Source organism: Mobula birostris, chromosome 30 (assembly GCF_030028105.1).
Source record: "Mobula birostris isolate sMobBir1 chromosome 30, sMobBir1.hap1, whole genome shotgun sequence".
Classification (NCBI taxonomy): Eukaryota; Metazoa; Chordata; class Chondrichthyes; order Myliobatiformes; family Myliobatidae; genus Mobula; species Mobula birostris.
This window is the reverse complement of record NC_092399.1, coordinates 33,137,820-33,209,908: the sequence shown is the minus strand read 5'-3', so window position 1 is coordinate 33,209,908 and position 72,089 is coordinate 33,137,820. Positions and strand designations below refer to the sequence as shown.

The following is a 72,089-nucleotide window of genomic DNA, read 5'->3' as shown; positions in this document are numbered from 1 at the left end:
GTTCCTTTGGAGATGATAATGTCTTCTTGCATCTCACAATAGAATTCAGCTCAATTTCCCTCTCTATTCTTTCAGTCCAAATGAAGGGCCTCGATCCAAAGTGCCCACTGTCCATTTCCCTCTGTGGATGCTGCCTGACCTGTGTTCCCCCAGCTTTCAATATGTTGCTCCAGATTGCAGTGCCTGCTGGTTCCATCCAGCTCGATCCAAGTTTGGTTTTGATTGGGTCTGGAACTGGTGAAGCCCAATCTGATGAGCAGATAATCAGACAGGAAATGCCAAGTGATTGCACTTGTCTCTCAAAGACATCTTCCAACATATGCCCCTGGTTCATTGCGGGCAGCATGGATGGTAACTAGCCGGACTTGATTTGTCATTCTTTTATGAACTGTACACATCTGGAAACTTTCCACAAGCTTGGCAGGGTGCCAGTATCATAACTTGACAGGACCAGCTTGCCTGAACGTCCAGCTACTTCTGGACTGCAGATCCTCAGCATTACGGACAGCTGTTGTTTGGATGCCACCCCACCACCACAACCTTTGCAGTGTATAGAACACTACAGCAGACATCCCACCTCTCCCGGAAGTTTCGGGGGTCTCCCGCATATTGATAGCGGCTCCCTGATGCCTGGAAATTATATACAATATCCCTCAAATCGTTTTTTTTAGAGGGGGAGGGAGCATCCTGATTGGTCTCTCTTCGTGCTAAGTAGACCTATCAGTTTTCTCTGTGGGCGGGCTTTACAGTCGACCTCAAAAATAATGACAGTGTTGCTCGCCGCACTGTTTGCAACAGTGACTTTTCTATTGCCCATGGTGGGTTAAAATGTAAAAGACATGTTGAGATGAGTTTAACAGGTGTCATTTGTTTATTAGCATAGCTAACATTATTTAAACTATCTGGCTGGCTGCTAAGGAGCTACTCTATTGATGTCCTACGTGATGAGGCCAAACTCCCTGTAGACTTGCTAAAAAGTTGTAATAGAATAAACACGATAATATAATATAAGTACATATTTTAATGTCACATTTTCTGCATATACCCAACTTGGTTTACAGATTAGACAAAATCACTAAATGAAGTATTACATACACCCTTGGAGGTCGATGGGGGGGGGGATATGGGGTTGCGGGGGGGGGCGGGGGTGCTACCTCCCTGTAGTGAGTTTTTGCAGGGTGGGATGTCTGCTACAGCACACGAACAGGCCCTTCGGCCCTCACTGTCTGTGCTACAGATAATGTCAAATTAAACAAGACCTTTTCTGTCTGCATGTGCCCCATAGCCTTCCACATTCATGTGTCTATCTCAGCAGGTCAGGCAGCAGGTCAGGAGGGTCCCGGCCCAAGACAAGGACCTTTTATTTCCCCCATGGATGCTGCCTGACCTGCTGAGGTCCTCCATCATTTTGTGTTTGTTGCTCTTGGTTTCCAGAATCTCTTGTGTTCATGTGTCTATCCGAAAGCCTGTTAAAAACACCGCCATCATATCGGCTTCCACCAGCAGCCCTAGCAGCCCGTTTCACGCCCTCACCACTCTCTGTGTAAAAACTACCTGTCACGCACATCTTTTACACTTATACCCTCTCACCTTAAATGTGCCTCCTCTAGTGTTTGACATTTCTGCCCTGGGAAAAAAATGCTCTCAGCCATTTCATACTGTCGTGCAGGGGATGAAATTGAGTTATTTTGAAGGCTGGCATCTGTGACAGTGGGATCTCAGGATCTTTCACCCAGTACTTCTGACTGAACAGGTCTTTAACACTCTAAAGCAAATGGAGTAATGGAAGAACTCAACGGGTCAAATGCGCCTCGCTTTGCCCGCCTCTGTTGCAGAAGCACAGAGCTTTAATCAGATCCAGTGGCCAGGGGCTGCTTATCTCTCTCTCACATGCGACTGCTGTTGTTGTGTAAGGTGTTGGCAATCTCACACAGGGCACAAATCCAAGTGCAAGCAAGGGGCCAGTGTTCTGACAAAGCAAAGTCTTCACCAACAGTTTTGAGCCCCATATCTAAGAAAGGATGTGCTAGCATTGGAGAGGTTCCAGAGGGGGTTTCTGAGAATGATCCTTGTGACGGGGTCCTGAATTACCCCTATGAACTGTGCTTTTGAAAAGAGAGAGAGACAAAGAATAACTTTTGGATTTCTGCTGAGTTCAGAGAGAGAGAGAGCACTGAGCAGCTCGTAAGTCACAATGGTGACTGAGGGCAGTGTTATTTGATGGACAATCGATGTTATGATTTTTCAGCAGGGTATTTATACTTCCCAAGGACGTGGCTTGCTAGTGCATTTTTACACAGACAGAGATGGGAGGAGCTATTTGAATGACAGTTGGTACTCAGTACGGTGAGATAAGTAGGAGGTCAGATGATAGCCCTCAGGCACATGTTTTTGGACACTGAATGAATTTTGTTGAGCCCACAGAAAAAGTGGGTTTTTGGAGGATTGATCAGGTGGATCAATCAGTGGCTCTTGCAGTGAGAAAAGAGAGTGACCGGTGGGGAGTTGTCCATGTGTCCACCCTTGCCTGGGTTGATGATTCCACCACAGAAAAACAGTCCCCTTTGTTGAAGTCACAGTCGGTGACTTTTAAAGGATTTCAGAGGACAACGAGAAGATCGACGGCGTCAGCTCATTTGAAGACTCAAATCTCTCCATCACTACTCAACTCAATACCACGAACTGAACTGAACTTTACTCATTATCGTAAGACTGTATCTATTTACCTCTAGACTTGAGGAAGCTTGGTTTTCATACATATTCCACACTTACTTATATATAATCATTGCTAACCTGTTTGATTTATTTGCATTTAAATTACTGTATTGCATAGTTACTAATAAATATTATTAGTTAATAGCAAAACCAGACTCCAAAGTGTTTTCCATTTCTGCTGGTTCTTTAACCGGTCACGGGGTACATGACATCCTGGTAATGAGATGATTAACACACATAAAGCATTTGATAAAATGAAACACAATAAGTTGTTCAAAATATTACAGGAAACTCTAGATCTAGATTTGAAAGACCTCCGCCTAATCAGAAATCTGTACTGGGAACAAACTGCCGCTGTAAGACTAGATGGAGAAGTGAGTCAGTTCACGAAAATCAAGAGAGGTGTTAGACAAGGGTATGTTTACTCCCCTGACTTGGTTAATGTCTACAGTGAAACAATATTGCAAAAACTAAGAGACATCTTGGGAATCAAAGCTGGTGGTGAAAGCATCAATAATTACAGATATGCAGATGACACTGTTAATTGCAAATATGAGAGAAGAACTACAAAACTTAATTGATATAGTTGTTGAAGAAAGTGCAAAAATGGGTTTATGTGTCAATTGCAAAAAAGACAGAATGTATGGTGATATCCAAAAAGAAGGAGAATCCTATCTGCAGGCTGAGAATAAACGGGGAAGACATAAAATAAGTACAGAACTTTTGCTACTTAGGAAGCTGGGTGACATCAGATGGTAGATGCGACATGGACATCAAAAGAAGAATAGGGATGGCAAAAGACACCTTTACGAGAATGAAGAGTATACTGACCAACACTAAACTAGGCATGACAACCCACCTCAGAGTACTGAAATGTTATGTTTATCCATTTATGTTATATGGCTCAGAATGTTGGACAATATCTAGTAACATGAGGAAACAAACTGAAGCAGCAGAGATGTGGTTTTTGAGGAGGATGCAAAGAATATCATGGACGAAACGAATTTCTAATGAGGATGTCACGAACAGAGCAAACACAAAAAGAGAAATAATGTATGAGATCATGAAAAGGCAACGTAACTTCATTGGACATGTGATTAGGAAAGAGGAGTTAGAATGCATGGTAATTATAGGAAAGACAAATGATGATGGAGACAGCGGCCAGAGAACTGGAAATGAATACTAATGAATTGATCCACTTGACCTGAAACAGGAGTGTGTGGGCCATGGCAGTCAAAGCTCAAACTGGGCACGGCACCTGATGATGATGACGATGAACGTATGAGGAGTATTTGGTGACTCAGGCTCTGTACTTACTGGTGTTTAGAAGCATGGGGAAGTGTCCCATGGAAAGGTACCAAATACTGAAAGGCCCAGATAAAGTTTCCAGTAACGGGAGAGTCTAGGACCAGAGGGCACAGCCTCAGAATAGAAAGACGTCCCCTTAGGACAGAGATGAGGAGGAATTTCGTTAGCTAGACCGTGGTGAGTCTGTGGAGTTCACTGCCATAGACAGCTGTGGAGGCCAAGTCACCAGGTGGAGTTAAAGCTGAGGTTGAGAGGTTCTTGGCTAGTCAGGGTGTCCAATGTTATGGGGAGAAGGCGGGAGAACGGGGTTGAGAGGGATAATAAATCCATCATGTTGGAATTGCTGAACAGACTGGATGGGCTGAATGGCCTAGTTCTGCTCCTATATCTTATGGTCAAACATGAAAACCCGAAGAACTACAGACACTGGAAGCAGGAAATGGTGAAAAACCTCAGGAAGCATCTGTGGAAGGAGAAGTGGTCAGTACTTCAGGCCCATGGCCTTCGACCATATGGGTACGGTCACAAAATAAGTTATTTATCAGCAGGAGAGAACAGGGGTAATCTGTCTAGCAAAGAGAATGTGAATTGATTTATTATTGTTACATGTACTGAGGTACAGTGAAAATCTTTGCTTTGCATGCTATGCACACAGGTCATTTCATTGCAACAGTGCAGCGAGGTAGTACATGGGAAAACAGTAACAGAATGCAGAATGGAGTGCGACAGTTACAGAGAAAGTGCAGTGCAGGCAGACAATAAGGTGCAAGGCAATGATGAGGCAACTCCGCCATGGACGGTCCGAGCCCGGCTGTGAAAGGAGGAGGCTGGGTGAGGGGCGAGCAACTCCATCCCGTAAAAACCCAGAGCAACAGAAACACCAACTGAAGCTCCAAAGACCTCATCTCTGGGAGAGGGTGGATACATCCAGAGACAACGTGAAAGACTGGCCCAGGACAGGGGACGCTTGTGAGTTATTGTCAGTGGCCTATGCCCCAGTAGGGGTGATGGGGGTGCATTGTGGTAAAACTGTAAGGTCAAGATCCATTCTTATGGCACTGGGGGACTGTTCAGTTGTCATATGACAGCGAGATAGATGCTACTCTTGAATTTGGAGGTACATGCTTTATATCTTCTGCCCGATGGCGGAGGGGTAAAGGGATGAAGTCTGGTGTGGTGGGATCTTTCATTAGGCTCGCTGCTTCATGAGGCAGCGAGAAGTGTTGACAGAGTCTGTGGAGGGGAGGCTGGTTTCCGTACCGACCACCCTCTGCAGTTCCTTGCGGTCACGGCCAGAGTTTATATATTTAGTTAGAGGTTCACCACAGCAACAGGCCCTTGCAACCCAACGAGCTCACCCCTCCCAGTTAAACCCATGTGACCAATTAATCTACTAACCCGTACGCCTTTGGAATGTGGGAGGAAACCTCACGGAGAGAGCATGCAAACTCCTTACAGACAGCAGTGGGAATTGAAGCCAGGTCCCTGACACTGTAAACCATTGCACTAACCACTATGCTGCTCTGCTGCCCAAAATTCTGTTTCCAAGTTCAAACTGTTGCCGTACCAAGCCATGATGCATATGGACCCATGGCCCGTGTATAAAAGCTGGTGACAGTCAAAGGGTCATGCCAAACCTCACTGGACTTTTGAAGAAGTAGAGGCACTGGTGAAACTCTCTTGGCTAAGATGTTACATGGCTGGAGCAGAACGGGCCATTGGTGATATTCTCTCCCAGGACCCTGAAACTCTCAAACCTCTCCACTTCAGCATCATTGACGTAGACAGTGGTGTGTGCACCACCTCCCTCCCGAAGTCAATGACCAGCTCCTTTGTTGTAACTACATTGAGGGAAAGGTTAAAAGTCAGCATTAAGGCATTAAAATGGCTCAATAGGAACAAGTTATCCGCACATTAAGCCTGACGAAGGGTCTCGGCCCGAAACGTCGACTGTACCTCTTCCTAGAGATGCTGCCTGGCCTGCTGCGTTCACCAGCAACTTTGATGTGTGGTGCACATTAAGCATCTGGGCCAGTGTGATGAACGGTTAATGATAAGCTAGGGGAACTCAGCACGCCATGCAGCATCAGCAGAAAGAAATTGTCAAGATGGCAAGAATTGCCTGGTAGTCTAGACTTCACATGATTAAAAATGAAACATAGAAAGTGGAAAATGCTGTGTCACGTGACCGGCAACGATGAATTATCAATGGAGTCAGGTTTTATAAAACACAAACAAACACTTATTAAACTCTGCTCAACAATAGCGAAAAGTATTCAGACAACTAACTTAACCGGAAGTTAACTGCTATACGTCAACTCTAGAACAGTTCTTAAAAGGGTAAATTCGAAAACAGTTCTTAAACTGGTAAATTCGAACACAGTCTTAAAATGGTAAATTCGAAAGTCCAAGTGATTTCAGTGAACTTATCTCCACCAACCTGCTTTTTGCCCATAACCTCTAATTCCAAAATGTCAAATGCCTATAGCAATTTAATCAATTCGATTGGTTAAATGACAGAATGTCAATATCTTCAAATAAAGCTTTGATCTTTGGCCTTTAATTTAAAGTCTTGGTTTATAAACTTAATGGAATTAACTCACCTACAGATATAAAAAGTTAGCGATTTTCAAACCTGTGTAAGTAACTGACAGTGAAATCAAATGGCAGATACTTTCTAAAAGACACACTGTCTTGCAAAGAATTGGCAGGCAAACAATCGAATATATTTTTGCAAACAGAAAGTTACCATCCATCAAAGGCACTGTGAAACACATCAGTTACTCAAACACCCCAGATTAGCATTGGACATTGGATTCAAATTCCCTCTCATTGTCCCACTTTCTTTCTGGCATACTGACAAGCTTCTGGGATCTAATGCCATAAAACTGATTTGGTTGCTTTCAGCATTTTGGAGAGGGAGGGAGAGCAGCCAGATCTCTTAGTACATATTCCTACCAATGAGATAGGCATCCGTTAGTCTTGCGAGACCATAGATCTGCGCCTGGAAAGTCTTCACTCTCCAGGGTGCAGGCCTGAGCAAGGTTGTATGGAAGACCAGCAGTTGCCCATGCTGCAAGTCTCCCCTCTCCATGACACCAGTGTTGTCCAAGGGAAGGGCATTAGGATCCATACAGCTTGGCACCAGTGATTTCGCAGAGCATTGTGTGATTAAGTGCCTTGCTCAAGGACACAACACGCTGCCTCGGCTGGGGCTCGAACTCACGACCTTCAGATCGCTAGTCGAACGCCTTAACCACTTGGCAACATGCCCAATGAGATAGGAAAGAAAAGTAAAGAGGTCCTGAAAAGAGAATTTTTGAGAACTAGGTAGAAAGCTGAGAAGCAGGACCTCCAGGATGGTAATTTCTGGATTGCTGCCTGTGCCACGTGCCAGTGAGGTAGAAACAGGATGGCTTGGCAGATTAATATATTAGATTAGATTATTAGATTATGAGGACACACAGTCCTCTTTTATTGTCATTTAGTAATGCATGCATTAAGAAATGATACAATATTCCTCCAGTGTGATATCACAAAACACAGGACAGACCAAGACTGAAAAAACTAACAAAACCACATAATTATGACATATAGTTACAACAGTGCAATAATACCATAACTTGATGAAGAACAGGCCATGGCACAGTAAAAAAGTTCAAAGTCTCTCGAATGTCCCACATCTCACACAGACGGGAGAAGGAAGAAAACTCTCCCTGCCATGCCCGACCACATATATGGCTGAGATGCTGGTGCAGGGGGCAGAGCTTCAGGTTTTTGGATCATTGGGATCTCTTCTGGGGGAGTTATGACCTGTTCGAAAGTGACAGGTTGCACCTGAACCCTAGGGGGACCAATATTCTCACGGGCAGGTTTGTTAGAGCTGTTGGGGAGGGTTTAAACTAATTTCGCAGAGGGGTGGGAACTGGAGTGAAGGGACTCTGGATAGGACGGATGGTAAAAAAGTAAAGATAGCATGCAGTCAGACTGTCAGGAAGGGCAGACAGGTGATAGGACATAGTTGCAGCCAACAGAGCGAGTATCAGTATATTAAGGATGCAGAATCAAAAAAGGGGAGCAAATGTGGTACTCAAAGTCTTATATCTCAATGCACAGAGTATAAGATCTTATTGCACTATTACAGATTGTGGCCACCACTGATTTGTGAAGAATGGCTGTAGTTGGGAGCTGAATGTCCAAGGTTTCCATCCAGGGGGTCAGTGTGGACATGGTGGAGGATTACAAATACCTGGGGATATGAATTGACAATAAACTGGACTGGTCAAAGAACACTGAGGCAGTCTACAAGAAGGGCCAGAGTCGTCTCTATTTCCTGAGGAGACTGAGGTCCTTTAACATCTGCCGGACGATGCTGAGGATGTTCTACGAGTCTGTGGTGGCCAGTGCGATCATGTTTGCTGTTGTGTGCTGGGACAGCAGGTTGAGGGTGGCAGACACCAACAGAATCAACAAACTCATTCGTAAGGCCAGTGATGTTGTGGGGATGGAACTGGACTCTCTGACGGTGGAGTCTGAAAAGAGGATGCTGTCCAAGTTGCATGCCATCTTGGTCAATGTCTCCCATCCACTACATAATGGACTGGGTGGGCACAGGAGTACATTCAGCCAGAGACTCATCCCACCGAGATGCAGCACTGAGCGTCATAGGAAGTCATTCCTGCCTGTGGCCATCAAACTTTACAACTCCTCCCTTGAAAGGTCAGACACCCTGAGCCAATAGGCTGGTCCTGGACTTATTTCATAATTTACTGGCATAATTTACATATTACTATTTAACTATTTATGGTTCTATTACTAGTTATTATTTATGGAGCAACTGTAACGAAAACCAATTTCCCCCGGGATTAATAAAGTATGACTATGACTATGACTATATTGTATCGAGGGATAGGAAGGTAGGCAGAGGGGGTGCTGGTAAAAAATGGCATCACATCGCTTGTGGGTTGAGTTAAGAAACTGCAAGGGTAAAAAGACCCCGATGGCAGTTATATTCAGGCCTCCCAACATTGGACCACAGATTACAACGGGAAGTAGAAAAGTCATGTCAAAAGGGCAATGTTATGATAGTCATGGGAGATTGCAACATTGAGGTCAATTGGGAAAATCAGGTTCATGTTGGTAATGGATCTCAAGAGAGTGAGTTTGTTGAATGCCTATAAGATGGATTTTTAGAGCAGTTTGTCATTGAGCCTACTAGGGGATCAGCTATATTGGATTGGATGCAAGGTAATGAACTGGAGGCGATTAGGGAGCTTAATGTAAAAGAACCCTTCGGAACCAGTGATCACAATATGATTGAGTTCAACTTGAAATTTGATAGGGAGAAAGTGAAGTCTGATGTAGCGGTATTTCAGAGGAGTAAAGCAAAGTACTGTACAGTGGTATGAGAAAGGAGTTGGCCAAAGTAAATTGGAAGGAGTTCCTGGCAGGGATGACAGCAGAGCAGCAATGGCGTGAGTTTCTGAAAAGAATGAGGAAGGTGCAGGATAGATGTATTCCAAAAGCAAAGAAACACTCACCTGGCAAAATAGTACAACTGTGGCTGACGAGGGAAGTCAAAGCTAATGCCGGGAAGACAGAGGATTGGGAAGCTTTTAAAAATCTATAGAGAGCAACTACAAGAATCATTAGGAGAGAAAAGTTGAAATATGAAAGCAAACTGGCAAACAATATGAAAGTGGCTAGGAAAGTCTTTTTCAAGTATGTAAAAAAATAAAAAAGATGAGAGTGGATTTAGGATCACTGGAAAATGAGGCTGGAGAAATAATAACAGGGGACAAAGAGAGAAAAAAATAATGATCAGCCATGAATTAATGACAGAGCAGACTTGATGGGCCAAATGGCCTATTTCTGCTCTTTTGTCTTATGGTCTTATGTACGTCTCTCCTGGGTCACTTAATCAGCAGGCACGTCCCAGCAGATCTCTCTTTATGCTTCACAAGCGCTTTAATGTGGCTGTGCTCAACATTTACAGCTGATTCTCAAATTGACTCACCTGTCTTCTCTGCACTTATTGAATCGACTCCTTTACTGAATTTTTAATGTGCACCCGAATGTTTCAACACTTCTTGTTTCTTGTTAGAGTCATAGAGCACAGAAACAGGTCATGTTGACCAAGGTGCCCACCTAAGCTAGTCCCATTCACCTACATTTGACCCATATCCCTCTAAACCTTTACTATCCACGTCCATAGATCCCTCAAGCTGATAGAGTGGTTGAGAAGGCAGATGGACTTCATTCGTGGAGGTATTGAGTTTAAAAGCTGCAGATAATGATTCAGCTCTATAAAACTCTGGTGAGATGACATTCGGAGTATTGAGTTCAGTTCCAGTCACCTCATTGAAGGAAGGATGTGGAAGCCTTAGAGAGGGTGCAGAGGAGATTTACCAGGATGCTGCATGACTAGAGAGCATGCCTTGTGAAGAAAGATTGAGCAGGGCAGTTCTCTTGGTAGCGGAGTAGGATGAGAGGTGACTCCATAGGTCTGTATAAGGTTTTAAGAAACATTGATTGAGTGGATAGCCAGAGACTTTTCCCAGGGTGGAAATGGCTAATACAAGGAAGCATATTTTTAGAGTGACTGGAGGTAAGTTATTTTGCACAAAGAGTGATTGGTGCGTGGAGCACACGGCCAGTAGTAGTGGTACAGGCAGATACATTAGGGACGTTTAATAAACTCTTAGATAGGCACATGGATGATAGAAAAACATAGAGCTTTGTAGGAAGGAAGGGTTAGGTTAAAAGGTTGGCATAACGTCACTGTTCTATATTCAATCCATACTTATCCAGTTTTAAACACTGTTACTGAACATTACCCAACTTCTCTGGTGACTTGCTCCATACAGTTCTTTAACACATGATTCCTAAACTATCGGACAGAACTCTACTGGTCTGTGTACTCCTTAATCACAATCACCTCCACCTTCCCCCCGCCACCCCACACCTGCCATTTCTTCTGCACACTTCTGCGGGGTGGGGGGGGAGAGGAGAAGGCACAAGGGGGTGAACAGCTTCACTCATTGTCCCCTTGCAGTGCCTGCAGACTGCTGATTATACACTGTGTCCTAGGAGCACTCCCAGGGAAATCCACAGACTGCTTCCACGGAGTGCTGTTGCATTTGTTTCCATAGTAAAAACTCTGATGGAAAATCATATCTGCAAGGACGTTTGATTTTTGATTCATTAGTTGCTCCAGGGGAAGCCTGCGAATGGTCTTTCCACTAGCCCAACCGTAAATGCAACAGAGTGGGTTCAGCACCCTGCATAAGCTGTGAACTGGTGGGTGTAAGACTTCAGCTGTGAGGTGGGCCTGTTGCTGGAGCGTACCCAGTGAGCCAGGGACAGGGAGGTGCTGAAATGTCTTACTTCCCAGGACTTTGACTAGAAACATTTAAAGTAGGTGGATCTCTTTATGGTCAATGTAGGAGGTTGGTTAAGGTCAGTCAGTGGCTGATGGGGCCAGTAGGCAGGACTAATGTTGGTAGTGGGTGTGTCATGGTCTGGTCTGTGAAGTCTGCATTCCAGTACACAGTTTGGTCCATCGTTCCTTATTCCAGGTTTTCTGGTTTTCCCTGGTTCTGTTGGGTGCTCTAACTGAGGCACCTGACTCACATTTTGGGCTGGATACATAAATAGCTCCTTGGTTCAGCTTCAGTTGCTGGACTGTTTCCTTCACCTTCATCCTGAAGCCCTGCCTGCAACCTCACCTGTATCTCTGTCAAGTTCTACCGTTGGAGAGAGACCGGAGCCTTGCTGTGTCTAGATAAGGAACTGTCTTTCATTGTTTGGAACGGTCTCTGTGTCCATGCCTTTGCTAGGTAGGTCTGGCTGTTTGCCGCTACCTTGTGTTGGGAACTGTCTCTCTGTGTTCTGTGTATGAGGGGTCCTGGCTCTGTGTTCTGCGTTCCTGTCTCCCAAGACCAAGGCTCTGTGTTCTGCATACCTGTCTCCCAAGACCAAGGCTCTGTGTTCTGCGTAGCTCTCTCCCAAGACCAAGGCTCTGTGTTCTGCATTCCTGTCTCCCAAGACCAAGGCTCTGTGTTCTGCATTCCTGTCTCCCAAGACCAAGTCAAGGCTTCGGGGTCTCGTCCTGTCCTTGTACCTCGCCCAGCCCAGAAGAACCTCGTCTAGTCCAAGCCACGTCCAAGAACCTCATCTAGTCCAAGCCACGTCCAAGAACCTCGTCTCGTCCAAGCCACATCCAAGAACCTCGTCTACTCCAAGCCACGGTTTTGCGTTCTCATCCTGTGCAGGAGTTCCACATCCAGTCCTGTAGCCTAACCACGTCCAGTCCTGTAGCCCTGTCTTGTCCTCGCCATGAAGAACCCAAGCCATGTTCAGTCCTGTAGCCAAGACATGTTCTTGCCTAGTTCCGGGGTCTGAGCCCCTGTCAAGGCCCAGGTTCTGGGTCCTTGTCCAGTCTCTAGCTCGGAGTCCAAGCCCAGGCTCCTAGTTCCCAGTTCCTAGTCCTGGTCCCGCCTGCCTAGCCAATGTCCTAGCCCAAGTCTGTGTCCTTGTCCCAGCTCTCTAGTCAAGACTTGTTCCTAGTACTTCAGTGTCCGTGTCTTACATTTGGGTCTGCCATCAACACCCACCTTGTGACAGGGTGGTGGGTCAGAAGCTTTACCTCGTTTTATTAAAGTTTCATTAAATTTATTAAATGCTTAATTTTGGTCATGCTTTCTGGATAAAAGCACATAGCATTAAAGAGTCCCTTGGGCCGGTAATACAAATAAGCTCGAGCAGGCTACCAAATGCAAAACGTCAAGGAAGCAATCGCTGCAGTTTAATTAAGGAAACCAACCATTGCTTCTTGTTTGGTGGAAATAAGAATTGAAACCAGAGGTGAATACATTCCAACATTTGTGCCTTCATGTAAAAGTAAAATTTGTTCTGTGTAAGTGGGCCTCTAAATTGGCTTGCAGTGTCACTCAGAACCTCTCTGTTTGCCAGTGCTAGTCAACCACAACAGGACTCCCTATTGCACTCTGTTAACTTTGGCTGGCAGTAGACCCTACATTCTGAATGCTACAGGATTGTCTAATGAACCCTAATCCCATAAGACCATAAGACAAAGGACCAGAAGTCGGCCATTCGGCCCATCGAGTCTGCTCTGCCATTTTATCATGAGCTGATCCATTCTCCCATTTAGCCCCACTCCCCCACCTTCTCACTATAACCTTTGATGCCCTGGCTACTCAGATACCTATCAATCTCTGCCTTAAATACACCCAAAGACCTGGCCTCCACTGCCACCCGTGGCAACAAATTCCATAGATTCACCACCTTCTGGCTAAAAAAATTTCTTCACATTTCTGTTCTGAATGGGCGCCCTTCAACCCTTAAGTCATGCCCTCTCGTACTAGACTCCCCCATCATGGGAAACAACTTTGCCACATCAACTCTGTCCATGCCTTTCAACATTCGAAATGTTTCTATGAGGTCTCCCCTCATTCTTCTAGACTCCAAGGGATACAGTCCAAGAGCGGACAAATGTTCCTTATATGTTAACCCTCTCATTCCCAGAATCATTCTAGTAAATCTTCTCTGTACCCTCTCCAACGTCAGCACATCCTTTCTTAAATAAGGAGACCAAAACTGCCCACAGTCCTCCAAGTGAGGTCTCACCAGCACCTTATAGAGCCTCAACATCACATCCCTGCTCCTATACTCTATTCCTCTAGAAATGAATGCCAACATTGCATTCGCCTTCTTCACCACCGACTCAACCTGGAGGTTAACCTTAAGGGTATCCTGTACGAGGACTCCCAAGTCCCATTGCATCTCAGAACTTTGAATTCTCTCCCCATTTAAATAATAGTCTGCCCATTTACTTCTTCTGCCAAAGTGCATAACCATACACTTTCTAACATTGTATTTCATTTGTCACTTCTTTGCCCATTCTTCCAATCTGTCCAAGTCTCTCTGCAGACTCTGTTTCCTCAGCACTACCTATCTTCGTATCATCAGCAAACTTAGCCACAAAGCCATCTATTCCATAATCCAAATCGTTGATGTACAATGTAAAAAGAAGCAGCCCCAACACAGACCCCTGTGGAACACCGCCAGTAGCCGGCAGCCAACCAGAATAGGATCCCTTTATTCCCACTCTCTGTTTCCTGCCAGTGCTACCTGCTTCCTAAACAGGTGTCTCCTCTCAAGGTTCAACCTGAGAAGTTGATTCAACTTATCTGCTGCCTGCAGTCTAGCAGCATCTGGCGAGGATTGGATCATTGGCTTCAACATCACCTCCCAATCCCATCACAGACCTGACATGAGGATAAGAGCAGAATTTGCCATTGCATACACTCTAGTTATGTTACAAACCTGACACTATTAAAGCAGAGTTCCCAACATAGTGATCAGAGCTGGACTCCCTTCCACACACTCGTTTACAGCATCTTTCCTGCTCTAGCCTTGAACAGACTGATTCTGTATTATACCCTGGTATAATTACACTGGGGTATACACAAGTTACTACGGGGTTAATACAGATATCACATCTGTCCAATGTGCTTTATCCAGTGCCCTAAATAACTGCTTTCTAGCCTTCTGTTTGCCAGCTCTCCTTTCGCTGGCTGATGCTTTTTAAAATGAAAGCTGATACAGGAAAGGCTAACTGAAGCCAGCGCCAGTGCGTGACCCCACTTCCTCACTTCCACTCTCATTGAAAGGCACTGATCAGAGAAAAGTTGATCTGGAGGATTATTTTGGATCTGAGGCGTGTGACTGGGACAGTGAGTTTCACAGTCTAGAATGATGAGAACAAGACACGAGGGGGAAGAGGCGAATTGAGCCTGACAGGGCAAAAGATCACAATGCTCTTTCAGCTGTGAATACAGTGATGAAAGGTGCTTCAAAATAAATGATAGAACAGTGTGATAAAGTTGCTACACTTAAGATATCATAGATTTGTACCTTCACATCACTCTCTCTCCTGCCATTTACTGTATTTTTGCTGTCCCTGTTACACCTTCCCTCCACCCTGGCTACCAAATACTTCAGAGCCACGATCATACCAGGATAGACCATCAATCATCAATTTACACTAGTTCCACATAATCCCATTCTTTGTTAATTCTCCATATATTCCCTTCAACGTCCACCTTTACAATGACCAAATAGATTAAATGAGCTTTATATATCACATCTACATCAAAACATTGAAGCATATGTATTGGTTGCGTCAACTAACCTACCAATCTGAATACCTTTGAGGTGTGTGAGAAAACTGAAGCCCCTGGAAGAAACTGGAGCACTCAGAGGAAACCCATACAGGTAAGAGAGAACGTGCAGACTCTACATCCCCTCGGCCTTCTCCGCATGAAATCCCGTTTATCGTTTTTCAGTCTAACCACTTACATTGTCCTGCAGTACAGTGCTTTCCTCATCCCTCACCAACCACACAGCATTCTGTACCCATAATCACTTTGGTGGCAGTCTCAGAATTCGCTCAGCCTTGGTGGCCAGTGGTGATATTCACTTCTTGTTTGATACTCTACTGGAAGCCCTATATTGCTGTCCCAATCATAAACATGTATAATTAGGAGTAAAGGCCCAAGTATTTAACCCTTTGGACCCCCATTCGTAACAGCCTAGTCATAAATACACCGGTCAACAACTATCCTATGCAAACACGAGGAATTCTGCAGATGCTGGAAATTCAAGCGACACACATCAAAGTTGCTGGTGAACGCAGCAGGCCAGGCAGCATCTCTAGGAAGAGGTACAGTCGACGTTTCGGGCCGAGACCCTTCGTCAGGACTGCAGCAGGCCAGGAAGCATTTCTAGGAAGAGGTACAGTCGACGTTTCGGGCCGAGACCCTTCGCCAGGACTGCAGCAGGCCAGGCAGCATTTCTAGGAAGAGGTACAGTCGACGTTTCGGGCCGAGACCCTTCGCCAGGACTGCAGCAGGCCAGGCAGCATTTCTAGGAAGAGGTACAGTCGACGTTTCGGGCCGAGACCCTTCGCCAGGACTGCAGCAGGCCAGGCAGCATTTCTAGGAAGAGGTACAGTCGACGTTTCGGGCCGAAACGTCGACTGTACCTCTTCCTAGAGATGCCGCCTGGCCTGCTGTGTTCACCAGCAACTTTGACGTGTGTAACTATCCTATGCAGTTGCAGTCTAATTTATCAGTTTTACTTGGATCCTATGCCACTATACTTTCTAACCAGCCTACCCTGTGGGACCTTTCCTAAAGCTTTGCTAATGTCCAACTGCATGACATCAAATACACCAGTCTTCCTGCTTTGGGCCATCAACAGTCAAAGTGGTCGTCCCTTCCAATGCCACCTGCTTCCTGAACAGGTGTCTCCTCTCAAGGTCCAACCTGAGACGTCGATACAACTTATCTGCTGCCTGCAGTCTAGCAGCATCTGGCGGGGGTTGGATCATCGGCTTCAACATCACCTCCCAGACAGACAGAACCAGGAGCCATCTCCACCGCACACCCAGCAGCTGTGAGCCGGCCGCACAGCAGTAGGGACGTGTGATTGAAAACAGAAGCCTGGAATCATGTGTGATACGTTTGGAGAGCTCTGCAGGTTTGGATGGGCCCCTCCTGCAGCATGCGTGAAGGATTGCACTGGTGCGAGCTTCCTGCCCACAGGTTTGGGCACTGGCTTCCGCTGAACTGACAGACACACAGCTCTGCCTTCACCTGGAGGGCTGTGAGATTGGACACAGAGACAAAGCTGTAGCTGGAGTCGAACAGACAAGAAATGTACTGTAGTGCGTCTGCTATTGGTTGTGATCCTTCACTGTTAGATTCACATTCAGCTGGACACAGCAGCACATCAGTACAGAAGGCAGGAGGTCTCAGAGAATCAGTTCAAAGCCATCACAGGAAGGACACTCTGCATTGGGGCAGTTCCTGGTAAGACAATCGGTATTAAAGTGCAGACACTAGATTTTGCAGGAGCTGGAAATCTGCTGCAACACACAAAAGAGATGGAGGAACTCAGGGGGTCAGGCAGAGTGAAAAGTTGCTGACCCAACACCAACCTCTGTGGAACAACACTGGTCACCAGCTGGCAACCAGAAAATGCCCCTTTATTCCCACTCTTTGCCTTCAGATAGTCAGCCAATCTTCTAACCATTCTAATATCTTTCCTACAATGTCATGGGCGTTTATCTTGTTTAGCAGCCTCATGTGCAGTACTTCGTCAAAGGCCTTCTGAAAATCCAAGTAAATAACATCCACTGATTCGCCTTTGTCTGTCCTGCCTGTTATTCCCTCAAAGAATTCCAACAGATTTTTCAAGGAAGATTTTCCTAAAGAAACCATGGGGGCTTTGGCCTATTTTATCATGTGCCTCCATGTACCCCAAACCCTCACCCTTAATAATAGACTCCAACAGCTTGCCAATCACTGAAGTTGAGCTAACTAGCCTGTAATCCACTCTCTTTTGCCTTCCTCCCTTCTTAAAGAGTGACATTTGCAACATTCTAGTCCTCTAGAACCATTCCAGAATCCAGTGACTCATGAAAGATCATTACTCACCTCTTCAGCTACCTCTTTCTGAATCCTGGGGTGTCGTCCAACTGCTTTTGGCACTGTACGTTAAACAAAACATTGAAAATGATAGGGAAACACCAGACAGGATTGTGTGAGGAATGTCAGGAAGGGGAGTCAGTAGAACATGTAGTTCTGAGTTGCAGGAAGTATGGGATACAGAGAGAGATGATGAGAATGAATCTAGGGGAATTGGGGGTGCAGGAATTCACATTAAAAGGGTTGCTGGACATGGGTGAGAGACCACAGGTCGGGGTATTTTTAGCTTTCTTAAGGGGTACAGGGGTTTTTTATAGGATATGATGAATAAGCAGGAATAGGGCACTAGGATGGCCAAAGATGGGAGGATAAAGTGTAGGTTAGGGTATGTGTGTGTGTATGATTGGGTGAAGGAATTTGGAATGTAAGTCTGTTGCACACTCCGGAGCAGAAGGTGGCGGTAATGCACCACTAAGCTGGGCGCCAACCGCCGTAAAACAAGAAGAAGAAGAAGAGGAAGAAGAGGAGGACATATCTTTTTTCAGACCTTTCAGTTTCCCAAGCACCTTCTCTTCAGTAATAATGACTTCACTGACTTCTGCCCACTGACACTCTTGAATTTCTGGCATATTGCTGGTGTCTTCCTCAGTGAAGTCTGATACAAAATACTTACTCAGTTCAGCATCATTTCTTTGTCCCCCATTACTTCCTCTCCAATGTAATTTTCTGACTGCCCAACATCCACTCCTGCCTCTCTTACTATTTATATACAGCATCTGGAAAAAAATACTTTTGGTATCATTTTTTATATCATTGGCTAGCTTACCTTCATATTTAATCTTTTCTCTCATTACTGCTTTTTAGTTGCCTTCTGGTGGGTTTTTAAAGTGTCCCAATCCTCTAGCTTCACGCTAATTTATGTCCTTTCTTTCATTTTTATCTTTTTTTTAACTCTCTTTGTTAGATGCGGTTGTGTCATCCTCCTTTTGGAATGCTGCTTCTTCTTTGGAATGAACCAATTCTGCATCTTCTGAATTACTCCTAGAAACTCCATCCATTGCGGCTCCACCATCATCCCTTGCAATCTCATGCTCTGTATTTCCCTTTACTCCACGGTAATACTGATACATCTGATTTCAGCTTCTCCCTCTCAAACTGCAGGGTGAATTCTATCCTACTATGATCACTGCTTCTTAAAAGTTCCTTTACCTTAAGCTCCCTAATCAAATCTGGTTCTTTATGCAACACCCAATCACAGAATTGCCATTCCCCTGGTCTAAAAAGCCATCTCATAGGCCTTCTAAAAATTACTTTTCTTGGGATTCAGCACCAAATTGATTTTCTCAATCTACCTGCATATTGAAATCCCCATGACTATGGTAACATTCCCTTATTTACATGCCTTTTCTATCTCACATTGTACTTTGCTACCCACATTCTGACTACTGCTCAATGGACTGTAAACATCTCATGTCTTTATACCCTTACAGTTTTAAACTCTACCCACAAGGTTTCTATGGCACTTCTTTCTTTCTTTCCTTCTTTTTACCTATACTTTTTTTTAACCTGCTTTACCTATACAATTCGCTAAAGTTGCTAATTTAAATTTATATCCTGTGATTAAGCATTGTTTACAAACTTGGCTCCAGTTCCGTAATTTTTTTAATCTTAAAAAATTTAAACTTTGTGGTTTAATTTATCAAAATTACTTTTTTAAGCCTTCTTTGAGAGATCAATTTTTTTACTTTGAAAAAATAAAGGTATTAATTCTTTTTTGGATTTATTTAAAGAAGATAGAGTGGTGTCTTTTGAACAATTAGTTGATAAATGTTCTCTTTCATACTCACACTTTTTACAATACCTTCAAGTTAGACATTTCTTACAAAAATATTTAAGTAATTTTCCTTACATATTGGATGCCGACCTGTTAGATACTATTATGAGTATGAACCCTTTGATGAAGGGTTCCATTGGAAGAATTTATAATTTCCTCTTACAATATGATAAGCATCCTTTAATTAAGATGAAACAAGATTGGGAAAAGGAACTTAATTTGACTTTTATGATGGAGGACTGGACACAGATTCTGAAGTTGGTTAACTCTTCTTCGATCTGTGCTAGTCATTCACTGGTTCAATTTAAAATTGTACATCTTTACTACTTGACGAAGGAGAGATTGTCTAAAATGTTTCCTAATGTTGATAGTTATTGCGATAGATGTAAAACTGAGACAGCTACACTGACACACTTGTTTTGGTCCTGTTCTATACTGGAACATTGCTGGAAGTCAGTTTTTTCTACAATTTCTAAAGCACTTAAAATTAATTTGCAACCTAACAAATTAACTGTGCTTTTTGGAATAATTCCTCAAAATATCCACGGTATCTCTTTGTCTGACCAACATGTTATTGCATTTGTTACATTGATAGCGAGGAGGGCCATTTTGTTGATGTGGAAGGATACATCGGCTCCCATTTTGACACAGTGGTTCTCTCAAGTGATGCTATGCCTTAGTTTGGAGAAAATTAGAAGTTGAACTTTTAAACCAATGTTCAGTTTTGAGAAAAGATGGCGTTTGCTCATTACTATCATTTAAGTTGATTGATAGATTTCCTCCACGATCTAATTGTAAATTTTTGGTACTTTTTTTTCTTGCTGGCAGTTTGATGTTTATCTTTAGAAGCTTTTTGTATGACGCATGGCTCCGGGGTTGAACACCTAATGGTTTTTCTTTTCCTCAATTTTTCCTGCTTAGTAGGGTTTTTTTTCTGTTTTTTGGTCACCAAAAATTTTTTCAATCTTTAAAACAATGTTTTCTTTTCTTGAGACATTATAAGTGTTGCCTACTTCAATGTACTCATTAATTTTGGATGATAATAATAATAATAAAAAGATTTACAAAGAAAAAAAAGAAAGAATGTCACTTCTTTCTGTCAGGCTTGTACATGCAGGCACCTCTCAGTCTCCACCCAGCTAATAGGAGTCACCTGCCATTCATTTCCAACTCATCACCGGCAGCCTATTTAAACCCCGCTCTCATCCACAATCTTTGTTGTGGTCAGAGATGGGAGGATAAAGTGTAGGTTAGGGTATGTGCGTGTGTGTGTGATTGGGTGAAGGGACTTAGAATGCAAGTCTATTGCACACTCTGGAGCAGAAAGTGGCGGTAATGCACCACTAAGCTGGGTGCCAACTGCCGTAAAACAAGACGGAGAGAGAGCGAGACAAACCTTGTTGACTCAATCAAACATCTGGCCTCAATCAGTCGCTACTAGCCTCCAGTTACTTTGCCTGCTGTGTTTAGTATCTGTTCTCTCTTGCTTTGTGGCTCCTTGTGGCTTGTTATTTTACAGTCTATTATTATTAAAGTTATTGTTCACCATTGAATCGAATCCCTTGCTCAGCTTTTGAGTCAAGCCTTCTCTATATTTCCTGACATCTACAGAAGACCGGAGTGGGTCGTCAAAACTACCCAGAACATCACCAGCATGACCTTACCTGCCATCAAGGACCTGTTACAGAAAGATGCTTGTAAAAGGCCAGCTGTATCATGAAGGAACCAACCCACCCTGCTCATGCACTGTTTGTCCCACTCCCATCAGGAAGGAGGCTACATAGAATCCACACCAAGACCACGAGACTCAAAAACAGTTACCTTCCCCAAGCAATAAGGCTGATCAACACCTCCACCAAATAATCCACCCCATCATTACTACTTTATCATTCCCTGTCAGAGTCAACTTAGGTACAGGCACTCCTGTAACTAGCATCACCTTATGTGCAAATACCCAATCTATGTACAGAATATAACCTATTTTATTGTGTTTTTGTTATTGTCCTATTTATCTCAGTGAGTTTTTATGTACTCCACCAGAGTCGGAGTATTCTCCTCTACACTTGGTGAACTGGAAATGACACTAAACAATCTTCAACCTTGAACCCTAGGATTTTAGTGGAGGTGGCTGCAGAGATTCTGGATGCATTGGTTGTCAACTTCCCAAATTCTCTGAATTCTGAGCAAATTCTAGTGGATTGGGAATGAAGGACATTGAAGTTAGGACTCGTTTAACTTCTCTGCTGCTTTTAATTCAAGTCTTCTATTGACAATAGATAAAACAAGTAGACTTCCAATTCCTTTCAGCTTTCCATCCTTACTGACTCAATATGCACTGCAATGTTGCCTGACTACTCATTTATAGATGCATGCATGTTTGTAACTCACTCGTTCAATCATAGCTACAACATTCACCCTCTGTATGTTACAGCCTGGGTTGATTACTGGTTAAATACCCACTCTTTCTGTCTCCCAACTACCGTGTAGCAGCTTTACATCTGTTCCCTCATGTTCACAGAGTCTGAATTTCTGATTGGCCCAAAGTGTTCAACTGCCCATTCATACCCTGGTGTTGACTATCTCACAGCTCTATGTGTAACTGAGAGTTACTGTGCTCTTACTATGATCTTTCCTGTGGCTCGTTCTCTCCTTCCAAATGCTACAGCTTGTCTGGTGTTTGCATATTTCAACAATGTTCCAGGGAATTACTGCACCCCAAGGTCCTTCTGCCTCTGGACATCGAGGGGTAAATCTGGGGTAAAAATCTCTCGAACATTGGAAGTTTGTGTTGCCCCAAGAGACCACATGAGTGGCAATGGTGTGCTGAAAACAGAATGTGTAACACTATCAATGTATGTCGCCATGTTGGACACTGAGTGACACTACGAATGTACACAGAGCCGTACATTCTGTTTTATTCTAATGAATAAAGTTTATTTTTGAAAGAACAAGAATCAACGGCATTCCATGGAGTAACATGGGAAGATCATCTGGTATCCGTAATCAATGCTTCACAAAGCACTTCAAAATTTCTTCTCGCCTGCCCATCATCTCCCCCGGCGACCGTCATTCTTCCTTTTCTCCCGTGAAGAACATTTCCTCCTCCCCTTCTTTTTTAATTCCCCATTCTCCCCCACTTTACCACTTCTCTTCTCCTCTCCTGCCTATCAAGTTGCCCAATGCCCCTCATTGCCCCTTCCTCTCATGGTCCACCCTCCTCTCCTCTCAGATTCCTCTTTCTCCAGTCCTTTTCATTTTCCATCTATCACCTCCTAGCTTCTTACTTTAACCCTCCCTCACCTACGTGGCTTCACCTATCACCTTCTGGCTTGTATTCCTTCCCCTTCACACCTTCTTATTCTGGTTTCTTTCCAGTCCTGATGAAGGGTCTCGGTCCGAAACATCGACTGCTTATGCATTTCCATGGACGCTGCCTGGCCTGCTGAGTTCCTCCAGCATTTTGTGTGTGAGTTACTCTGGATTCCCAGCATCCGCAGAACCTCTTGTGTCAGAAGGTTAAGGTAATTTTCTGTGAGGTTGAATCCAACTTCTACCCAAAACAAAGAATTGAACTTATTCAAGAGAGAAGGGAAGATGAAATGCATCTACAGTCAATTAATGTAACATCCATTCTAATGAAAGGTTTCTGATCTGAAATGATGCTCACTCTTTTCCTCCACGTCACAGTGTCACCTGTTTAATTCCAGCATTCTTTATCAGTTATTGGGAAAGTGTTGCAAGATACCAGACACAGAACAGCATTATACAATTAGGCAGAGTCATTGTGATTTTATGAAAGAAACATTGTGCTTTGGGGGATGTATGTAGCCAGAGATTTAAGGGTGTTGCAATGGACATTGATATCTAAAAGGCATTCATCAAATAGATTAAAAGATACAGGCTCGCGGGGTTTAGAGAAGATACTGGAGGCGGAATAAGAATGGTAAATGCTGGAAACTTCCAGCATGATCAGCTGTGTCTCTCCAGCAGGTCCTGTTCTTATTTATTTCAGATGTTTGATTGTAATTTTGAAAAGAGGATTGGCTAAGATAAAGCAGAGAGCTTTCAAGGTGACAAGCAGTGATCAGTCGGAAACCTTGAATCAAAGTCAGGGCCTCAGCTATGTCCAGTCTACAGTAATGGCTTAGAATATGGAATCTAGTTCTGCCAAAGACACAAAAGCAATTAGGAAGATGGAAAAAACATCATGAGTTTCTGCAAAGAGAAATGGACAACTTAATTAAATAAGCAAAAAGGATGACTAATGGAGAATCACGAAGGGGAATGTGAAGTTATGCACTTCAGTAAGAAAATTCAAAGGCAGAGTATTGGAAAGTGGTGCAGGGTTGTTAAATGTTAGTGTTCAGAGATCCTAGTGTCCTCTGAAGAAACAGAAAGTTGACATCAATATAATTAAGCAGGCAAAAGGAGGATTGGTTTTTCTCTACTAGGGAGGTGGAACGCAACAGTGACAGACTTTGCTACAACTGTACTAGGCAAAAATGATTAAACAATATGAACACTGCACTCAGTTTCCATCTCCTTATTTGAGGAATGAAGATACATGCCATGTAGGCAGCACATCAAAGGGTCACCAGATTGATTGTCAAGATGAAGGATTTGTCTGTGAAGAAATATCGTCCAGAATAAGCCGGAGGCAAACTCATCAAAACAAATAAGAAACCAAGGGGTCTGATAGGGCAGGTGCTGAGAGGGTGTTTCCCTGACGGGGGAACAGAGTGGCATAGTTTCAGGACAAAGAGTCAAACACTTAGGACTGAGGTGAGAAGTTTCTTCTCACAGAGTTGCAAGTGTTTGGTATACTTTACCCTAGAGAGTTACGGATACCAAGTTATTCAAAGATGATGCAGACAGATAAGTGAAGCAAGATATTACCATCATATCTATCATGTGAGAGAAAAGAAAGGAGTGACTTTACTTCTTCGATTCAATATTAAGTTGAAAGTCTTCAGAGCATTTATTTCAGCTTACCCTTCCATAGACAATAGAGAATAGGTGGAGGAGTAGGCCATTCGGCCCTTCGAGCCAGCACTGCCATTCACTGTGATCATGGCTGATCATCCACAATCAGTATCCAGTTCCTGCCTTATCCCCATAACCTTTGATTCCACTATTTTAAGAGCTCTATCCATCTCTTTCTTGAAAGCATCCAGAGACTTGGCCTCCACAGCCTTCTGGGGCAGAGTATTCCATACATCCACCACTCTCTGGGTGAAAAAGTTTTTCCTCAACTCCGTTCTAAATGGCCTACCCCTTATTCTTAAACTGTGGCCTCTGGTTCTGGACTCACCCATCAGCGGGAACATGCTTCTTGCCTCCAGCGTGTCCAATCCCTTAATAATCTTATATGTTTCAATAAGATCCCCTCTCAGTCTTCTAAATTCCAGAGTATACAAGCCTAGGAAGGACATGAAGGCTTAGGAGAGGGTGGGTAGAGGTTTACCAGGATGTTACCTGGATCAGAGACATGTGCTATTAGTAAAGGTTAGACAGACTTGGGTTGGTTTCTTAGGAACACCAGAGGCTTAGTGGGAGACCTGATAGAAATTTATAAGATGATGGGAAGTATAGATAGAAAGAAGAGCTGGTACATTCCCCCCAGGACTGAAGGGCATGCATTTAAGGTGAGAGAGGGTAAGTTCAAAGCAGATTTGGGGAGCAGGTTTTTTACATTGACAGTAGTGAGTATCTGGAATGGACTGCTGGGGGTCGTAGTGGAGCAAATATGGTAGAGGTGATTAAGAGGCTCTTAGGAAGGCATGTGAACGTGCAGAGAATGAAGCAATGTGGCCATTGTGTAGGCAGAAGGGATCCTAATCACCCAGGCCATGCTCTTTTCTTGCTGCTGCCATCAGGCAGAAGATACAAGAGCCTCAGGATTCGCACCACCAGGTTCAAGAACAGTTACTACCCCTCAATCATCAGGCTCTTGAAGAAAAGAGGGTAACTACACTCATCTATTGAGGTGTTCCCACAACCAATGATCTCACTTGAATGACTCATTATCTTGTTATTTCATGTTCTGGATATTTATTGCTATTTATTTATAGTTGCATTTCAACAGTTTGTTGTCTTCAATGTTCTTGCTCTTTCATCGATCCTGCTTACAGTTACTACTCTATAGATTTGCTGAGTATACCCACAGGAAGCGGAATCTCAGGGTTGTATGTACTCCGATAATAAATTTTATTTGAACTTTAGTTTAGTTAGTGATTGTATAGGTAAGTGTATGGGTGAGATGTGTGGGTCTGAAAAATGGATACGGCAAGGAAATGGTTTACAGTTAGGAATTTGTGGGTCTGTCTTGTTTTGAAGGTCTACCTGCATGTTGAGCAAATTGACCCTTGCTACTAGATAAGGGGAGAACAATGTGACTCTGGTCTACCTGATAACATGGCCTGAAAGCAAACTAGAAGTGCTGGTTTGTGTAGAAGTAATTAATCACCTTGTCTCTAAAGAATGTTTTTTTTTTACATTGTTTGGTTGTAAGATTAACAGAATGCATTGTCCCTGAGGAGGCAGAGGCCGATTGTTGAAGGTCATCCGACCAAAAGGTTAGGGTTGTGCAAACGTCGGATTGGATGCCTCGCCTCTACCAGCTGGACTGGGAGGTGGCGATAGTGCTATAAAGGTGGGCAAGTTCTTTCTTGAGCAGACTACTTGCCTGGGTCCCACCTTCAGGCTGAGCAGCACTGCCAAGGACCTCCACCCTAGCCAGTCCACGGTTAGTCACCTGCCTCAGGGACCACACAGACGTTGCTAAGTATACTCTGCGTTGTAGACTACGAGGGGTTGCTTCAGTTAGCCTTACCTATTAGTGGTGTAGGTAGTGTACAATATAAGGCATTTCTCGCAACTCTCCATTTCTTCTCTGTATTAACAATAAAGTGGGTTTTGAAGGAACTACCAAGTCTGGGTCCATTTGTTCAAGCGAAACCAAATAGTTGCAGCATCCACTTGTTACGATTATACTTATTTGGGTATCAGTTTTTGTGGAACAGTGGTATAGTTATAGTTTCAGCACACCGAGTGGACCTGCCCCTGTGCTGTGTGGTTCAATGTTCTACGTTTTACGTTCTACGTCGGTCAGGGAATGAGATGTTGATCCATGAGCCTATGATGGACATCATTGGAGGAGTAGATAGAACGTAAGGGAAGTTTATGACAAGGTGCTGGAAGCTCAGGGTCGACCCAGCAGATTGAATTGAGGGATTTAGCAAAGCAATAACCAACTAGTGTAGAGGAGTCTGCAAGAGTATTGGATACAAAGGAGTAAATTATAAAAATTATTCCATGTGAAATCCTGATTCTCTAGGAGGTCAGTTTGGCTGTCTGAATGAAAGATGAGGATACAGGGACCTATCAGGAAGAGGCTGCATGGAAACTATCCGGGTGCAGTAACAGTCCCAGGCCAGTGGCACTGCGACTGGCTCTGGGGCTCTACCAGGAAGGGCAAAGTCAGGCAGAGGAATAGTGACGCAAGTCCCGCTGGTCAGGTGGGTGGACTGCGGCCGTGAAAGAGAAGCCAGTATGGTGTGTGCCTCCCAGGTGCTGGGGTCCAGGATTTCTCAGAGCGACTGCAGAATATTCTCGAGGGGGAGGGGGAGCAGCTGGAGGTTGTGGTGTGTATTGGCACCTACGACAGAGGCAGAGAAAGAGAAGAGATCCTGAGGAGTGAGAATACAGAGTTCGGAAAGAGACCTGCAAGATAGTCTTCTCTCGTGCCATGTGCTACTCAGGGCAGGAATAGGATGACAAGTACAGATGAATGAATGGTTGACAGGGGCTGAGTTTCAGGTTCTTGGATCATTGGAACCTCTCCTGGGGTGGAGCAGACCTGTACAAGAGGGACGGGTTGCACCTAAACTGGAGGGAAACCAACATCCTGGCTGGGTGGTTCACTGGTGCTACTTGGGAAGGTTTAAACTAGTTTGACCAGGGGGATGGGAACCAGGGCACCGGGTGAGGAAGTGGAGGGTTAGAGAGGAAGCTAGATGTCAGGGCCAGTATAAACAGTGTGGAGCAAAGTAATAGATACAATGAGATGGATAGATTGAAGTGTGTGTATTTTAATGCTCGGACTGTTATGGGTAAAGGTGATGAACTCCGAGCACAGAATACGATGTGGCTACTACAGAGACTTGATTGAAAGAGGGACAGGAACGGGTGCATAAAATCATGAATGGCATAGATACAGTGAATGCACTCATTCTATTTCACCAGAGTTACGGTATCAAGAACTAGAGGGCATTGGTTTAAGGTGAGAAGGAAAAGATTCAAAACAAATTTGAGGGGCAGAATCAGGTTTAATATCACTGGTGTATGTCATGAAACTTGTTAACTTAGCAGCAGCAGTACAACGCGATACATAATAAATATAGAAAATAAATAAATAAGTCAATTACAGTATATATGAAATAGACATATTAAATATATGTATGTTAAATAGTTAAATTAAAAATACTGCAAAAGAAAAGTCAGGTACTGTTCATGGGTTCAATGTCCATTTAAGAATCTGATGGCAGAGGAGAGGCTGTTCCTGAACACTGAGTGTGCGCCTTCAGGCCCCCGTATGTCCTTCATGACGGTAATAATGAGACGAGGGCATGTCCTGGGTCCCTAATAATGGTTGCTGCCTTTCTGAAACACCGCTCCTTGAAGATGTCTTTTATACCATGGAGGATGGTACCCAAGATGGAGCAGACTAATTTTGGAAATTTCTGCAGCTTCTTTCGATCTTGTGCAGTAGCAATCCCACCCCCCCCCCACACACCAGACAGTGATGCAGCCTGTCAGAATGCTCTCCACAGTACATCTGTAGAAATTTTCAAGTGTTTTAGATGACAAACCGAACAGCCTCAATCTACTAATGAAATATAGCTGCTGTCTTGCCTTCTTTATAGCTGCATTGATATATTGGGACCAGCTTAGATCCTCAGAGATTTTGACACCCAGGAACTTGAAACTGCTCACCCTCCCCACTCCTGATCCCTCTACGAGGATTGGTTCATGTTCTCTCATCTTACCCTTCTTGAAGCCAACAATCTCACTGAAAGAGTGCAAGGTTGTTGCTGTGACACCCTCAACTAGCTGGTATATCTCGCTCGTCTACGCCCTCTGGTCACCATCTGAGATTCTACCAACAATGGTTGCATCATCACAAATTTCTCCCTTGGAGGGTCAGACACCCTGAGCCAATAGGCTGGTCCTGGACTTACTTCGTAATTTACTGGGATAATTTACATATTACTATGTAACTATTTATGGTTCTATTACTATTTATTATTTATGGTGCAACTGTAACGAAAACCAATTTCCCTCGGGATCAATAAAGTATGACTATGACTACGACTCAATTTATAGATGGTATTTGAGCTATGCCTAGCCACACAGTCATGGGTATAGAGAGAGTAGAGCAGTGGGCTAAGCGCACACCCCTGAGGTGCACCAGTGTTGATCGTCAGTGAGGAGGAAATATTATTACCAATCCACGCAGATTGCGGCCTTCCAGTTAGGAAGTTAAGGATCCAATTGCGGAGGAAAGTACAGAGGCCCAGGATTGTGGGAATGATGGTATTATACACTGAGCTATGGTCAATGAACAGTATCCTGCCATAGGTGTTTGTATTGTCCAGGTGATATAAGGGCATGTGAAAAGCCATTGAGAATGCGTCTGCCATAGACCTATTGTGGCAATAGGCAAATTGAGTGGGTCCAGGTCCTTGCTGAGGCTGGAGTTGACTCTGATCATGAGCAACCTCTCAAAGCATTAATCACCGTAGATGTGAGTGCTTATAGTCACTAAGGCAGCTCACACAACTCTCCTTCGGCACTGATATAATTGTTGCCTTTTTGAAGCATGTGGGAACTTCTGATCATAGTAGTGGGAGGTTGAACATGTCCTTGAATACACCTGCCAGTTGGTTGGCACAAGTTTTTCGAGCCTTACCAGATACTCCATCGGGGCCTGTCATCATGCAAGGGTTCTGCCTCCTGAAAGACAGCCTGGCATAGGCCTCCGAGACGGAGATCACAGGGTCACCGGGTGCAGCAGGGATCTTCACAGCTGTGGTTATATTCTCCCTTTCAAGGCGGGCATAGAAGGCATTGAGCTCATCTGGTAGTGAAGTATCATTGCTATTCATACTATTGGATTTCGCTCTGTATGAAGTAATGTCCTGCAAACCCTGTCAGAGTTGTCGCGCATCCAATATCGCTCCAACCTCGTTCGGAATTGTTTCTTCATTCTTGAAATAGCCCTCTGCAAATCATACCTCGTCTTCTTGTGCAAACCCGGGTCACCAGAGTTAAATGCCACAGATCCAGCCCTCAGCAGATGATAAACCTTCTGGTTCTTCTACAGCTTTTGGTTTGGGAATGTACAGCAAGTCATTATAGGCACACACTCATCCACAGAGGTTTTAATGACATCAGTAACAACTGCGGCATACTCATCCAAATTCGAAGATGGATCCCTGAATACAGTCCGGTCCACTGATTCTAAGTGCTTCTGTGTTTCCCTTGTCCATACCCTCTTGATTCTCACTACTGTGCTGCAGTCTTCAGTCTCTGCCTATACTCAGGGAGTAGAAGTACAGCCAGGTGACCAGACTTTCTGAAATGTGGGTGTGGAATAGCATGGTAGGCATTCTTGATGGTAGTGTAACTGTGGTCCAGTGTGTTGTTTCCTTTGGGACTACAAGTGATCTATTGATGATAATTATTTAGTGACTTTTTCAAGTTGGCCTGGTTAAAATCCCCCAAAACGATGGTGAAGGGAAGGTGTCAAGGTGTGCTGTTTCCTACAGGTTGATCTCATTGCTCAGATCATCCAGAGCCTATTTGACATTGGTCTGAGGTAGAATGTGCACCACTCCTGAAATGTTCGCTGAAACCTCCCATGGCAAGTAAAATGGACAGCACTTAATTCCAGGTGTGATGAGCAGAATTGGGACAACACTGATACATTTCTGAACCAAGAGGAGTTGATCATGAGGCATACTCCTCCACCTTTGCTTTTGAGGGGCATGACAGTCCTATCCTGACCGTGTATGGTGAACCCATCAGTCTGAATCACTGTATCCGCTATGGAGGGGGTTAACCAGGATTCCATAAAGCAGAGGACATATGTTGTCCTAACATGAGGAAATCTGCAGATGCTGGAATTTCAAGCAACACATAAAAGTTGCTGGTGAACGCAGTAGGCCAGGCAGCATCTCCAGGAAGAAGTACAGTCGATGTTTCGGGCCGAGACCCTTCGTCAGGACATATGTTGTCCTAATGTCTCTCTGATACAGTGACCTAGCTCTGAGATCATCAGTTTTATTTACTAGAGAGTGTACGTTTGCCAGCAATATAGTCAGCACTGGGAGTTGAAAACTCTGTTCTTAAAATGCACTCGTAGCCTGGACTGGCAGCTACATTTCCTTCCAGGAGTCCGATGAGAAGGACGGCTACAATTGGCATTGTTTCCATTGGTTTTAAGCAGCGATAGATTGTACAATCACATTGAAACATCATTGTTAATTGTACAGACCTTGGATGCAGCTGTAGCATGCTGAAACAGGAATATTTAATTGTATCCATTGAACCGTGCCGCAAACAAGATCATCCTGGAAGTAAAAACAAATGCCAGAGAGACAAGTGATCAATCGGACATTGTGTAGATGGCATCTCAGGAACCAAATTGAAACACAACCCAAACTGAGCCCTGGCCCTACTGTTTTTCCCAAAGCCATCCCAATCTGAAAGTGACACACACACACACAGAGTTAGGTGCCATTGGACTTTGGTGAGGAGGCCAGACTCTGCTGAATATTACAGAAGGGATGGAAGCACAGTATCTGAGGAAGGGTCTCAGCCTGAAAAGTCAACTGTTTGCTCTTTTCAGTAGACGCTGCCCGGCCCGCTGAGTTCCTCCTGCATTTTGTGAGTGTTGCTTTAGATTTCCAGCATCTGCAGATTTTCTCCAGTCTGTAAAACACAGTAACCTACCTGGGTGTGTCACTAGTTTGCGTCCCCACCTATAAACACGCCACTCAGAAATCAACAGCTAAGTGTCCTTAATGGTTGTAGTCAACATGACATGGGAAACTAACTTCAGATTACTCAGCACAAGTGGACTGGCTATAGAAATTGTCACACTAAACACAGTTGAATCTCTCCTTAACTATGCTCTGAACATCATAACAATTTGCACAGCTTACACGCCAACAGATTAGATTCAGATTCATTTATCTCATGCATGTGAGAATATGCAGAGAAATGCATCGTCTGCGTTAACAGCCCACGCAAGCTGGGGACGAGCTGGGGGCAACCCGCAAATGTCGCCACACATTCCAGCACCAGCATAGCGTGCCCACCATGTCGGGCTGGAGCAACTCAGTGGGCTGGACAGCATCTGTGGAGGGAAATGTGCAGACAAAATTTCGGGTCAAGACCCTATATCAGATGGAGGGTCTCGACCGAAAATGTTGACCATTCATTCCCCCGCCTCAGATGTTGCCTGACCCACTGAGTTTCTCCAGCAGCTTATGTGTGCTCCAGCTCCCAGCATCTTCAGTCTCATGCATAGTGTAGAATGACCACGCAAGTCAGCCCTGTGCGAACAAACAGCTTAGTACCTCATTAAAATTGCAGCACTTTCAAATCCCTGGCTAAGATGGCGGAAAGCTGCCTGTGAGTGAGCACACTTGATGAAGGCTCTTAGAACTGAAATTTCACATCCGATGTGAGATGGAAGAATAACGGAATTGGAGAAAAGCAGTTTATTGAAGTACGGTTACATAGAAAGGGGACTTGCTAAAAGAAGGTCTTAGAGTCAGAGCAGTACATCACTAATACAGGCTGGTCTGCACCACCCATCCATGCTGACCAGCTAATCCAATTTCCTGAATCTGGCCCAGATCCCTCCAGGTCCCTCTCCTACATGTGCCCATCCAAGTGATATGATTGTACCTGCCTCAGCCACTCTTTGCAGCTCATTCCGTATACTTACCACCCTCTGCATGAAAAAGTTGGCTCTCAGGTCCCTTTTAAATCTGGCCACTCTCACCTTAAAAATATGCCCCCTTAGTAAAGTATCTAACGTGACTGCTGAAGCACGCATGGATTTTAAATATCATCACCCGAGTGACAAAATGAAACAATTCTACACCCTATCCAATATTTACATTCAAGGACTTTGAAAAGGAAAAAGTGGTTAAAAATGAGCAACGATTGGCAAGGACTAACAAGGGCCAATACGATGTTTCAGATGTTGGAATCAGGACAGTAACTACGGAACAATTGAGGAGAAAGAAGTGTTAAACTACATGTGGAGGAAAATAATGTGAGTTAAAGATTTTGACAGACTGATTGGAAAGGCTGGCTCTGTTATAGGCATTAAACTAGACACACTGGAGGCTGTGGTAGAGCAAAGGACCCTACTGAAAATCCTGGCAATTCTGGACAATGTTTCTCACCCTCTGCATGCCACCTTGGCTGAACAGAGGAGCACTTTTAGTAACAGACTAAGACAATAGTGCAGCTTCAAAAGAGGTCATTCTTACCCCTTGGCCATTAGGCTCTATAATGAGTCAACCTATAGCTGGGGAAATGATGATCCCCTCCTGTTAGACTGTTTGTAGTAACTTTTTTTTTAGTTCTTTCTACTTCTCTTCTAATATTTATATCTGTTCACCTGTAATGCTACTGCGACATTGTAATTTCCCTTGGGATCAATAAAGTATCTATCTAAAGGCATTTTGAGTATGAAAACCAGTTTGCAGTTTAGTTTGTTATAGATATAGCCTCGGCTTTTGGCAGAGACAATTCTTACAACTTACAGTGGCTTATCTTGTAAGAATTAGCCTCAAGGATATGGGACAAGCAGTCTTTGTTAATAATATTTTTTTAACTTTGGCTGTTGCTATGGGTAGAGCTTATCATAAGAGAACTGCATGTGAACCTAGCTTATTTTTTCATAATTCACAAGGGAATCCAACAGACTTTGCTTTTGCAATTGAGTTGTACATGTATAAAAGGAGCTGTGCTCTCTGAGTTATTCGGAGTTTGAAACCCACTGATAGCAGATCCACTCCCTACAATAGGGTAAATAAAGCTCTCTTTACATTGAAGTCCGAAATGTCCAAGTTGTGCACTTGAGCAATTTCCCAAACAATACGAGTTGACAGAACAAACAGAAGGAGGTCAGAAGGGGAGAGGTGGCTCTCGTGGACCAGACACATTTGCACAGAGCTTGATCAGACAAGGAAAGCAGAGGCCTGTTCTGCATTGTTTTATTTGTCACGCATACATTGCAAGATACTGTGAAGAGATTCGTTTGCGTGAATGTCCAACACAGTCCAAGAATTGTGATGGGACAGCCTGCAAGTGTGGTCATGCTTGTGGTCCCACACTTTGCTAAACCTAACCTTTACTGGAATGCGAGGGTAATCTGGGGTACACACAGGAAACTCTGCGACCTCATACTTTCCAGGCCTGCTACCTTGCTTGAACAGCTGACCCCAGCATGAGGTCCATGGCATAAAACGGGTTGGGAACCCCTGGTTTAGTGTGAAGATGGTTTCAGGATAGAGGGACTTCTATTAATTTACACTTTAAAGAAATATAGAAAACACTGGAAGAACTCCACTGATCAGGCAACGTTTGGGGCCGAGACCCTTCATTGGGACTGGAAAGAAAGCCAGACTGTTGTCCTAAAAACAGTAAAGGTTGGTATATTTTATTGGAGAATAATGAACAGAGTTATGCTCCTTCTTCCATCGACTGTGTTGATGAGCTGGGGTCCACTGACATAAAAGGCGATGGAAGAAGATTAATTCTCTGTTAGGAATCAGAGACGTGGGGGAAGTGCCTGGCTGCCCTGGCTAGAACCACCATGGTCTTGTGACGTAAACGGCAAACGAAGGCTCTTCCACACCATCTAGGCCGTAGTACCATTTTATTTCACTTGGTTTGCAAGAATCATCCCTTCATTTTAGTTTCTTATTTTCACTGCACGGAGTACAAAAAAAAAGACAAAATGAGAATGGGAAATAGTTACATAGGTTGAAGGCGGAATCATTATACGAACGCTTGATTGAAGTGCATATTAGCCAATCGAAGTGCGCAATATGCATGATTGATAGTCAAATAACGAATCAGGCTATATATGATTGATGGTTATTCTGCCCTATGAGGTTCGCTAGTGCGAAGGTGATATGAGGGGAGGTGATAGGAGCAATCCACTCAATTGACAGTTTCTTGGCGAATTGAGATGTGGTATTTCTTGATGGACAGGATCTACATCCAATGGCGCGCAGATATTGAAGTGGCGGGCTGTGACGCCACATGGGTGGGGCCAAGTCTAAGTCGGACGTCAGTGTGCACCGTGAGGTGACGAGCGCGGACTAAGAAGATATGGCGGACGATAAATACTTACCCGAGCTGATGGCGGAGCGGGACAGCCTAGATCCTTCTTTCGTGCACGGTTCTAGGCTGTTGTCGGCAGGTGGGTCGACTACCGCGGGTAGAAGTGAGGATGAAGAAGGCGGTGGTTCGGCGCGGGTGTTTTAACCCACTGGGCCTAACGTGTAGGCCCGAATGGCAGCCTGAGCGCCATTTTTAGCCAGCACTCGACTTTCCTTGCCCCTTTCATCCCAGGGCGAGAGGGTGGGCAAACCTGGGGCTCCGCAAGAGCATCTGGATTGTAAGGCGCCCCTTGGGAAGGCCCGAGGCTGCCGGAGACGAGGGCCAACGGCGCAGCGGAGAACAAAGGAAGTAGCACGTGCCAGAGGCCCCTCCCCCCCGGGTTCTCGGCCGGCGCCCCTCTCCTCCCTTCCCCGACCCCCGGGCGCTCCTCTCCTCCCTTCCCCGACCCCCGGGCGCTCCTCTCCTCCCTTCCCCGACCCCCGGGCGCCCCTCTCCTCCCTTCCCCGACCCCCGGGCGCCCCTCTCCTCCCTTCCCCGACCCCCGGGCGCTCCTCTCCTCCCTTCCCCGACCCCCGGGCGCCCCTCTCCTCCCTTCCCCGACCCCCGGGCGCCCCTCTCCTCCCTTCCCCGACCCCCGGGCGCCCCTCTCCTCCCTTCCCCGACCCCCGGGCGCCCCTCTCCTCCCTTCCCCGACCCCCGGGCGCCCCTCTCCTCCCTTCCCCGACCCCCGGGCGCCCCTCTCCTCCCTTCCCCGACCCCCGGGCGCCCCTCTCCTCCCTTCCCCGACCCCCGGGCGCCCCTCTCCTCCCTTCCCCGACCCCCGGGCGCCCCTCTCCTCCCTTCCCCGACCCCCGGGCGCCCCTCTCCTCCCTTCCCCGACCCCCGGGCGCCCCTCTCCTCCCTTCCCCGACCCCCGGGCGCCCCTCTCCTCCCTTCCCCGACCCCCGGGCGCCCCTCTCCTCCCTTCCCCGACCCCCGGGCGCCCCTCTCCTCCCTTCCCCGACCCCCGGGCGCCCCTCTCCTCCCTTCCCCGACCCCCGGGCGCCCCTCTCCTCCCTTCCCCGACCCCCGGGCGCCCCTCTCCTCCCTTCCCCGACCCCCGGGCGCCCCTCTCCTCCCTTCCCCACCACCCCCGGGCGCCCCCTCTGCTCCCTTCCCCACCACCCCCGGGCGCCCCCTCTGCTCCCTTCCCCACCACCCCCGGGCGCCCCCTCTGCTCCCTTCCCCACCACCCCCGGGCGCCCCCTCTGCTCCCTTGCCCACCACCCCCGGGCGCCCCCTCTGCTCCCTTGCCCACCACCCCCGGGCGCCCCCTCTGCTCCCTTGCCCACCACCCCCGGGCGCTCCCTCTGCTCCCTTGCCCACCACCCCCGGGCGCCCCCTCTGCTCCCTTGCCCACCACCCCCGGGCGCCCCCTCTGCTCCCTTGCCCACCACCCCCGGGCGCCCCCTCTGCTCCCTTGCCCACCACCCCCGGGCGCCCCCTCTGCTCCCTTGCCCACCACCCCCGGGCGCCCCCTCTGCTCCCTTGCCCACCACCCCCGGGCGCCCCCTCTGCTCCCTTGCCCACCACCCCCGGGCGCCCCCTCTGCTCCCTTGCCCACCACCCCCGGGCGCCCCCTCTGCTCCCTTGCCCACCACCCCCGGGCGCCCCCTCTCCTCCTCTCCCTCCCACCCCCCCCCCCTACAGTCCGGGCAGCCACCTCATTTGACAGCTGGTGCTGTCCATAGGCAGCGTGGCAGGTGGTGGTTGCTCGGTTGCCCGACTTGTCATTGTAAGGAAGTTTCACAACCTGTGGGCAGAGGCTCGTGTCCTCTTGCCTTAGGGTGGAGGGTAGACTGACCCCTCCCCTAGTCTCTGCTGACCGGTCACCCTTGGGTCACATCAATCCACGAGTGTCCTATAACTTACTTTGTAACTGCGGTCTCCCCGCCATCTTACTCTGACTCCTCATCTTTTTTTTTCCCTCTAGTCCTGATGAAGGGTCTTTGAGTTCCTCCAGCATTTTGTGTGTGTTTCTTTTGATATATAACTTTTCCAGCTCCCTGTTGCTTTGAGTGGGTGATGCTTGCCTACTTTCCGTGTTCTAGTAAAATCTATGCTTTGGTTATTAGGATGGGGATAGGGAACTTGATTACTGAAAAGTCAGTGCTTGGTCTCACTTAAACATCGCTCACAGAATGATTTCTGCTTTTCATTCAGCTGGCCCCATTAGTCCCAATTTAAAGTATTAGAGGAATCAGCCGGTTGTGCAGCACTTGCAAGGAATTATTTAGAAATAACAGTATGGCATAGGCCCTTGGAGCTGCACCGCCCAGTAACCTGATTTAATCCTAGTCTGGTCACGGGACAATTAACACGCTCTCGGGAAGGAAGGTACACGAGCTTGCCAGAATTGAACTCCGATGTTCCGAGCTAACTGTATGCTATCGTTGCCACTGAAGGCAGCGTTAACATGAAAACGACAAATTAAACATAATAAATGTAGTTTGGCAAGAAAGCCGATTTAAGACAAAAGTCCATTTTAGTGCAAAGCGCTCAGAAGGTTGCTGAACTGTAGTGATTAGTGTTCTGCTAATTGGTTCGAAAACCAAATGGTTGAAGGGGTGTAACTAATCTTGAGCATGGTGGTGTGGCACTTCTGAATTCTGTGCCTGTTGATCAATTATAACTGTAAGCAGATGGCATTCCCTGGATCTTTTGGATGGAAATGCCTCCTTTAGATACAATTAAAGGTGGGAAAGAATGCATTCCTGATGTCTTGGGCTAAGTCTGCGATTCCCTGCAGCTTCTTTAATTCCTGCATTCAAATTGCAGTACCAGGCCACACAACCAGTCAGGACACACTCAACAGCACATCTGTAGAAGTTTAGTGACAAGCCTAAGAAAATAAAAACACTGGCATGCTTTCTTTATCATTATGTTTGTAGGACACATCATCCAATATGCTAACATCCAAGAATTTAAAACTTACTGAGTTAAGTAACTTGTGTTGATCTAACAATGAATACTACTGATCACAAAATTTAAGTGCAAAATAAAACCATTATATTAAAATGTGTTTGCTCCCTTTCCCCAAGATTTGGGGGCTGCTATATGATAGCTTACTGTTAAAAATAGTAATAAATTTAAAGGTTTTGTGACAAAAGAGTACAGAGAGGGGACGTTAAGTTGTGTAAAATGTTGGTGAGGCCTAATTTGGAGTATTGTGACTAAAACTGCAGCCTACCTACAGGAAAGGTTGAGGCATTGATTGTGTGGATAGCTGGAGGCTTTTTCCCAGAGCTGGAGGGAGCATAGGTTTAAGGTGCTTGGAAGTAGGTACAGAGGGGACGTCAGGGGTAAGTATATTTAAAAAGTTCAGAGGAACTAAACAAGCCTGATGCATTTTGGAAACAAGTCCTGTGAACTGATGAAGTTAAAATAGAACTTTCTGGCTGCAGTAAGCAAAGATACGTTTGGAGAGAAAAAAGGGTGCAGAATTTCATGAAAAGGACACCTCTCCAACTGTTAAGCACGGGGATGGATCGATCATGCTTTGGGCTTGTGTTGCAGCCTGTGGCACGGGGAACATTTCACTGGTAGAGGGAAGAATGAATTCAATTAAATACCAGCAAATTCTGGAAGCAAACATCACACCGTCTGAAGGTGAAAAGAGGATGGCCAACAGCATAGTGATCCTAAACACACCTCAAAATCCACAATGGACTACCTCAAGCAAGCTGAAGGTTTTGCCATGGCCCTCACAGGTCCCCCGACCTAAATGTCATCAAAAGTCTGTGGATAGACCTCAAAAGAGCAGTGCATGCAAGATGGCCCAAGAATCTCACAGAACTAGAATCCTTTTGCAAGGAAGAATGGGCGAAAATCCCTCCAAACAAGAATTGAAAGACTCTTAGCTGGCTACAAGAAGTATTTACAAGCTCTGATACTTGCCAAAGGGGGTGTTACTAAGTGCTGACCATGCAGGGTGTCCAAACTTTTGCATTGGGCCCTTTTCCTTTTTTGTTATTTTGAAACTGTAAAAGATGGAAATAAAAAAAGTAATCTTGCTTAAAATGTCTTTAACTTTATGCCTTTTGGAAATCAGGTCATCTTTTACTCGCTTAGCTATTCACAGTAACAGAAATTTTGACCGGGGTGCCCAAACTTTTGCATGCCACTGTAAGTGTATGTGTCTTCTGCTTTGCAGATGAGGGACAAAAGAGATGGTGTCTGGAAACTTCATGTCCTAAATGTGCAATACCTTTCTTTTGATGGGCTGTTATTTTGGTCACAACAGAGAAATTTCTCCTTCCACATTGCTTGAGCCTTATTAGATGTTCCTTTGTATTGCTAGACTTTGTTTCATATTACTGTCTACAAACTCCCATACCCTGACTCATCCCTCTTGGTGCTGGCAGATTGAAAGAGTGCATTGAGATGAGTGGGTTTATAGAATAACAAAATATAAACTGAAGGCTGTGTTCCTCTGTGTCTGTTTTCCAGTGAGGATTTTCGTCACTTCCATGGTCATGAATTTGGTTGAAAACATTCTAATTATTTTGTATTTTTAATTTACAGAAATTGAAAAGGTTCAAAAGGGAGAGAAAAAAGAAGACGAAAAAAGATTTCTTGATATTCTGACCCAGAAGAACATCAAGCTTTCTGAGCGATGCCTGATACCAGTTGCACAGTTTCCAAAGGTGGGAGGTTTTTCTTGGGCTGCATGTCTTTTAGTTGACTGCAGTTTGAAATTTGAATACTGTAGTTTTCAGGGCTTGTATTGGGAGGACAGTCTCTTTATTGCAGGAAAAGCTTCTGCCCCATTGTTGAGCAATGAAAATGTAATCTGCTTTGTACCTATCATTTAGAAATGACAATGTTGTACACCTATCTGGTATTGTTCATTTCAGAGTAAGTTATGTTCACTACCTTTATGAAGGCAGATTGCAGTGACAGGAGAAATGAGCAGGTACTTTAGAGAGTGCAAGATTGGAAAATTAATTATCCATGTTTAACTTGAAGCCCTATGTAGGGGATGCTAGATGAAATTAAAATTTATTATTTTCATGGGATATACCTTGTAGGTATTGTCATCAAGTCCAGCATCTGTTGTTCCTAATTGCTGCCTTGATACTATTGCTTTGGGTTGTTTTACTCTGGGTGTGTGAAGTTACCTCTTAGAACTGCCAACATCTAGGCTAAATTTTCATATACTTCTAATTTATTCCTTACCAGAAGGGTTTTAGGAATGTGATTGTGAGCGAGTCACAGAGCTTCCATAGTTACTGTATTTATGTTGCATGTGTGGTGATGTTGATTGTGACCTCCAGGATACTGATGGTACAATTTCCTAGGATGCTGATGTTCATTAATGGGGGTGTTGGGGTTTTCTTGAAGGTCGTTGCCTAATCAGTCCCAAACTGAAAGTTACCCAGGTGTAAAGGGCATGGGGTGTATCATCAGTTGCAAATTCAATTGAGTGTGGGCTATTGTCAGTAAATATTCCCAGTACATCGGTTGCTATTTCTCCATAACAATAGTGATTGGGCTTGGAGCACTGCCATGATACGTCAAATCATATTGACTTGATTTACTAGAGCATATTCTTAATGCTATTGTAACTGAAGATGGTTGCTCTAAGCTTGCTCTGGATATCAGTAATGATCAGTGCTTTTGGATCAGGCTGTAATCATGCAAACAACAGGAATTCTACAGATGCTGGAAATTCAAGCAGCACACATACAAGTTGCTGGTGAATGCAGCAGGCCAGGCAGCATGTCTAGGAAGAGGTGCAGTCGACGTTTCAGGCCGAGACCCTGACGAAGGGTCGACTGCACCTCTTCCTAGAGATGCTGCCTGGCCTGCTGCATTCACCAGCAACTTGTATGTGTGAGGCTGTAATCATATCTGGAACCAGGTGGCTCTTAAGCTGAAGCTAGGTTGTTTGTAAGTATAAATTACCAGCATGGGCAATGATCTTAATTATTTCCTTAATCACAAGTAGATTGTAGAGGAAGTTCCAAGTAAATTTATTATCAAAATAGAAATCTGTCACCATATACAACCCTGAGATTCGTTTTCTTGCGGGCAGTAAAGACCCCACCCAACAGGACACACAACCACCAATGTGGAAATGGCAACTTACTTTGCAAGTACAAAAGGTGATAAAGATGATAAATTAATAAATATTGGACATGGGTTGAAGAGTTCTTAAAGGTGAGTCCATTGGTTGTGGGAACAATTCATTGATGGGGCAAGTGAATTTATTCTCTGGTTCAAAAGCCTGACAGTTGAGTTATTGCCCATATTTGGTTTGCCTTGCTAGTGGACAAGATATAAAAAGGCCATTCTCATTTCTTAATGAAATGTTGGTGTTGTAGCTTTATTGTAGCAACTTAGGTGTTGGCACAGTTAGGTTTGGATTACTTACCACATTGTTGGTATGTTTATTTAGTTGTTTGCACCACTTTCACACACTGGGCATATGAATGAAGAAGAAGAAAGCCCTTAACTCCAAGTGGAGTCGTTGGGGCGCCGTCATGACGGCGTTTTTTTTTTAGCAGGCTTTCTTATTTTTACGAGGCCGAGTTGCTAGCTCAACGCTCAACCCAGCATGGATGGAAAGAGTGCAAGGGAGCCGGCTGGATTAGAACCTGGGAGCCTTCGCTCCGAAGTCCGGCAACGATGCTAGTACGCCACCAGCCGGCCTCATGAATTGAGCTCCCACAATATTAATACATTCGAAAGTCTTGATATATGTACCTGTTTGTTCCTATGAATGACTAAATTAGTTTTCTCTATCTCTCCATTGTCATTACTATAGTAATGTTGAATTGAGGGATATAATGGGTTGTTGGATGGAAGATAGTGGAATACAATTCTGGTCATTTCCTCTTTGTATCTCAGGGATGCCAAGATTTGACCAGGGCAACAGATGGAGAGAACAATTGGCCTTTACTTCACGTAGATAATTAAAAATTGAATATTGACTACATGGGTTTGTGTTGATACCAGCCTATACACTGTATGGATGGCACACAAGTTTTTCACTGTACCTCAATGCTTGTGACAGTAATACATCAATTAACTAAAGTATTTTGTGCGGGTATGTTTGAAGTCTAGTCATTTTTATATTAATATTTTAATATTTCTACAGTTCAACTTTGTAGGGAAGCTGCTTGGACCAAGAGGAAATTCATTGAAGCGGTTACAAGAGGACACTGGCACCAAAATGTCCATCCTTGGGAAAGGTTCAATGAGAGATAAGGCCAAGGTAAGAGTACCTGAGAGAAATTGAATAAGCTTGTTGAGATGGCATTTGCATGCAAACTTGCTATCTATATAAACAATGGAACCTGAAACAGGAACTCTAGCTTCAAGTTCATTTCTGTGCTGGGATAACACCATTGTTTTAACTGTAATAGTCTGTCTTAAACCTGTCAGATGCTTAAGTCATTTGATGTAAGATAGAGTGAAGTGTTAAGATTTTGCAGACCATCAATTTTTGTATCTTGCATTGCATCTGTTGCTATTTAAAGAATATTAGTATCAGAATCAGGTTTACTATCACTGATATGTTGTGGTGTCTCCATACCAGGGAGTGACGCAACCCATTACGATGCTCTCCACCGTACAACTGTAGAACTTTCCTGAAGTCTTTGGTGACATATCAAATCTCCTAATGCAGTATAGCTACCTTCATTATTGCATCAATGTGTTCAGCCAAGATAGATGCTCTGAGATGTTGACAGTCAGGAACTTGAAGCTGCTCACCTTTTCCACTGCTAACACTTCAATAAGGACTGGTGTGTGTTCTGGCTTCCCCTTCCTGAAACCTGCAATAAATTGGTTGGTTTTGCTAGCATTGAATGCAAGGAATTCGTTGGGACACCATTCAAATGGCTGAGCTAGCTCACCCCTGCACGCTGCCTCTTTGTTCCCTGAGATGGTGTCAAAAGTGAATTCATATATGATCTTTGAGCTCTGCCTAGCCACACAGTCATGAATGTAGAGAGTAGGTCAGAGGGCTAAGCATGCATTTTTGTTCACTTTGCTAGTGTGTACATTGAAAATTGGCTTTTGCTATCAAAGCAGGGTGGGAAGGAGAACATCTTGAGAGTTTATGCAGTATTTTTGATCATTACATACATAATTTGGGGAAACAATATTGAATTTGGTGGTTTCCTTCTTTGAATTAAGCTGAAGAGTGTCAAAGGGTAGATCAGTATCCATATACGTGTCCATTTTAATACAAAATCTTTGGTGCCACCTCTTTTGTGCTAAAAATTGATAGCTTTGAAGGTAGTCATTTGGCAGTTAATCATTGCGCTATCATACTTGATAGTGTAATCATCATCATCATTTATCATGTTCTCATCAGAATTTTTTCTTATTCCAGGAAGACGAGCTCCGTAAAGGAGGCGAAGCGAAGTATGCACACTTGAACAGTGATCTCCATGTTCTTGTTGAAGTCTTTGCACCTCCAACTGAAGCCTATTCCCGAATGTACCATGCAATGGAGGAGCTGAAAAAATTCCTCATACCTGTGAGTGGGGTTTCCACCTGAGTTTTGTGCTCCTGCTTTATCTCATTGCTGCCTGTCCCAGGGTGTAAAATAAGTGAGTGCTACATCGGTGAAATATGAGATCATTGGCTGACTTTTTACTTCTGTTAACCTTCGTGTTCTGTAGCTGCCAGCCAAAGAAAGTTAAGATGTCAGTAGCTTTTGGATTAATAATAACCATGAAGATCTTGTGGAGTGGGGGCAGGAGTGGGTGTTAGTAGTTTTGTATAACTTAAATCTGGGCTGTATACAATTTTTTTCAGTTACATTAAAATTTTTGTTTTTAGATGAATGACTTGATAGTTGATCAATAAATGTAAAAGTGTTTAACTGGGATGAATCACATCATAAATTTAACAACTGTATGGTGAATTGTTGACAGAGGTAGTACTTCCCCAAGAGAAGGATTTCTACATTTGAATGCGCTATGTGTCATCAAATGGAATCTTAGCACAGTGGTTAAATTATTTGGGGGGGGAGAGGTTTAGATCTACCTTTATACACAAACATTTTCTGCTCTTTAAATTATACAAAGTGAGAGAGATTTATTTTCACACTGTATATTCACTTCAATTCTCAGACAAGATGATGAGTCAAGATGAAGTTGTACTTTAACTTTCAAGTGTACATAGTTAGTGTCCATGGAGATCTATCAGCTACACCTGTATTGCCAGTTGGCAGAGTTTTGAGGACAATAGTGCAGTGTTAGTTGGGGGGTCAGTATAAAGAAATCTACTGATGAATCTTATCTCCAGGTCTCGTTCTGGCAGAAGGAGGGATGGGATTTGGGCTCAAACTGAGAGTTGAAAGGTTCTTTGATCTGAAAATTGTACAAATTGAGAAGTTTATTAATACCTTTTGCAGGATCATTTTGGATGTGCTATGGTTCTCTGAATTTACTCTAATGACAAAGAAGACCCATAAAATAAGTGAGGTGAAACTGGGTGCTTGCTTCCCATCAGGAAGGTACCTTCTCAGAAAGATGCAGATCATGCTGCACATATTAAAGTGTCAGTGGGCCCTACATGTTTGCAGTGAAGCAAGTGAGAAGTAATATCATAAGATAGCATGTTGGTACAATAAATGAACTTGGCCCATTTGTTCGGGCTAAATATGAGCGGAGAATTAAGTCATGAGAAAAGTAATAATCTGAGTTAAATTTTATTGCTATTACAGGAAGGTCTATGTTTTGGTGATCTGCCAGTCTCTGGGAAGTAGTTAAAATTAATACTAATATATTGTAAGATATGATGGTAAAGTGAAACCAAAACAGTTGTCAGTCCATATTGAATGCCACCTTGCTGCTGAATTAGTGTGCCATTGCTGAAATGTGCCACTTCATGTTCTAACCTTCAAAGTTAAGCAAATTTGCCCCCCACGTCAGAGTTGCTGGTGAACACAGCAGGCCAGGCAGCATCTCTAAGAAGAGGTACAGTTGACGTTTCGGGCTGAGACCCTTCGTCTGGACTAGTTTGATGTGTGTTGCTTGAATTGTCAGCATCTGCAGAATTCCTCGTGTTTGCAAATTTGCTTCCCTTCATTTAGTCTTTTTTAATTAGCCTGGATTGCTAGAATTATTTCCATTTTTTTAAAAAAAAAACAAAAACATGTTTGAAACCAGTCTTATTGATCATGATTTTTCTTTAGACTATTTTTGACTTGAGTGTTTGACCAAAATGAATATATCTCAAAGTTAAATACAACATGAATAACTGAATGGCTATCACTGCCACTAGATTTGATTATTCGTTGTGTTGGTATGTTGGAAATTAAATTCTCTGGCATAAACTATATGACTTGGTTCTTCTAGGTTGATCAGAATACAAGTAAAGACACAGTAACACTATTTGGTCTCCTGATTTTATGCCTGGGGTTAACATTTACTGAAGAATAGATTCCCTGTTGCTTGTTGGTTGGATTACTGAGTGGAAGATGCTTCCACCTTTGTTGGTTCCTCTTGGATGCCGTACAGATGGGATTATATTGTATGTTGTGGGTGCTGTTGTTATGGGGAGAGGACATGCCAAGTAAGATATTTTGGTTCAGTGCTGTCAACAATGTAGGAAATAAACTCTTCATGAAGAGAAAGATTAATCAAGCCCAAGCATTGCTTGTATTTGTCCTGGTGATGGTATTAATAGTCTAAAGGATGTGTGCACCGTGTAGTTTAGATACCTTTCACTATGAATGATTTAGTGATGAACTATTTAGTCTGAGATGTTCATCATTTTGAAAGGGATACATTTTTGTTTTGCTGCAGTGTGTGAAATTTAAAACAACTTGATTTCCATCAAGGAATTGAGAACTAGGTTGTCAGCATTCTGACATACCATTGTTTTCCTTATGTGCACTTCCTAATGCTTTTTTAAAGTAGAATGTAAATCTGCAGGATGTTGTAGAGCTGGTACTAGAGACATTTTGTATTGGCGAGCATAAGCAGTTCTGATCCATCCACAGGTCACATTCGTATCAGGGAAAATACATGACCCCTATCCAGCCACAGAAACACAGGCATGGGAGAAATCATAAAATATTGTGCTTGATTTGTTGGTCAGAACTGAGGTATTTAGGGGGAAATTGACAGAACTTGAGTTATACATGCAGACTAATGTTGAAACAGTGTAATATTTGCTTACGTCACGGATCTGTAATCATGTTAACAGGACTACAATGATGAAATAAGGCAAGAGCAGCTAACTGAGCTGGCGTACTTGAATGGTGGACAAGATACATCCCGTGGGAGAGGTGTTCGTGCCAGAGGTGCTCCACCTGTACCACTTGCAAGGTAAAAAGATCTATAGTGTGCTGAAAGAGTCATTGCTAGGGATATAATAGTTCAGTAGGGCTGCCTCGTTCATTGTAAACATTTATTTCCCTTCTGTCCTTAGTGTGGGTTAGTTTAAAGTATCTCAGTTGTTGAACAGGTTCATACCTGCTAATTGCATAAACTTTCTGGTTTCCTTTCATGCACGCTAAGTACGTCACTCTCCATTCCCATCCTTCATGAGGCTGTTATTTTCGCACCTTCTCAGAAATTACCTTTTGAAACATTTCCACGTTTCCTCCCTCCTGTAGGCAAACATACCGCAGGCTTACCTGGAAAGATTAAATTGTTTATCTTCAATTAACATCTATTCTTTATATAAACAGATTTATGTCTATGAAGTATGACTGATGGCTCTGGAGAAGCATTATCTCATTTACAGGCACGTTCCGTGTAAACTGACCATTAACATCCCCCCATTCATCATTCAGTCTTTTTTCTCGTAGTTACTGTGACAAGTTTTCACGTATTTTTGAAGGCATTTTATTGCCAATTCTCTGCATTTTTGGGAGGAAGCATTAGCTTATTTACTGTTCCAACTGCACTGTCCTCATTTGTTTTTATAAGTATAGTAAATGTACATTTCAGCACAATTGAGTCGATGCCAGCCAGTGTCTGTCCACCTAGTCTGAATTTTCTGTTCTGGCCAATATCCTTTAAGTCCACCTTCCATAGTCATAGAGCACTACTACATGGAAACAGACTCTTCAATCCTAGCTGGCTTGGTTTTCAGCCTAGTCCTATCTACCTACACCTGGACCATAACCCTTCATACCTCTCTCACACATGTGCCTATCGAAACTTAAATGTCACAATTGAACCCTCATATACATCTGCTGGCAGTTCATTACATAATTGCACCACTCTCTTGAGTTCCTTCTCATATTCCTTTAAATATTTTACCTTTCACCCTAAATCTTTGACCTCTGGTTCTCATCTCACCAAACCTGAGATGAAAAATCATTCACACTATCTATACCCTATTCATTTTGTATACATATATAAGATCTCCCTTCATTCTCCTGAGCTCCAGCCAATAAAGTACTAATCTATTCAACCTATCCCTGTAACTCTTTACCTTAATTCCTGGCAGCATTTGTTTATATTTTCACTGCATTCTTCCAAGCTTATCGATATCTTTCCTGTAATTACGTGGCTAGAACTGCACACTACACTCAAATTTTGGTCCCACCAACAGCTTGTATAACCTCAACATAACATCCTAACTCCTGTACTCGATGCCCTAATTTTTGAAGGGCTGTGTGCCAAAAGGTCTCTCTATAATTCTATCTATTTGATCTACTTTAACCTGTGTTTCCAGTTACCATTGTTCTACCACAGGCTTCATTGCCTTGTCACTGTGTAAGCATTAATGTGGTTTGTCCTCTCAAAATGCAACACCTCACAATTTTAGCCCATATACCCAGCTGGTACCAATCACTTTTCAAACAATGATAGTCCACCTCACTGTCCACAGTGACCCCATTCTTGATGACTTCTACAAATTTGCCAGTTTATCATGTACCCATCCAATTGCTTCTTAAATTATACATTTGGACCTGTCTTAATTACTACCGGCAGCTCATTCCATATGCTTATCACTCTCTGAGTAGTGAAAAAATTGCCTCTCGGGTCATTTTTAAATTTTTGCCTTGTCACCCTAAAACTATTTGCCCTATTTTTGGGGTTCCTCTACCCTGGGGAGATGACTTACTGTCCACCTTATCTATGCCTCTCATCATCTTAAACTTTTCTATAAGGTCACCCCTCATTGTCCTGTGTTCCAGGGAATAAAGCCTAACCAACCTCCCTCTGGTCCTGACAACGTCTTTGTATCCTTACATATAGCGCCAGAATTGAACTCTGTGATGCCCTGAGCTGTACACTACAGTAGTGCCCTAAACTAATTAATTCCATCTAACTAATTTTCCCAGAATTTCATGGGGCCTAATACCTATCATAAGGTACGTTGTTAGAGCCCTTGCTAAAGCCCAAATAGACAACATTCACTGCCTTACTTCATTTACTTGTTTGGTACCTTCAAAAATAACTTAAGGATTCATCACATACAACTTCCCACACACAAAGCCATGCTGACTCCTAAACAGACTTTGTCTATATGTTTGTTGACCCTGTCCCTCAGAATTCCCGGCAGTATCTTTCACTCTATTGATAACATACTGACCAGCTTGTAGTTCCCTGGTTTATACTCGTGTCCCTTTTTAAACAATGGATTAATATTAGCCAATTTCCTGTCTTCAGTAACTTCACTCAGTGGCTAATGGTGAAGCAAGTATCTTCACAAGGGCCTCCACAATGATCTCTCGGATCTCCCTTGAAGTCCGAGGATGTACTTGGTCTGGCCCTGGGGATTTTTCTAGCTTAATGTGCTGTAAACCTGCAAAAACCTCCACCCTGGTTTCTTCAAAACATTTCCATTTATTTCTCTTCTCTCATGAGCAACGATGATTTTCTGCTCAGTAAACACAAAGAAATATTCATTAAATAATCTACCAGTGTTGAGACATAAACAACTGTGCTGAACTCTAAGGGACGTACTCTCTTTCTAGTCACCCTTTAACTCTTAATGTTGCTATAGAATCTCCTGGGATTTTCCAGATTGGTGTCACAAAGCTTGTAGACCACAGTTATGCCCAAAGCCTATGCCAGTATTTCTAATGGATTCTGTTGATGAGAGTGGGGAGACTTGTTTATTTGGGCTGGTTGTTAAGGGATTTACTTTACACCATTTCAGCAGCTGGCTGATCTATTTAAGAGCAGTCTGGTTCTTCCTAGGGGCCGTGGTGTCGCTCCACCTCCTCCTTCCCCACAGTATGGGCCGCGAGGTGCAATGACACGTGGAGTAGCAGTGAGAGGAGCACCAGGAGGCCGCAGGGAAGTGACAAGTGGGCGTGGTGCTACTCCAGCACAGAGGGGTGCCCCAGCACTTCGTAGTCGAGGGACACCTGCAGTGTATAGACAGCCACTGCACCCGCCACCTGCTCAAGAGAGTTATGACGAATATGTAAGTGTCCCAATTATGCTGCAATGAAATTTAAATTGTATGCTGTCGGAGCACATTTTGTAGTAGTTAGTGATGGGTATTCACATGGGAATCGGCCCTTCAGTCCATGATGCCAATTTAAACAACACATCTGCCTGCAAATGGACTATTTCTCATCTGTTCAGGTGATTGTTTAAATGCCTCTTAATTGTGTTGGTATCATACCCTTTTACCACTTTCGCTTAGAAGTGCTGTTTAGGCACCTACCAATCTCTGCATGCTAAGGAAAGAAGGTTTGCTAAGTACAGGTACGTGTCTGTGAAATCGGACGTTATGTGATTTGGATGTTGTGCGAACACCATATATACTTAGCAAACCTATATGGAGTACTGTAGTGTACCTGTATTGACTAAATAGACAAGAACTTGCACTAAAACTGTATACTTTACACTAATACACTAATTTTTATTTCATTTTAAATTTTTAATTTTTTTTTTCACTTTTTAAACTTTTATGTAAACACTTTCTTAGCCTTTACCACACTCAATTTATCAAAGAGGATCAGGATCATCCACATTACTGTTGTCAACTTCCTCATAGTTTTCCACTGGAAGAGTTGCAGGTCGAATAACCTGCATTGATGAACTATCACCAACAATGATAATATCTCCTGTAATACCTGAAGGACCTGGCTGAGGCTCTTCTTCTGGAATATGTCCAGTGTTATTTGCCTAGTGTAAGGGGGTTTGGTCTTTTATGTTACTGTGGAGGCCGGGGGGGGGGGGGGGTACAACTAGTTGGCTTTTTCTTTTCATAAATTTCTCTATATGCAGCAAACACTGCACGAGCATTCCTCTCTATCAGTGAAAAGCGTTCAGTGTTTGGGTCCATCTCTTCTGCTGCCTTCGCATCAGCACTCGCAGACTCACCACTAACTTTCACATTATGCAGCAAAAAACGTTGCTTGAAGCGCTTGAACCACCCAGACCTAGCACTAAACTCGATATCGTAGTCTGGTCATACTTTTTCTTTAAGCATTTCGAACAAGCTCCGTGCCTTAACAGCTTCGAGAATTCTTTGTTTTCAGGATCGTCGTTATTGTTGAGTGCGACATGCCTAAATCCCGAGCAATAGCATTCACTGGTTTTCCACCTTCATATTGTTTAATAACCTTTTGTTTCACTTCCAAATTAATACTTTTCCTTTGCCTCTTGCTGCTGCTATCACTAGGAGTGGTTTTGCTGTGTTTGGAAGCCATGATGCACTTTACGGTAATATTTTCAAAAGAAGATTAAACAGAGATAACGCTACTGCACTGAAGAGACGCACGATACATGAGATTGGTTACGTCCACTACGTCACGTCCTCCGATCGGGACTACGGATGTGTATGCGATCGGACATTGTCCAAATGGACGCTAAGCGGCACATGCCTGTATATCTCTTTTAACCTCCCCCCCCCCCCCCCCCACCCACCCGAAAGCTATGCAACTAGTGTTTGACATTTTTGCCCTGGGTGAAAAGACTACATCCACCCTATCCATGATAGACTAATGTCAGGACACTCCTCAGCCTCTGATGCTGTTATCTAGTTTGTCCAACCTCCAGTTATAGCTAATACTCTCATGTCCGGCGAATGCCCTGGGAAACTACTTTTGTACCCTCTCCAAGGCCATCACATTGCAGCAAAAAGAATTGCACTCTCAAATATAGTTTAATTGGAGATCATGTAAGCTCAAAATTTAAGGTACAGTAGGATGCTGTTGGCCTGTGCTGGTCAGACGTGCTATCCAATCTACTTACCCCTCCTCATGCAGGTCACAAATTTTCAAGTGCATTGGCAAATATTTCTGGGCATGATGGAGGCTAATGTTTTTTAATGCAGAATTCTAGATCACTGCTGCCCTCTAAAGAGACTGAAATTCTTCACTCCACTATAGTTGAAAGATTAAGTGGGGATAACTTCACTCAACTTCACCTGTCCCATCACTGAACTCTTCCCACAACCTATGGACCCACTTTCAAAGACACTTCATCTCATGTTCTTGGTATTTATTGCGTGTTTATTTTTTATTATTTGCACAGTTTGTTGTCTTTTGCACTCTGGTTGAGTGCTGAGTTGGTGCAGTCTTTCATTGATTCTATTATGGTTTTTTATTTATATATATATATATATATATATATATATATATATATCTATCAGAGTTGTATATGGTGACACATAGACTTTGACAATAAATTTACTTTGAACTTTGTTAATTCCATACTAAAGAATGTTACTCCTATGCTAAAGAAATTAGGTCATTCCTATGTAATTTATCTAGGTCCCTTGAGCTTGTATGCCTCAGTGACACCTCCCCTCAGACTTCTCTATAATAAAGAAACATAAGCCTTTTTAATCCTTGTAGCGACAAATTTCCAGGCCCATCAATTTCTGTTGATTGCTTCCCTGGTGTCTTCTTCAGTATAATCACTTCTTTCCTGTAAAGTAATTAAACTGCAGCCCAACAATAATTGACTTACTAATATCCGTGTGCAGGTCAGTGGGACTAGGCAGAAAATGGTTTGGCACGGCCAAGAAGGGCCAAAGGGCCTGTTTCTGTGCTGTAGTTTCTATGGTTCTATATCCTCTATGCTCTTGTACTTCATAGAGGAGAGCATCCCATGGCAGACTGCAACATTTCTTTGTTCTTCCCTTTTCAGTTTGTCCTTCTCATGTTAAGCCCCACCCCACCCCAACCTCTGCTGTCCCCAGATGCATCATCTCATATTTCTCTTAACTGGTCAGACTCTAAATCTCTTTTTGCCAACTTCAGGTCTGATTTTTGTACGTCTAACATTTTAAGTGATCGGCCATAAATATGTACTAGGAATGAGCCATGCAAGCTCTTGTAAAATAATACAGCCTGTGGCTCAAATTGTCATTGTATTAGGTCTTTTTTTTTCTCTTCTCAGTGTATGTAATAATGGGATTATATATTTTCTCGTAAAGTACTGCCTGGTTGGTTAGGGATGAGCTACACAGAATTGAAAGGCCAACCAGCACTGAAAGTTGTAAATTCCAGGAAGAACTGTTGATACATGCTTGAATTGGACTCTTTTTACTGTCCTTAAAGTAAACCAGTCTGTTATAACGTAGACTTCATGCTGAGGTTAATTGGAGCAGACATTGTTTGTGGCTGTTTTTGGAGCCTGACATTATCTAGTAATGGCTTTGGATTGCTTGAATACATAGAGTGAACCACGGCCTGCCATCTAATCGTAGAGGAATGTATTTATGTAGACAGAAAGCCTAAAGCTAGTGTATAAATTATTTAATGTAAATCAATGCCATATTTCTTGGGTTCTCCACCATTAATATCTGAAGATAGTACTTTAGATAGAGTTGGTTAGGAATAGCTTTTAGTTATGATACAAACAGTACCTGTATCAATCAACACGTTGCTGCCTTCACTACCCTTTTGAAGTGTAAAGTTCCAGATACTGTTTGTAGTTGGATGGAAAATGTTTTCCTGTTCCATCTGGTAATTGACTTTTTTGCTTGGGGAAGTTGGTTCTACCTGTTTACTCTGCTGAGACATCTCAACTTTATGCACCTGTTTGCAATTTCCCTTGTGTCCATTGTTCCAAAGTGGAAAAGAGATTTTTCTGAGCTGAAGTATTTTTTGTTTGTGTAAATTTCTTTAGCTCTGGCAATGTCTCCGGTTAAATATCCTCTGCACCTTAATGTTTCTCATACTCCCTGTCGTATATTGACCGGAGGTGAATGCATTAGTTATGGCCCCACTGATCTCTGCTTTTGTATTTTATATGTTGTCCTTCCCTGCAGCAGTTGCTTCCATGCTTAGGTTCATTATGTAGTCCTGTTTAATTGTGCTAGGGTAACATTTTCCTTGCATGATATAAATACAGAACTGTGCCAAAGTCTTAGGTACCCTAGATTATTTTATATAAATTTTGTTTTAGATGTTAATTATTTTTTGTCTTCTGCATTGGTGTGTCAGTAACAAAAGAGCAAGTTTTAGATTTATAAGCATTCATTTGCCAAAACGAGAATTTTTTGTATTTTGTTAAATAAGGTAACTATCAAGTAATAGACCACTTTTCAAATAAACACGATCACTTTGTAGGTATATAATTCAGTACATGTTTAAATAAAGATAAACAGGTGTTAATGATCAATGACAATGAGTTGAATGAACTAAATTGATGAACTGGAATGGGTATAGAAGAAATCAATCTGGTACAGGACAAACTAAAAGGTGAATGTGTGGTAGATGTGACAAATTCATCATTTCTTACACCATAACGTGAGTGACCATAGCAACAAGAAAGGTCTCCTTTAAGCAGAAGTTTTGCAGCAGGCAGGGGTTTCAAGGTGAACTGCCCAAGCTGTTTTGAATATGCACAAAGAAACAGTCAAGATTGAGGACCAGACACACAATGGCTGGCCACGGAAGCTGAGTGCAGCAGATGAGCGATACATCAAACCAACATCCCTTCTAAATGGGAAGTCCAGCACTGCAATCAGTTCTGAACTCTCAGAAACCACTGGAACCCAAGTCCACCCCTCTGCAGTCTGGAGAAGCCTTGTCAGAATTGGTCCTCATGGAAGAGTTGCTGCCAAAAAGCTGTACCGCTGAAGTGGAAACAAAGCAAGAGACTCACCAATGCACAAAAATTTGAGGACTGAGGTGCTGAAAACTGGCAGCAAGTGCACTGGACTGATGAGTTAAAATTTTAACTTTTTTAGCTCAAGTAGGAAGAAGCAGTTTGTCTGCAGAACAGCTGGAGAGCCCTTCATGGATGAGTGTCTGTAGCCAACGGTGAAGTACAAGGGAGGTTCCCTGCATTGGGACTGCATGTCAATGGAGTTGATGATCTGGTCAGAATTAATGGAATCCTCAGTGCTGGGAAGTTCAAGCAGATTCTTATCCATTACTTAATACCATTAGAGAGGCATCGAATTGGTCCCAACTTCATTATGCAGCAGGACAGTGACCCCAAGCACACAGCCACGGTCATAAAGAGCTATCTTCAGTAAAAAGAAGAACAAGGAGTTCTGTAACAAATAGTATGGCCTTCACAGAGCCCTGATCTCAAACTCATTGAGGCTGTCTGGGATTACCTGGAGAGACGGCAAGTGAGGCAGCCAAAGTCTGTGGAACTGTGGCAACTTCTCCAAGATGCTTGGAACAATTACCAATTGATGCAGTTTTAAAGGCAAAGGGTGATCACACCAAATATTGATTTGATTTCGTTTTTGCACTGTTTACTGTTCCTTATAGTAATTTTTATGATATTTAGAAACTTTACAGTTTTGAAAGCATCATTTTACAGAATTATTTTCTTACGTTCTGAGACTCTTGCACAGTACTACAGTTCTGCAGGATTATTGCAGATAGTTTTAAAAATAACCTGTTGTGATATAAATTTTCTGTAATATATTTCTCTGAAGAGACAGTGATAATTGTTCTTCACAATTTTAATTAAAGTAGTTTTTAATAAGACTGAATAATCCAATTTGTTTTTAAACATTGCAGGGCTATGATGATGGCTATTCAGAGCAAAATTATGATAATTACGAAAACTATTATGATCAAGCCCAGAGGTAAGTGGAGTTGACTGCTGATAAATTTAATAGATCAGTTCATGAGGATGTTTCAATTCAATTAGCATGTGGTTTGGTATAATAGTGAAATGAGGGGTCTTTCCAAGCCACGGCCCATGATTATTTTTTCTCTCTCATATTGGGATTGGTTAACACATGTTAGCCTGAGGTACATGTGTTGTTACTGACTGCGTTTTTATTGTATTGATATTGGATTTCCTAAAACTGACTCTGAAAGGTATAATCCCACTTCTACCGATTGAAATGTTCATATGGTTCTCTCAAAAAGTTGTTTGGTGCTTTGTTCTACATTAGTGATCCATGTTCTTGAATCGCAGTAGTGTAGAATACTTTGAATCAACTGTTTCCTGTAAGCGTTACATTTTACAAAGGATTTGACAGCTTTTTAATAACTTGTCTTTTTGGAAAATTAGGCCATTTTTAGTTCTTAGTAATGCATCAAATCATTCTTGTTCCTCACGTTTTTACTGATCCGTGTCTCTGTCTACCTTGCCATACCTGCACCATACTTGTTGCCCAGAAATACTTCAATGCATTTTATTTTCTCAAAGTTTGGGCACAGTTTATGCACAATTCCGGCATTTTAAAAATAATTAAGGTACATTGACAACACAAGATTGCATATTTTGTTAGAAAATGTTCAGCTGTTTTGTTTTTTTAGGATTAAAAGCATAACTTTATCTCGTAATCATGTTTGTAGCTGTTCATCGTCCTCCATGTGGTTAGCATTAAAAATACAGTGTGTCAAGTTTTGGATCTGGATTAAGTAAGCTGGTGGTCAGTGTTTTCAGAAACAAGCCAGAGCATTATTTGAGAATATCAGATTGCAATATGGAACCAGTGCCAAAATACTTTGTTGTCTGCGTTGAAAGCTTCAATGCATTACCTGGTGACATTTGGCATTCTGTTTACAGTGACGCTGAATATTTTGACTATGGACATGGTGAAGTACAGGATGCATATGATGATTATGGTGAGTAAATTTCATTTGTATGTTTTGATTGCTGATCCAGTGCTAGATTAAAATGTTTTTAAGGTAAAAATGAACAAGCTTGTTCTGTCTTGCCTCATTAAATTATATAATTGATGTGTTGATTTTTTAAAAACTTAAAATATGACCCATTATGGTCACATTACATCACAATAAATGAAGTAAATGGAGCTTTTTGACATCATTCTCATCAATCTACAAAGGTTTTGCTTTTGACTTTCAGACATTGAAATCAAGTTGACAAACTGCTCTTTTTCCTCTGCTTCATTCTATTTCTAGCTTGCCATTTGCAGCTCCTGCTTGCCTTGATAAAATGTAGTCATGATCAGAAATCCTATTCATGGTTAAAATAAGGTTAGATTGATGGAAATGTAGTGTATACTCTAGAATCATTCACTGTGTTTGTCTTGAGGTCCGTATCACAGCTTGAGAATTTTCACAAGAAATAAGTAAATGTCATCTTGAAAGTTTCACTTAACTGGTCATTTATCTTTCCATGCATAAATAAGTTCTTGATTTCCACTGTGCTTGGTTATGCACGTCTGTTCCCCTTCCCCAGTTATTTGCTGGCCTTTTGTTATAGTAGGGCAGTTTACTAATTCAGCCAGAAAATGTTTTGTGTTTCAAGTTTGAAATTCGGCATTTGGGATGTCATAGTTCAATCACATTGTCTTTCAGGCTCCTTTTGCACTTCAGAAGATGGATTATTCTAGAGGTTATATTATCATCTTACCATCTTCATCCATTGACTAGTTAACTACCTGACTTTGAAATGCAATTGAATGTCAGAATTGTTGCTCACTGGTCGACTGATGTTTTCCAAGGGCAGTAAAGTTACAAGTAGAACAGCACCAGGTTGTTGTGAATTTGGATGTTTTGCACATTTGGTACCAGCTTTCTAATGTAAACATTAATATACTTACAGGTCAGGAAGAGTGGAATGCAGGACGAACAAGCAGGAAGGCACCAGCAAGGCCACTGAAGGGAATGTACAGAGAACATCCTTACGGGCGATACTAAGGCCAGCCTCCAATCAACCATGTGTGCGTCCTTATAAATTGCTTCAATCTTCTGTGGTCACCATCTTGTTATCAGCTGTGAGACAAGTAATAGTCCGTTTGTTTTCTACTCTGGAAATTTTACTGGGTGGACTGATTTATGTACATGTCTAGATAATTAAAACCCATGATAGTGCAACTCTGGCATGATTGTTTCAGTAAATTAGCAGGCTCTGAGTTCTAGCTGAACTCAAATGATTAGAATGCTTTGCTTTTGTTTTTATACTGTTGGCACATCTGTCAATTTACATGTATGTGTAAAGATGGCCTTTATTTGCCATTTGAATTTCATTCTGCTATGTAGGTATATTAAGGCTTGTTTACCTGGACATTTTTGATTCAGTTCAGACAATGTTTTAAATGATCTTTGGAGTTGCAGAATCCCATTGGATTATACGAGCTGCATTTCAAAATTGTCAAATCAAATCTTCGCCACATTCCATTCACCCTCTGCCTCTTTACAGAATTATTCATTTTAATGAAGCTTCGCCAGTCTCTTTGGTACTATCCTTAGTGTTTGAGGCTTGTATTAGTCTATTGTTTTAAACCTAAATAGTGTTTCAATATCAGATAAAGGCTAGTTTAACCAGAAAGCAAATCTTCAGGATTTTTATAAAGGGATGTTGTGTACATTTAATTTGTGTGTTTTTTCCCAAAGACCCTACCAAGATTTACATGTTGGTGATCCATTAGAATTGTCCAAGGCAACGTTTTCACTTCTGGTAGAAGAGAAATACATTGTCAATGTAAATATTCTTTAACAAATTTGCTTCCAGCTTGCAGAAAGCTTGGTTGCTGTCCTTGCTCATTATTAATCGGATTGTTTGATATAAGTGCCATCTTGGCATCTTGGAATAGAACGTAATTTTGTTTTATCAATATGGGTTGATTTGAATTATGGAAAGTGCATTATTGTATACTTCAAATTGAACATTATTCTCAAATGGACAGTCTGCGACAGTCATTTAACTCCCAGTGTTTGCTCTCCTCTTGGCTGTTATGTTCCTTAGCATTGTAATGAAATTTGGGTTATTAGGTGGGCAGCTTTAGCAATGTATTTGTCAGCCCTGCCAGGAACCCTTGCAAAAACTGCTGTAGTTTCAGCTTGTGGCGAATTTGATTGTCTTTTCCCCTGTTGATCTTCCATGAACTTTGGTTACCTGATGCAGAATGCATATTTCCACAGTATATGTTGAACATTAGTGATGTCAAAGGAAAAAAAAACTGAAGGACTTTTGACACCATTATATTTATTTGTGTACTTGTGGATAGATTACAGTCATGTGCTTCAGGATTTTTATGTTGAAGCAATGTTCATTGGATCTGTAGCAACTTGCATTTCATGGAGGGTATCTGTCTTTTTGTATAAAAGTGTTTCAAGAATTTGGGTAGCTGGGATCTTTATATTCAGGCGTTTTTAGTAACTTAAGAGTTGAACATTTACCTAAATTTATCGTTCATCATGTCAGAAATAATTTTGGAAGCTCTTGGATTTTCTTCATTTCATTCCCAATTCTCCATTATACAATTTTTTCCATTTCCCTTCTCTATGCTTATGGCGATTTTTGAGTGGGTCTTTCTGCTAATGTAAAAAGGGACACTGCAGCTAAAATTGAGTGTGTGTGTAGTTGGAAGTTTATAACCACAATTGTCTGTTATCTTTAATCTGTGCCTGGTCATAAACATGCATTACACTCCTGTGTGAGCCTGCCTAAATAGGTAGCTAAACATTTGTCAGACACACTTGCAACAGTTTGTCAATAAAGTTCAATTCTTTTGTATAGAACTAAATCGAATTCCCTCTTTTCCTTAGAAATAAAAACTTTTTCCTGCAGTACAATAAACACTTTCACTAAATTTAAAGACCTTGGTGTTCTAATGATTTTATTTTACCAACAAAAAAATAGTTTGGTTAAAGTCCTTGGATTGAGTTGAAAATTAAAAGAAAACAGTTTAAACCTGTTGCATGTATTTTGGTTAATATGTACAGAAACGGTGAAATAAACACACAAATGGTTTCATCTGCTAAAATAAACATAGCGGACTTTTTATGCCTGCATTTTATGTGAACAAAACATAAAGAAGATAGAGGTAAGACCACTGTTTCACCATAAAACTGTTAAAAGACAAAATATTCCTTGTAGATTCTATTTTGTGACTAACACAGTTAAAATCGTACGTTTGATATTATGCCAAACGGGTCCTGAGCTCTGCAGTGTTTGGAGTCTAATAACCGATGTCACAGTTAACAAACACCAAACAAAAAAAATGCACGAGGTTAATGACTACAAAAAAAGTTAATGTCTTTCTATACTGAATTTTAAAATGTATTTGCAATTTTCAGTGTTAATGTGACTAAGTCTCGGCAATCCCAGTCAGTTTACATGGCTCAATGTCTTTATGATGAAATGAAAGATGATGGCTGATTTTTTTAAAGGAATATATCGCAGGACGGATGACTAAACCTTAACCACCTCGCACAATGCACAAGGTAACCGTAATGCTAAATCTCTAATTTTAAGGCACTGATGTGTATATACAACCTTTCTTGGTAACTATTATAGTTATAAATTGTTAAAAAATGTAAACTTCCAAACATTAAAATAGGAAAATAGGCAAATAAATTTCTAATTAGTGTTAACTAGTGATAAACTTGTTCTGTTTTAACCCTGTCTTGATTAAAGAGTCTAAATTTGCCCATCATAACATGAATGTAATGCAACTCTTGCTAAACGCTGAATGCTTTAAATTAAAACCTGAAACAAAGCACACAAAATGTAGATCAGTGCAGGTAAAACTTTAAAAGAAAATTTGATTTTTGTCCTCAAGCAGTAATAAAATGCATTAGATATTGTCAATTTTAAGACTAATTTTTTACTTTATCTATTTTCCAATCTTTAAATTTGAAGTTTGTTACTATTTGTAAAAGCTTGAGTTGCATGCTGCCCTTGTGTGATGTAAATCTAGTGTGCATGGAAGTACTCAGATGTTCACCCATGTCCATTCACAAACTATGGAGTAGTTACGTGTTTTTGTTCCTTTCACAGGCACGGGGTTGAAAGCCCTGCTGAATTCTACATCCATGGAAACCTGAGAAGGCTTGTTGGGTATGTATGAATTTTCATGCTGTTCTTTTAAAGACCAGTCTAGTGTCCTAGTCACCGATGAGTCTTGAGTAAAGAAAACTCTTTTACTTCGCCTCAGACCAATTGCTGGAAAATACGTACTTCTGGAAGAGATAGCTGCCTTATAGACAAACTACCTAAAGCTGCATTTGCTTGTATTTGTCTAGGTACTCAGATTTACTTAGAATGAAATTCTTTTGGATGACATTCAGTTTTGTTGTTTTTCCTTTGTATTAATTACACTACCTCCACAGCTCAGAGCTGTAGTTCAAAAGACATTACAGTACATTACATTGCATGTATATGGTGACGTATAACCCTGAAATTCATTTTCTTTTGGATGGCCACAGTAAATACAAAGAAACAATAGAATCTGAAAGAGCACACTTAACAAGATGGACAAACAACCAATGTGAAAAAGATGACAAACTGAAAATACAAAAAGAAATAAACCAAAATAAGCAATAAATATCGAGAACAAGAGGAAAAGACCTTGTGAGTACATAGGTTGTGGGTATAGTTCATGGTTGGAGTGATTGAAGTTATCCCCTCAAATTCAAGAGCCTGATAGTTGAGGGGTAATAACCGTTCCTGAAACTGGTGGTGTGGGTCCTGAGGCTCATGTACTTCTTTCCTGATGGCAGCAGCAAGAGAAGATCATGGCCTGATGGATGCTGTTTTCCTGTGACAACGTTCTATGCCGGATGTGCTCAGTGGCTGGTGGAGAGGGGGTTTACCCACGACCTGCTGGCTGTATCTATACTATTTGTACTATACTATTAGAGAAGTTCGCCAAAGTTATAGGTGACATGCTGAATCTTTGCAAACTTCTAAGAAAGCAGAGCACTGCTGTGCTTTCTTTGTAATGGCATTTATATGCTAGAAATAGGATAGATCCTCTAAAATGATAATGCTGAGGAAGTTAAAGTTGCTGACCCTCTGCATCTCTGATGGGGACTAGCTCTTAGACCTCCAGTCTCCTCCTGTAGTCAATAATCAGTTCCTTGGTCTTGCTGACATTGAGTGAGATGTTGTTATGACACAACTCAGCCATATTTTCCCTCTCCTTTCCTGTATGCTAATTTGCCACCACCTTTGATTCGTTTGGCCAATGACGGGGTGTTGTCAGCAAACATACATTTGGCAATTGAGCTGTGTTAGCTTCACAGTAATGAGTACAAAGTGAGCGGAGCAGGGCAGGGGGCTAAGTACACAGCCTTGTGGTGCACCTGTGCTGATGGTGATAGTGGAAGAGAAACTGGCTGAAGTGAGGACCCAGCTGCACAAGGGGTTATTGAGGCCTAGGTCTTGGAGCTTATTGATTCGTTTTGAGGGGATGATTGTATTGAATGCAAAGCTGTAGTCGATGAAGAACATCCTGATGTGTGCACCTTCACTGTCCTGATGTTCCAGGTTAGAGCGAGGAGCCAGTGAAATGTCATCTGCCATTGATTTGTGACATTAGGCAAACTGGAGCCTATCCAAGTTGCTCCGCAGGCAGGAGTTGATATGTTCATCACCAGCCTCTCAGAACACTCCGTCACAGTGCATGATAGCTGTAGGGGGAAAATAGAAGTAAAACACAGTAAGTTCAGAGTGGCAGACACTTCAAAAAATATTTTCAACAAAAACGATAGGCAAGGGCAGACCACCCTTCTCAAGCTCAAGTTTAGCTTGGCTATAATTAGGAAAGCAAAATTTATGCTGCAAAAACATTGGATTAGCAAACAAAGGAAAGGACATGGTAATTGTGCAAGAAAGGTTAATAGACTGAGATCTACAAAAAAAAAGTGGGGTGTCAGCTCCTTAGAGGATGAGGAATATGAAAATGGAAGAGACTTGGAACAAATTTTGCAATTACAATATGGACACTAAAGGACCCCCTATAGTAGAAAATCTGAAAGCAAAATATTAAGTGTTTTAAACAATGACCATAATCATAGAAGCTAATGGATGTAGAAACCTGATGTGCTAAAACCTTGAATATTACTAGAAGTGATTACAGTAGTAATGAAACATTTTGGAATAAATACCTCATCTTCTGGGAGAGTCTAACGGAGCAAGAAAACTGCAAATCTAACATGACTTAAATTGGGACAAGGCAATAGGTATAACACCTGTTATCGTGAAATTGTTTGGATTGAGTTATTACATAGTAATCAAACAAGTAAAGATCACCTTTGAATTTGATTTTGATAATCAAGATAATTAGGTCTTATGTTTAAAGTGCATCAGGAGTGCTCATAGTGCTGGAGGTAACCATTGGCACTGATAATAAAGGATTGCCTGTCTGGCAAAGTTTTACAGTAAGTGGCTCATTTTGGGGTTGGCAAGTTGAGAGTGATTGATGCTTCATCTGAATTAATGTCTGAAGCATGTGGCCAAGCTTAGATATCAGGTAGGTATGCAAGATGTAAGAAGGACCAAGTGTAAAGTGAAATATGTAGATGAGTAACGTCAAACTTTTGGACACAGTAGGCACAAAACAAAACATTAAGTGGAGAAAGTTCAAGATGCTGCTATACATGGGGTTGTGGATGTTCTCATACATGTTTTATCTGTTTGCAAAGTTAGCAGTCAAGGAAGGAAATAGGATATAGAGTGTTTTGTTTCAGGCATTTAAAAATTTGATGAGACCACATCTCAAATACTGTGTGCAGTTTAGGATGGGATATACTTAGCAGTTCAGAGAAGATTTGCTACATTGTTTCCTGGGATGAAGGGATTTCTTTGCAAGGAAGGACACTGGAATTTGAGTTAATGACCATTGGATTCAAGGGGAACTTGACAGGGTAAATACAACGAAGATATTTCCTCTCCTGGGCGAATGTAGGACTAAAGTTGTACTTCAGAATAAGGGGTTTCCAATTTAAGACTAAAATTAGGGGGTGTGAATCTTTCAATTTCTGTAATCAGAATAATGGATATCGGTTATTTTGGCTATGGGAGCAGGCACAATAATGATGTTCATGATGAGGTTAGATCGTTTATGCTTTTATTTGACTTTGGAAAAGGCTGTCCACTCTAAAGCTCAACTTTTAGTTTTATTCTGTAGTTTTACAAACAGTCTGTTTAATATAATGGTCTTAGATGAAAGGTGACTTGTACCAGGTGATAAGAGGCATAATATCGAATGGATAGTCAAGATTTTTTCCCAGGGTGGAAATGCCCAATAAGGGGGTATAATTTTAAAGTAATTGGAAAGTAACGGTGGATGCCAGAGGTAATTTTTTTTTACCCAGTGGATTTCTGGAATGCACCCCATGGGTGATGGTGGAGTCAGATACATTAGGGACATTTAAGAGACTCTTGGGCATATGGATGGTAGAAAAATGGAGATCTATTTAGGCGGAAAGGGTTAGATTGATAGGTTAAGATGTAGCACTTCGTGGGCTGAAGGGACTGTACCGTGCTGCAATGTTGTTTTATTAGGAAATAGCCTTGATATAACTGCCCTTTTTCTAGTGAAATGTTGCTACCCAACCTCAGTGAGATTGCATTTAAAGATCATGTACATCGATTATTTCAGTTTTTTTTCCTGCTATTGCTCTTACTTGTGAAGTTGAATCTCCCCCTTTTTTCAGAAACCTTTCTTACCTTTATTGGTAAATTTGAGAAGATTAGTCTTGGTTCAGAGTACACTTTACATGCATTCTACCTCTAAAAGTTTGGTGTTTTTTTGGGGAGAAAAATAGAATTCCCAGTCCTTTGAAGCCTTCAACAAAGTAGCAGTAATTGCCTAATCAGTATTTAAACCTTTGCATTTGGGTTATTTAATTTCTTTGTAGTACCCTGGGACAGTATACTGTGTTTTATTAAACTGTGACAATAATGTGTGATTTCTGTGACCTTTTTATCTTAAAGATGGCCGAGCCTAGGTGGTTGGAGATGATTATTGCTGTAACAAGTGTGTAAACCTCTGAGAAAGTTACTGTTGCAGGGTCATTTATCGTATTCTCAGTAGATTGCTGAAAATTGTAACGTTTCCATTTTTGCAAAAAGCTCTTGTGAAGAGCAATGTTTAAATACATAAGATTTAACTACCTGGTGAGATAAGATATATTTTTGTTCAGTAATGTATGTTCTGATTATTCTACAACAGGACAATGAGGCAAGAAATACTTTGATTTTGTAAGGATGTTTTCTGTCCTGAGATGTATGGGAAAATCGTATTATGCTAGAAAGATCACAACCAATGGGAGTGGAATGTTGTTGCAAGTATTTAGAAAGATTAATCTGCCCTCCAGTAAGTGGAAGATGGGAGATTCCTTGGAGCTGTAATTTGCTAAAGATGATATCAAACTAGATAGGACTTTTGTAGACAGTTAATGTTGAATGCTCCCATATTCCGAAGACGTGGGATAGTAGTTTAATTGGTCACGTGTATAATTAAGTAGTATAGGCTTGGGCTGGAAGGGCCTGTCACTGTGCTGTATAACTAAATAAAATATGTTCTTTGTACTGCTGTATTCTGTCTGTATTAAGTTTCAAGAAAACGATGAGATCCGATAAGACTTGTTGAGAGATAAATCTCTTGTCAAATGAGAAGTGAAAAGATAAACATTTTTGATTTCAGTGTTTTGACAATACACTATCTTTAAAGAATTGAGTGAATTTAGATTAGTGCAGTAAAATATTGCAATACCAACTGTCAACAGGCCTGTTGAGGGATAACAAATGGTATTCTTTTTTTATAAGGGGTATAGATAGGGTATGCGCAAGCAGCGTTTTTCCACTGAGGTTGGGTGGGTCTACAGCTGGAGTTCATGTGTTATGGGTAAAGGATGAAAAGTTTAAGGGGAATATGAGGTGAAACTTCACTCAGAGGGTAGTGTAAGGGTGGGACAAGTGGTGCACGTGAGTTCGATTTCAATGTTTTGGGGAAGTTAGGATAGGTATATGGATGGTAGGACTGTGGTCCAAGTGCAAATTGATGGGTCTAGGCAGCTTGAAAGGTTTGGTACTGACGAGATGGCCGAAGGACCTGTTACAGTGCTGTACTGTTTTATAAATCTATGCACAATTCCACCATCCTTCATGTCATCTGCAAACCTCAAACCCACCCTATCACTTCCACACCCAAGTCATTTACAAAAATCACGAAGGGCGGGGGTCCCTGAACAGATCCCTGCAGAACACCATTGGTCACTGACCTCCAAGCAGAATACTGTCCATTCACTACCACCATCTGCCTTCTATGAGCAAGCCAATTCTGAATCCACATAGCCAGCTTTCCTGGGATCTAATGCCTCCTAACTTTCAGAATAAGCATATCACGGGGATCCTTTATCAAATAGAACACAGAACCTTGAACAGTACAACATAGGAACAGGCCCTGTGGCCCACAATGTTATTCCAAACCAGCTGGAAAGTAAATCAAAACACCCAGAAACTAATTTCTCCTACCTACACAATACCCATATCCCTCCATTTTCCTCACATTTATGTGTCTATATATGTCTCTTAAAAACCTCTCATGTACAGGTATGTGCAGCTTAATGTCCACGATACGTTCTGTGAAATCGGATGTTATGTGATTTCGACGTTGTGCGAACACCATATTACACTAATAACTTCACTAATCCGACTGCCTGTAATACGATTTCTTCGATAAACTGGCACTGATTACGCTTAATTTGATCCTTCTGTAATTGGGCATTTTCACTAATCTGGCACTCCTCAGGTCCCAGTTGTGCTGGATTAGTGAAGGTTGACCTGTATATACTTAGCAAACCTATATGGAGTACTGTAGTGTACCTGTATTGACTAAATAGCCAAGAGCTTGCACTAAAACTGTATACTGTACACTAATACATACACACATTATAATTTTTTATTTCATTTTAAACTTTTTTTCACTTTTTAAACTTTTATGTAAACATTTTCTTAGCCTATATCACACAATTTATCAAAGAGGAGCAGGATCATGAGCCTTGTAGTTTTCAGTGAAGCCGATCCTTTAACAACTTCGAGAATTTTTTCTTTGTTTTTCAGGATCGTCGTGATTGTCGAGTGTGACATGCCTAAATCCCGAGCAATAGCATTCACTGGTTTTCCACCTTCATATTGTTTAATAACCTTTTGTTTCACTTCCAAATCAATACTTTTGCTGCTGCTGTCTCTAGGAGTGGTTTTGCTGCGTTTGGAAGCCATGATGCACTTTACGGTAATATTTTCGAAATTAAACAGATAACGCTACTACACTCGAGACACACGATACACGAGATTGGTTACGTCCGCTACGTCACGTTCTCCGATCGTGACTAAGGGCGTATATGCGATCGGACGTTGTCCGAATGGACATTAAGCAGCGCACACCTGTATTTACCTCTACCACCATACCAGACAATGCATTCCAGGCATCCACCACTCTCAGAGTAAAATAACTTGCTCCTCGCATCCCCTTTTGAACCTTTCCCCTCTCACCTTCAATGCAATGCATGCCTTCAATTTAGACATTTTTATACTGGGAAACAGATGCTCCCTGTCTTATTCTTACCTACGCGTAAGAATCTCCCCTCAGCCTCTGCTACTCCAGAGAAAACAATCCAAGATTGTCCAGTCTCCATTGATTGCAACATCCTGGAAAACCTCTCCTGCACCTTCTGTAAGTGAGGCCACCAGAACTGTGTGGAATACACCAGATGTTACCTAAATAGAGTTTTATAACGTTACATATCACCACATCCGCTGCTCTACCTTCATGAATGTCACTTGTCACATCCTCAATATATTCAGCCTTTTGAAGCATGACCTGCCCCTCACAAACCTATGCTGACTACCCCTAATCGCACAATGCTTCTCTAAATACTTGCAAGTCTTATGGCTACAGATTGTCTACAATAATTTGCCCATCACTAAAGTAAGACTCACAGGTCTATAATTCCCAGGGTTGTCCCGACTCCCTTTCTTGAACAAAGCAATAACATTTGACGCCCACTTATCTGGAACTACTCCAGTGGCCAGATAACTTAGTAGTGGGTAAAAGAAGATGCAGAGAACAAATTTTACTGGAAGATTGGGGGAACAAGTTGTACACCCAAATTTTGCCAGGGTGTTACAGCAATTTGACTGATGTAAATATAATTCAAGACTGAATTGATTCCAATAGCTGCAATTGTTTGTTAATTTGACTTTTTCAAAACAAGGCTCTTTGGGGAAAAGTTGTGATTTGTACCTTTTTGAGGTGAGCCTCGCAACAATGTCAAATGATGATTTCTAGCTGTAATCAGTGATGCAGGATCCACCCCTACCTTTCCAGAATGTAAGCACAAACAAGCAGCAACTTGTAAAGTTTGATACACATGCTGTTTATTGATGTGCCACAGAGTTTGCAACGATGTTCATTTCATCCTATTCATGTGGCTTTTTGAGTTGAGCACTGTAATTGAATTAATTCATTGTGTGAGTTACTGTGGAAAGTTTTGCTTATGTCAAGGCTTAGGTGGCACATAAGTTCAAAGTACATTTATTATCAAAGTGTGTATACCATATACGACCTTGAGATTCATCATCTTGCAGGCAGCCACAAGACAAAGAAACAATAGAATGTGTGAAAAAAAACAAAGTCGGTCAAACATCCAATATGCGAAGAAAAGAACAAATCGTGCAGTTTTTAAGAAGTAAACAAATGATATACTGAGTGTGAACTACAGAATCCTGGAAAATGAGTCCATGGCCATGAAGGTAGTTGAGCACAGGCTCTTGTGGATGGCTGCAGTCCATTTAGCGCTGAACTAAATAAAATCTCACTGGGTAGTGAGCTGAACACTGGTTCATCCTTTGTCCCCAACCCCAATACCTTAATCTTTTTAACCTGTCTCTGTGTTAATTCAGCTAAAATTCAGTTTGCTGTTAGCTCTTGGGCCCGGCCCCGCCACTTCAATCCAGCCCCAAGTCTGCTCCAGCAAAGGCCTTCGTGGCCGTACCTGCATTTCTCAACAGTGCATTTCACTGAATCCTTCAGGATACCGGCAAAAACGCCAGGTCTTAGAGACAGTTCCAAAACACAAATCCCAAAGGGAAATTACGTGTTGAAGATGCAGTGATTATAGTTGTGAAAAAATATATTTAGTAGAATAGATACTGAAATCTAAATGAGTTAAACTTCGGGCTGGGTGTGGAGGGATGTCATATGTTGCACATGAAGGCATTTCAGTTCAAATGTGAACTTCTGAGGAACGGTCTGCTGGAGAAACACAACAGGTCAAGCAGCCTTGATAGGAGGGAACGGAATTGTCAACATTAACAATTCCTTCTCTCCCACAATTGCTGCTTGAACTGCTGAGTGTTTCCAGTAGATTTTGTTTCTCGAGATTCTGACATGCACAGTCTCTGCAGTCCCCTATGAACTTCAGGGGTTTGATGCATCACTTTCTTAGACTATGACATAGGAGCAAACTAGGCCGTTTGGTTCATTAAGTCTGCTCTGCAATTCTATCACTGCTAACTTATCCCTCTCAACCCCATTTGCTTGCCTTCTCACAGTAACCTTTGATGCCCTGATTAATCAAGAACACATCAACCTGTAACTTAAATATACCCAGTGCCTTGACCTGCATAACTGTCTGTGGCAATGAATTCCACACATTCACCGCCATCTGGCTAAAGAAATTTTTCCTCATCTCTGTTCTAAATGGATGTCCCTCTGAGTCTCTGCCCCCTGTGGTCCTAGAATCCCCCACTATAGGAAATATCCTCTCCACATCCATTCTAGCTAGGCATTTCAATATTCATTAGGTTTCCCCCTCATTCTTCTAAACTGCCATGAGTAATTCCTTGTTGCCAATGTTATGTTTTGTAATTTCAAAACATTAAACTAATTCAAAGGAAGACACGGGTGTTCAGTAATACGGGTCTAACTTTGCACGTACTTTAAGCGAGGCGCCCATGTATCAAGTGGTAACGTGATGTATGCAATTCACGTTATAACTTATAACCCCCAATGAGTTATTTCAGCAAACATGAATGCTTAATCATTGTGTGTGTGTGTGTGTGTATATACATGGATCATTCAAAAATTACTGAAATATTAAATACACAACATACTTTAATCTCAATACAGAATGTATCTCTACTATATATAGACATCGATATCATAGTAAATTTTAAGTGTCCCATTCAGACCTAAAGATTTAATCACTGGAGGATTTTGTAGGATAAACACTATTCCTGATAAGTGGGATCACTCTGCTTGGCAGATGACACTTGTGGCTGTGAAGCAATATCAGGTTCTGGGGTCTTCTCTATGTTGGTTGTAGGAGTTGACTCTGGGGCTGCTGGAAGTGGTTCTGACAGTTATGGCCACTGTTCTCTGACAGCTGACTCTGGTCTCTTCAACTGATTGATGTGCCCTCTCCGAATGATATCAACACCCAATGCAGGAGAAAAACAAATCATGTGAACAATTGAAGTGAACGACAATATTCTAAACCAGGATTGAGCCCTCAGATTAAAACCTGGGAGTAGACCCAAAGCCTTGCTTATCCATGTCATGTCGCATCCACTACTACCAAGTAATTAGTGACCAGGAAGGAAGGGGCTGGCAAATTCCACATGAATCCTCTGCCAGGGTAATGGAGAGGTGCTGCCCTTGGCGTCTTCCGGACATATTGGCATCCCTGTCAGTGCACGGTAAGATGCTCGAACTGTACTAGGCCAACAGACACATCTTCAAGCCAACACTTGCATTTGGCCATATTTATATGAGTAGTATGTAGCTCTTCTCAGCATGGATGGTATAACAAATCCCCACTTAAGGCAACCACCATCAAGGGCAAGTTCATCTATAAAATTCAATGTGCACATGTCACTCAGCAACAGATTATTCAGCACAAGATTTTTGCACACACTGGTTATTTACAAATTAGAGGGAATTTTGGTTGAAACATTTTTGCTCCAAGCCAGACTCAAGGCCTCTGTCAATCTGCATAATTTTTCTCTGCAGTGATAAGGAAACATGATATAAAATCTATGGGGTGTTTATCCTAAACCATAAGGTGAGGTGGCACAGGCAAGTTTCACTGGGCAATGTGGATCATGATGTGTTGTCAGTACAGTGTTTGATGTCACCATTTCCTTTACATTTTTGAGAGCCATCTCACTCTGCTTTGTGTGTGGCCAATTCTTCACAATCTATAGTAGTGAGTTGAAGCACTGTAGCCAGGTTTGGCAGGAACCTGTTACAGTAGTTGACAAATCCTAAAACGGACTACAACTATGACATGCCCTGTAGCCTTGGGGCATCAACCACTGTTTAAATTTTCTCAACATATTTGTGTAATCCTTGCACATTAATTATGTTGTTTCTCCCTTCAACCGTCTGCGTGAGATGATGGGACTTTTGAGAGACTTCGAGACTTTTTTTTTTTACAGTGTCCTTGGTCTGTTCTTCATCAAATTATGGTATTGCTTTGCACTGTTGTAACTATATGTTACAATTATGTGCTTTTTGTCAGTTTTTAGTCTTGGTTTGTCTTGTGTTTCTGTGATATAATTCTGGAGGAAAAAATTGTATCATTTCTTAATGCATGCATTACTAAATGACAATAAAAGAGGACTGCGTGTCCTCATAATCTAATCTAATGTGACCACAGTAAATCAGATCAAAGTTGCTGGTGAACGCAGCAGGCCAGGCAGTGTCTCTAGGAAGAGGTACAGTCGACGTTTCAGGCCAAGACCCTTCGTCAGGACGGGTCAGGCCGTCTCGGCCTGAAATGCCGACTGTACCTCTTCCTAGAGATGCTGCCTGGCCTGCTGCGTTCACCAGCAACTTCGATGCATGTTGCCTTAATAATGGACACTGCCTTTCTGAGACACCGCTCCCTAAAGATATCCTGGGTACTTTGTAGGCTATTGCCCAAGATGGGGCTGACTAGATTTATAACCTTCTGCAGCTTCTTTTGGTCCTGTGCAGTAGCTCCGCCTCCATACCAGACAGTGATGCAGCCTGTCAGAGTACAACTATAGAAGTTTTTGAGTGTATTTGTTGACATGCCAAATCTCTTCAACTCCTAATAAAGTATAGCTGCTTTCTTGCCTTCTTTATAACTTCATCGATGTTGATGCTTGATTCAAAGAATGCATATTTAGCGCATTGTGCTCAGAACCCATAACCTTTAAATCTTTTTTAAAACTGCCTTGAGGTTTTGGAGATGTTCCTTGTCATCCTCACTGGTAACAATGATGTCATCCAGATTAACACTGAGTGCCTGGGCAGCCTTGCAGCACCTGGTCCATAGCATAGATTAGGGAGGGAGGAGAAGATGATGTGACGCAGCGCGCACGGCCGTTACTAATGAATATTGATACGTGTAACTAGGGGTGCCATACAAAATCTCGATTTGATGGGGACAGCTGTGAAGCACAGAGGAACATCTGGAGAAACTTCTGAAATGCCTGCTTCACTGCCGCTGCTACTGTGCGATCGAGAATCTCCGTAAATGAAGGCCCCAAATCCTCGGCTTTGAGTATCGCCTGTTGCCGGGACCGGGGTCGAAACGCTCGGCAGAGATAGTGCTCGGTGTCGAGGTGGTCAGAGGTTGGGAGTTTTTCAGACGGACTCAGAGTTGGATTGTGGTCGGATGCTGCATCGGCAAGTTGGCGGCTCTGGAGGTTTACCGTCTGCGTGAGATGATGGGACTTTTGAGAGACTCAGATTTTTACTATGCCATGGTCTGTTCTTATCAAATTATGGTATTGCTTTGCACTGTTGTAACTATCTGTTATGTGGTTTTTGTTAGTTTTTAAGTCGGTTTGTCATGTTTTCGTGATATTCTGGAAAAACATTTTTATCATTTCTTAATGCATGCATTACTAAATGACAATAAAAGGGGACTGCGTGTCCTCATAATCAGAATAATAATAATAGCTTTCTGCCAATGTCCAGGTGCAGATGCTACTCCAAAAATAAGCTTATTATAGTGGTAAAGCCCTTTTTGAGTGTTCACCCCTTATGGTGAAAAACACTTTGGACGCTTCTTCCGTCTCCATTGGCATGTAGGCTTCAGCTAAGTCCACTTTGCTGATGTGTTTTTCCTTCAGAAAAGTTCGCAAAAATATCCTCTATCCTGGACAGAGGATATTGATCTGCCTTCAGTACTG

At 42.5% G+C, this 72,089-nt stretch overlaps 1 protein-coding gene across 5 annotated transcripts; it reads left to right on the top strand.

Annotated features, from left to right (window-relative positions):
* Window positions 1-34,739: 34,739 nt before the first annotated feature.
* Window positions 34,740-71,756, top strand: LOC140190623 (KH domain-containing, RNA-binding, signal transduction-associated protein 1-like). 5 transcript variants are annotated; one of them, XR_011883652.1, is made up of 11 exons: window positions 34,740-34,885; window positions 39,370-39,491; window positions 41,948-42,064; window positions 43,190-43,336; window positions 46,018-46,139; window positions 48,960-49,203; window positions 54,725-54,792; window positions 55,728-55,786; window positions 56,730-56,910; window positions 59,910-59,969; window positions 71,308-71,756. XR_011883652.1 is itself a non-coding variant. In XM_072247341.1 (9 exons), the coding sequence occupies exons 1-9, from the start codon at window positions 34,795-34,797 to the stop codon at window positions 56,822-56,824; spliced, it is 1,065 nt and encodes a 354-aa protein (XP_072103442.1). In that variant the 5' UTR covers window positions 34,740-34,794; the 3' UTR covers window positions 56,825-58,725. The 5 variants fall into 5 exon arrangements, 2 of the variants coding, with proteins under 2 accessions (XP_072103442.1, XP_072103444.1); XR_011883653.1 differs by lacking the exon at window positions 71,308-71,756 and adding an exon at window positions 60,338-65,943; XR_011883651.1 differs by lacking the exon at window positions 71,308-71,756 and having other exon boundaries at window positions 59,910-65,945.
* Window positions 71,757-72,089: the final 333 nt, after the last annotated feature.

Bases quoted from the DNA above. Each gene is read 5' to 3' on its own strand.
- LOC140190623 (XM_072247341.1), top strand. From the start codon at position 34,795: ATGGCGGACGATAAATACTTACCCGAGCTGATGGCGGAGCGGGACAGC. The intron at 34,886-39,369 runs GTGGGTCGACTA...TTTAATTTACAG, and splicing joins TTCTAGGCTGTTGTCGGCAG to AAATTGAAAAGGTTCAAAAG. The intron at 46,140-48,959 runs GTAAAAAGATCT...ATTTAAGAGCAG, and splicing joins CCACCTGTACCACTTGCAAG to TCTGGTTCTTCCTAGGGGCC.